Source organism: Amphiprion ocellaris, chromosome 7 (genome assembly GCF_022539595.1).
Source record: "Amphiprion ocellaris isolate individual 3 ecotype Okinawa chromosome 7, ASM2253959v1, whole genome shotgun sequence".
Lineage (NCBI taxonomy): Eukaryota > Metazoa > Chordata > Actinopteri > Pomacentridae > Amphiprion > Amphiprion ocellaris.
This window is the reverse complement of record NC_072772.1, coordinates 10351133-10414657: the sequence shown is the minus strand read 5'-3', so window position 1 is coordinate 10414657 and position 63525 is coordinate 10351133. Positions and strand designations below refer to the sequence as shown.

Below are 63525 nucleotides of genomic sequence, written 5' to 3'. Positions count from 1 at the left end.
GAGAATTGTGACTATTTTCTGTAAAAAAAAAAAAAAAAAAAATCATCAAAATAGTTGACATTAAGAATTCTACAACTAGTCGATTAATAATCATTGCAGCTGGGTTTATTTTGGGCTGTTGCAATAAAAACAACGATAAATTAACCAGCAATGAAAATATTGGTTAGTTGCAGATCCATTTCTTCTGTTTACATATTTGTTTACAAAAGTGTTTAAAAGTGAAATTGTCTCAAAGCTTAAAAATCCTCTAAAATCGCCCCGTACTAATCTTCATCTCCTTTTTGATTTGTGTAGTACTAATAAATGAAATCATTAATGGATGGTGGTTTTAGCCAGATTCACCTTGCGCATTCATTAAGGCTTCTGTTCCAGTTTAACTGGTGATCAGGTTAACTGGCGATAGTTTCCGTCTCCAGATGTTTCGTCCGCAGATTCGTCACGATCAGACCTGGATTTACGTTAAATAAAGATACCAGATAAAGAAGACCTCACCGAAAAACGTCGGCATCACTGCTTAATAAAGTCTGTATCCATGTAAATATCATCTACAGACAGTAAAAAGAAATGTGCGGGCCGAAATAAAAAACACGTATTTTCCAAGTAGGTGAGAGGATTCGAACCCACGTAATCCAGCGATAAAATTACGAGACTACCGTTTTACTCATTGTGCTACACTGTAACAAGTTGCTGTAAAATTACAGCATATTTTGTACAGTAATATACCGTTCTTTGTAAATACAGCTGAATACTGTAAATTCATGTGTTTTTAAAGAACAAAATATGAACAGCAAGCTACCGTACAATTTTACAGCAGATTACAGTATTTTTCTGGTTTGGGTTGATTTGAGTGTGACTGTTGCTGCAGTCCCACCGTTACTCGTCTCGGCAAATTTTCCTGCACATCACCACATTTAGCAAACAGCCAACACAGAGAAGTAACGAAATAGGTTTAAAATATTATGTATCAGTGATTTTACTCATTACTGAGGGAAGAACTGGGAGAAAAGGAAGAACTGAGGACGACGACTTTCGGCCCTCAGACCTGCAGGGACCATCTGTAGCTGATCCATCCTGCTCCGGTTCACTGAACAAGGTAACTGTGATTTTTCAAAAATTCAGCCTTATTTTTAATTCTGTCAGTCTATTTTATGTTTTATTCTTTGACAGTAACATCAACATAGCCAGTTAGTTACTGCTTGGTGTTAGCCACGAGTCGCTAGCATGAATGCTAACGTTTCCCACACTGTTAGCTAGCAGCTAGCTAGCTAGCATACTCCTCTTTGGCTGCAGAGTGCACAAAACTTTGGGTCTTTCTTTTAAACCAGACCAGGAAAATGAATTTCTAAGCAACCAGGTCCAACTAGGTTAGGTTAGCTGTCTCTGTCTTTCGTTTAATTTTCCATCAAATATCCAATGTGATGCTCCACTGATCTGTTATCAAATCTCCACATGTACTTGTCTGCATTTGACCATTTAGGTAATTTCAAGTTTTAAAAAGGTTTGTAGGATGTGTCATGTTGCTTTTCTCTCCACTTAGGAAAGGTAAATTTGCTTGTTATGCAAACGGCTGCAAAAATTTGATTTAAATGTGTATTGAACTAAACAGCTATTCTAAGTGGAAGCCTCTGTTTTGCTTAATAATTTGAGTTTCCTGTTTATTTTTGTATGTGTTTTTGGATGAATATGACAGAGTTTCATATTAAGTTTAAGGGATCTTTGCCTACACACCTAATATATTCTTTCTTTGTCATTTCGTTGTAGGCTCTTTCTTGGTAATCAACCCTGAGAGGGGAACAAAGGCCAGCCAGGAGAAGGTGATGTTTGAGAGGTCAGGAAGCTGCTCCAGAAAAAGGCATCTACTGTATATCTCCATGTAGCCTCCTTTATAAAAAGACTGATGGACTCTGAGTGGGACTTCATGTAAACCCACAGCACCTCTCCACACAGAACCTCACTTTCACAAAGCAAAAGCCCAGTCTGCAACCAGATGTTCATGTTGTCATTCTAAGGTAACAAGTCTCAGTATTGTGTTGGGTTCAGTATAAAATACTTCAGTTCCAGGTTTGTTCCTTGACTAGGTGTTTATTGAACATGATCATGAGTTATGAAAGACTGATTCTAAAGGCAGGGTACCTGAAATGTGATGTGCAGTTTTTATACAGATTGTTGACAACCTGTTAAACATCATTAATTGTTTTTATAGATTTTATTTTACAAGACTTGAATTACTTGAAATTTGTTAGTTGCTGAATGTGTTCAATGCAGTAGTTAAATAATTTAAGTGATATATAGGTATCTTTTGTTACAGTTCAGGAAAAATGGAAACCAAACTCATTGTACCTGAACTAGAACATGCAGAATGGGAACCTGTTCAGCATGAGGAAATGATTGTATGTTACTAAAATTGAATGGGTTAGATAGGTCAGTTTTTGAACTATGTTTGATACAGAGTTGGCTTTAATAAAAGCTTAATGTTGAAAAGTGATCTCTTGTCTGAGCCATTTCTATGCTATGTCTAAACAGCATAATACCGTAATATTTTTTTACAGTAATAAACTGTTGTTTTAGAATACGATAGGATTACTGTAAAATAACAGTGCGCTGCTGGCAACTTTTGCTGCCAGCTCTTTACTGTAAATTTACAGGGATATTTCTTAGTGTGTACCGATCAGCTCGACAAGCATTCTGCTTCATCCACATAGATCACTGCCATCCTGTCAGGTGTTTAAAACCCGGTGATTGTTCAGGAATCACGTCCATGTCAACTGGGGATAGTTACAACTTAACACAGGCTTCCTGGTTAAGAACGAGTCAGAAAACTATTTATTGTCTCACCAAGAAAACCCACAACATGAAAGCACGTCCACTGCTGTGTTGTGTGTTAGTTTGTGAGTTCAGTGGAACAGATCCAGAGCAGAACTTCAGGTTTAACTCGGGTTTGTTCTCAGAAACACTCAGAGCCTCAGCAGCCTCCCATCAGAAAAACACGCAGCACATTAGCTTTATTTGCTAAAATGCATTGGAACAAACTGAGACCACGTTGTTTAAACTAGTCACTCAGAAAACAATTAAAACTCGTTCAGTCATCCACGTCCTAACCGTCATTCAGAGCACTTTAACCGCTGACAAAACTTTTTTTTTTTTTTAAAGGAAGTAAAGGGATCCGACCTGGTTAAAACAAACAATATATTTGTGTGATTTGTGTCCTCCCAAACACCCTGGCTGGTTTAGAAATGGCAGAAGATACTTTTAAAGATGTCGCAGAGGAAGACTAGAGTGAATTGTGGTGTTTGACAGTATTTGATTTAATGACATGCTCCTAATCAATGTTCCCTGTAATTTTCCATGAGTCTGAGCAAACACACAAATTCCCTGAGCGTTCCTTGGACCACTGTGAGCAACATCAGACGTGTGCACTGTGGTCACACCAGCATCACATCCATTCAAGTTACATGGTTCATTAAAAGAATCAAATTACAGCATTTACAGTTCTGTTAAAACACTTTGTCAACAGGAGCCAGTTGAAGGCTGCAGTGATTTTAGTGACACTACAATGTGTAAGAGTGAAGTTATTGAATATTTGTCTCTCTTTACTGTTGCAGCGGTTTTGCAAATTGCAGACGGACCCTGTTCACTTCATAGACACCAATGTTATTCCTGTAGCTTGAAAGACAGCTACTTTTGATAAAACTGGGCTTGTAGCACATTGTCTGCCTTGCAACAATGGGAAAGAGGCACCGTTTATGTTTTGACAACCTATATCTAATGAGTTATTGATGCTGGAAGTCCGAATCTGTGAATATCTTTCCAACTTTACTGAACTTAGGGTCACTACCACCTAAGGAGTGATATATTTAATTTTGAAAAAAACATTTAGCCCTACTTAAAGCTTTAAGTGCTTTATTAACACGGAACAAAAAATTTTGTATTGTTTTATTATCACAGGTTCTGTCTGAAAAGAGGTGGCATCATTTTAAACAGTGAAATCAAACTAATAAAATGTAATGACCAACCAGTGAGCAATACTGGATTCTGCAAAAACATAAACTTTTTTAAAAATCTAAATCTTATCTTAACACAGTTAATGTATTAACTTATTTTTGTGTGTATGCATGTATTTATTGATTTATTTAGTACTGTTAACATATCAGAGTTCTGAGTGAGTTTTTCTTAAGATAAGCAAAGGCCATTTATTGATTACATAGAGGCTGTTAAATGTTTATTAAAAACGAAAAAGCATTTAAAAAAAAAAAACAACTTAGGCATTTATTGAGTCACTAAAATACTGTAGAGTACAGACCACATCAGCATGATTATAAGCATCCTCTGGTAAATTAACAACCAGATACTGATGTCTCTCACCATATGGACTTCAGGAGATGACTGGGGGATGATAAACTGTGACCTACTGGTTGGGTTCTCTCTGTTCTCATGTTTCTTACATGTTTGTCCCCTGACAGCCGGGTCCTAATGTTTTTGAAGCAACACACCATACTATGACGTTTTTACAATGATGGTTCTACTATGAAACCAGTTTGACATGTTCAGGTGTTCTTTGTGTGAAAACTCAGAGATTTCAGGTATCAGAAGGTGGTTTTCAACTTTCTTTGTTAACTTTCTGCTTCAAATTTAAATTAAATTTCCTTCACTAAGCCAGCCCTCTGGACTTCCAGTAAGCTGTGTTCCTATTGGCTGTCCAGGTGGCTGCTTGGTGTTATCAGGAACACCTGAGCAGCTCAGTGTCTTCCTGCTTTATTTAGCTGCAGACAAACATTTCCTCTGTTTCTCTTCACCACTGAATTGGGTTTGGTTCTGTTGCTTTAGTTTGTTCTTTAGGCGTTGGCTTGCAGTTTCCAGCAGTAAAATAGACTTTAATGTGTTTCTTGGTGTGTTTTAGAGCTTTGTACTGGACAGTTGTCTTGGTAAATGTGGTTCTTTAGCAGTGATTAGTGGATTTGTTGCAGCTGAGTTGTGTCTTTGTCTTGGCTGTAGTGAGTCTGTAGAGGATTTTGGTCAGACACATTCTGTATTCTTGTTTGTGAACCACCGTTGGTTGTCCAGAAGGTAAGAGTTCCTGTCCTGGTTCTCTGTTCTCAGAGGTTCTCTGGTAGGCTGCAGGAGACTTTAGCGTTTGGGTTGTACTAGTTTGGTTTTTGTATGGTTTCATTTGGATGACTATCTTGAGGCCCCTCCATGTGGTTTAGTGAGGTTTTCTGGAACAGTTCTACAAAGCAACCTGCAGCAGAAGAGACTTTGAGAGTTTTTAGGAAGTTCTGGAGACCAGACTTTAGAGCAGCAGAAACATTTGTCAGTAGTTTGAGCAGGAGAAGGTGATCTTCAGAGTAGAAATGAGACAGAAACCTTCTTGACCCGTGTGGTGAGGTCCTGTACCAAGAGTTTGAGCAGGTTGTGAAGAATCTGTAGTTCTTTGGTCTGAAAGCACAAGAAGAGTTGACTCATTAAAGGAGAAAACAGGAGATATTGTTGCTTCTTCTGTCGCTCTGCAGTTTCCTTAGACTGAATATCAAGTTTCTATTTTAAATGATTTCCCATGTGAGCCCAAGAAGACTTCAATAAACTCCCTCCATCCCCTGAACACAACACATTTTATTACCACGTTAAATCTTTTTTTTTGAATGTTTTTGAGTTTTAATCATAGTTTTAGCGTAGTTTTTTCTCTTTGCTTGTTTAGTTTTGTCATCTGTGTAAAAGGTGCTAAACAAATAAAGTTGAATTGATAAACTGAATAATTGACGAACTCATGATTGTGACAACAGAAGTATTTTCATTGTGATTTAAGGGTTTATTTAATTTTTAAGTTTGGGGTTATAATCTTGACAGAAAAAGAAGATTAAAGAAATAAACTACATTAAAAAAAAAGCAATTAAATCAAAGGGAAAAAATGTAATACAATAAAACTTTGAAAAGGGTTTATTATTAAAAAGTATTTTTTGAACATTTAATTATTGAAAATATTTTATCTGTACTTTTTAATATTTGTATTTTAAAAATTTTGTTTAATTTCATAATGACATGTATCCTGTTTAATTATCTAATTCAATATTTTGTCTGTTTAATAGAATTTAATTGTATTTAATGTTTAACTATATTAAACAGACAAAATATTGAATTAGATCATTAAACAAGATACATGTAACTATGAAATTAAACAAAATTTTTCAAATACAAATATTCAAAATTACAGATAAAATATTTTCGATAATTAAACGTTCAAAAAATACAATTAAACAAGAAGAATATTAAACATTTTAATAAAATACAAAACATTTCATTAGATTCTTAAACCTTTAAAAAGACAAAACATTTAATTTTTTAATGAAATGTTTAATTAGAAAATTACATCTTAAAGACAAAACTTCAAATAGGAATTAAACAGAAAATACAATGAAGCATTTAAAAAGAAAATTAAACATTAAAAGGTGGTAAAACATTTAAAAAGAAAAACCTTCAAGATTTAATCGAAAAATTAAATATAGGGAAAGAAAAAAAAAACTCAAGCCAATAAAACATTTGAAAAAACAATTAAATATTAAAAAGACAAAACATACCGAAATCAAATCAGACATTAGAAAAGAATAAAAGGTGAGAAAAGAGCAAAACTAAACATTTAAGAAGAATCAAACTAAAGACAAAACATTTGAAAAGACACCAGTTAGACTTTAGAAGATCAAATTAAACAAAAGAGACAATAAAATGATCAAAAAGAGCAAAAACAGATAAAGGTCTTCAAGCGTTTTCTAGTCTGAAACGAAAACATCAAGTTGTTTCTTCAAACATTTCCTCTTTCTATGTTCTTGGTTTGATTGTGGATAGATTTACTAAGAACTCATTTCAGAAAACTGCTTTCCAGATAAAGTCTACTAGTAGTTGAAGGCATTTATCAAACTAATGTTACCTTCTGATCTCCACAAACTTTACTGTTCAGTGAAATGAATCAAAGTTTGTTGAGGATTTCTAAAAAACCCACAGGTGAAGGTCTGAGAAGAACTCAGATGGATGGTCTAAATGTGAAATCAAGACTCATGGTCACAAGTTTTAAGGCTTCTGTTAACCAGAAAGTTCAAACTAACAGAGAAGTACTGAGAAACTTTTAAAATTTCAGTCCTCAGACTGTCTGAAGGTTCAAACTAACAGAGAACTACTCAAGAACTTTTAAGATTTCAGTCCTCAGACTGTGGAAAGGTTCAAACTAACAGAGAACTACTCAAGAACTTAGAAGATATCAGTCCTCAGACTGTGGAAAGGTTCAAACTAACAGAGATCTACTCAGGAACTTAGAAGATATCAGTCCTTGGACTGTCTGAAAGTTCAATCTAACAGAGAACTACTGTGGGACTTAGAAAATTTCAGCCCTCAGACTGTGTGAAAGCTCAGGTCCTGAGGACTCGGGAGGTCTGGAGGCTTGGAAAGTCTTGGAACTGAGGGTTCCACCCTCCAGCACAAAGGCTGAAGTCCAGCCTCCTGAGAAAAACGGTCGAGTCGAGACCCGAATTAAAAAAAAACTCGAAAACTCGAAAAAATAGATGATAAATGCGCAAAAAACGGAAGAATTAGTATCTGAGCGAGTAGCTCAGGGGATAAGAAGAGAGACTACAGAGTGGAAGGTCGCAGGTTCAAGACCCGCCACTGGCACTTTTCTTTCTTTGTCTTTGTCAGGATTTTGATAAAATTTAAGAAGGGTCTGGTCTTGAACCAGCGACCTGCAGCTCCACAGGCAAACGCTTAACTCACTGAGCTACAGATCAGATAAAAAGAAATAATTTCGTCGTCCCCTTGGCATCGTAGTTCCTCAAGTGACCACATGGGTGGAGCCAAGGCGGAGCCTGGGTGGAGTCAGGGCGGAGAGTAGGCGGGGAGGTGGGTGGCGGCCTCCCCCCTCTACTCCCCCACCACCCACCACACCTTCCCCCGCCCGACGAGTTCTTCGAGTCTCCACGAGTTCTTCGAGTCTCGACGGGTTTTCCCGAGTTTCTGGAGTTTCCACCAGGTCGGAGGCAGAACAAGTTGTCATGAAGAGGTGTTGAAGTCGGCCAGGATGGACTGACTTTTTACAGCAACTAGAAGGAAGACGACTAGAAGAGCAGGTCTTTAACCAGCATCCATAAAATCCATGGACTCGCTCCAGAGAAATGAAGGAAGGTCAACTTTTATCAACCTCCATCCACTTTAATGGAATCCACCAGCAGATTTAGTTTTTGTTGAGAAACTTTATTCTTGTCATCGTGGGACTGCAGTATTTAAAACTGTTCCTTCTATTTGACCTCATGTTTATTAGTTTTAGTGGAGAAAGTTATTTTAGTTGTCGATTAGTCTCTTAAAAACCAAATAATAAATTGGATTAGTCAAGAGGTTTAAATTTCTTACTTTGTCATATTTTAAATATGACAGAAAATGGAAAAATAAAGTGTCTTGAGACAATTTGACCTGTAATTGGCGTTATATAAATAAAATTGAATTAAAATTGTATCTATCTTGTAATGTTGGAGTAATTCAGCCATATATGTTGGAAAACACATTTTCTTTGACCATTAATCTGTTGATTGTTTTCTCCAGTAATTCATTTCTTGTTTTGGTTTATCAAATGTCAAACCCAAATATATTCAGTTTACTGTCATAAAAACCAAAAAGATATACATTCATGATGCAGGAATCAGGCAATTTTTCACTTTTTATCTTAGTTCAGTCAGAAAGATAGTTGATAATGTGTGAATTGTTGCAGCTTGTGAGCCGTAAAAGGTTTTAATCTTTGGGGCCAAGTGTCAAAAAACATTTAGAAACCAACATCAACAAAACACTCCACAAAGATTTGAACATCATTAAAGGGAAATCCAACTTTTGCATGACGTCTAATTAAAGTACATTTATTTCCAACGTAAATGTGTGATATTCATCCTCTGGAGCTTTCTCTTCACATCGTCTTCCACCTGGACTGGTTTGGTCGGGAGCATGTGCAACAAACATTTGAAAAACTGCACTTTAACATCAATGAATGACACTGAAGTTTAATCTCTACATAAATGAGACTGAGTCTGGATGTGCTGCTCTGTCATTAACTCTTAAGTTTAGGGAAAGTTCAAACAAAAGAGGACAGTTCAGATAAGACTTGAGAATGAGCTTATTTTGAACAAACATCTCAGACTTTCTGAGCTTCAGCACCTCTAGCAAGATATTTTAACAACAAGCAACTCAAGAGATCCAGAAGTTAGAGAGTTAGCTTTAGCTGAGCCAAAGACCATGTGGGACGCTAACCTAGCAAACATTTCAGACTTTTCTCTGTGAATTCTGAGAAATAATTTACTATTTAATGACAGAGCTACACATCTTAACTCAGTCTCATTAAAACAGACTCTAATTCAGTGTCATCCATCCATATTAAAATGCAGTTACCCAAAATGTTTGTTGCATGAGCTCCAACAAAACCTGTCCAGGTAGAAGGCCACTTTGACAAACAGGAAGTGGAAGATTCCAAGCAGATTTATAGAAGGGGGAACTGGACTGTACTAAGTGTGGTCGAGTATAGAGGGGTGTTTTGTGGGGTTTTAAGGCTGATAATGATTATTAGTGAGTCATTTGGAGTAGATATTCATTTGCAGTAAATGAAAGTATTTAAAATCTTGGAGTTAAACTTAGAAGAACACAAACTCTAACAGAAAACTTTGTTGATACGTTTTTGTTTTGTTTACAGATGTTAAGTTAAAGGAGTTTTATTCGTGACGTATAACCAATCAAATCACTCCAGAAGACAGAGCGACCACAGGTAGATAAAGGTTCAGAGCCAAAGTAGCGCCTTTTTTAAATGTATTTATTACCGTAAATCAGTAAAAAAAATAAAATACTGATGATCAGTAAATCAGTCAGCCCACAATTACTACAATTCTACAATGTATGTCTCTTTCCTTTGGCTTATTATTTGTACAATATACGATGCATATGATGGCATTTTTTCATACCAAAGGCTCTACTATGATGTTTTCTAAGAGACATACGATGCTACTCTGTTTGTTCTGGCCCTGCACTCCTCCTCAGTTGTTTTCTGGATTGTACTCAGCTGCATGCCTTCATCCACCCGGCCTCCGTTGACTCGTCCCGCCTGCCGTCTCTGGAGCTGAAGCTGGATTGGAACAGACCAAAGTACAGTCCAATCACGATGCCAGCTGCCTCTCAAAAGGCTCCTTCATCTGGCAGGTGGCAGCACTTCTTCTGAGGGGAAGCTGAGCTGGCCTGGCAGAACTTTGGAGATGTGTTCCAGTGGTTGGTGGATGTGTGGGGAGATAGAGGGGGACCTTTGAATTGTTCAGAAAGGAAAACAGGGAACCCATTGGTAGTTTTAGTTTAGGCTGCTACTGCGGTGTGTTTTGGGGTTTTAAGAGGTGAACAGGAAGAGTTTTTTTTTCGTATTGATTATCTTTTACTTTGTTCCTGGTTGGAATGCCATCAATGTCAACATGAAGTTCACTTTTAGTTCTGTTTATTTATTTTTATTTTACTAACACCCATTTGTTTTTAACCCCCTCACATGTTGTGTTGTTGTAAACTTACTCTTTCAAATAAATACTCGTCTAACCCTCTGGAAACCAGCGTTTGGACTGTTTTTGTGTTGCTCCTCACCTACTGACAGCTGTGGACTAAAGGCTATACTGTGACGTTTTTAGAGCGACATACTATGATGTTTGTTGGGCAACACACTATACTATAGGCTTTTTTAATTGACATATTACTGACGTTTTTTTTCTTTTTTTTTTTTAGCAACATAAGAATTTGAACAGTTTTAAAAGTTACTATACTTTTACTTGTGCAATGAAATTATTATTCTATGGCATTTTTTAGATGACATATTATACTCTGATGTTTTCTTGAATTACATACTATTTTGACAATATACTGCACTATGACATTTTTTGAACCACATATCATACATGACAATTTTAGGCAACATCCTATCATTTTGCGCTTTTTGAACCACATAATAATCTATGTTTTGTTTTTCTTTCTTGCCAACATGCTATACAATGAACTACAGGCCATACTATGTTATTCTTGAGTAAAGCATACTATACTTTGACATTTTCTGAACTACATCCTACACTATGGCATTATACACAGAGTGCTTTGGTTACATGTTGATTTATAATCTCGATTTTTTTCTGTTTTGTTTTTTGACGGGATTACCACAGACCTGACCGTGAACACCGTGAACACCCACCTCAGGGAGACGCTGCCTAAGATCTCAAGGCTGCTTGGTCGTGGTCTTTCTGGCACGTACTCTTCCAAGATGAGCCGGGAAGTTTAACACTGATGGAATGACACCAGGTCTAAGCCGACAAACTTCCAATTCCTCCTCAACCCATAGTCTCTGGGAAACCTACATGGAGTAAGAAAAGTAGACAGAGAAGTAATTAAGTCTGTACACAATATATTAAAAAGAAATCATGCTAATAAATTAAGTACAAAGAACCGAATTCGCCAATATACTGGAGACCAGAGCTATTTAATTTGATAAGTATAACCTTGTTTAGTAACATTTCAATTATTTGAAAGCAGTCCTAAAGAACTGCCTGTAATCCCAATCATCACCTATGAAAAGTCATTCCAAGTTTCCTTGTCTCAATCGTACGACGCAGTGTGCAATTGTATGCAGCACAGTGAGCCAGCATACTTGTTGTTTCCGTTTTCACGCCGTCTACATCAACGGAATGCACTGAAACTTTTCCCCCACTAGCTTAGCCTCGCCGTAGCACGCAGCTCAAAGGCACGTGTCCTATCTACTCATTCATATCTATGAGAACAACGGTGGCTGTACAGAAGGACGCATGTCATTGACGTTGATTAGCTGCGTAAATACGTATGTGAATCGCATCATTGGCTGCAGCAGCCAGTCACCGGTCACTCACTGACTCACATTGAAAAATAGCACAATGAATTGTTACGTGTTTATTTTGTTTACAGTTTAGGTTGGATTTTTTTTTGTGCGCAGCGCAGATTTTCTGTGCGCGGAGACCGTGTCAGCAGTGCGCAATTGCGCACGCGCGCAGTTTAGAGGGAACAGTGGTCCTCATCCACCTTAGAGTACATGTAGGCTAAATATACAAATATGGCAGCACAATATCTTCAGAGTCCAACAGGAATATCTGTAGCTGTAACGTTCAAATGTGACGGTAGTCTACTTCAATACCTCCAATAGGTGCTTATGGCTCACTGTGTAGAACGAATAAACCATTGTTTGTTTTGACCAGTTGTGACTATCTCCAGTTGACATGGGCGTGATTCCTGAACAATCAGCAGGTGTTAAACACCTGGCAGGATGGCAGTGATCTATGTGGACGAAGCAGAACACTTGTCGAGCTTATCGGTAGGACAATAAGTAAAACGGTGGTCTCGTAATTTTATCGCTGGATTACGTGGTTTCGAATCCTCTCACCGTACTTGAAAATTACGTGTTTTTTATTTCGGCCCGCACATTTCTTTTTATTGTCTGTAGATGATACTTACATGGATATAGACTTTGTTAAGTAGTAAAGCCGACGTTTTTCGACGAGGTCTTCTTTATCAGGTATCTTTATTTCACGTAAATCCAGGTCTGATCGTGACGAATCTGCGGACGAAACATCTGGAGACGGAAACTATCGCCAGTTAACCTGATCACCAGTTAAACTGGAACACCTCAATTTGGCCACAAAAGCTGCTTCCTGGGAGCTAAATTTTTTCTTTTATTCAGTCCTCTTTACCGCCCGCCTCCCTGTCAAACCCCACTCAGGAATCTGAGCTTTCTCTGCGGTTAGATTAACTGTAGCTTGTGCTGCAAACAAACTGCCAAACACCTGAAATATCATCTGCATGAGGCTGATGAGGGTAAAATGTCGACACCCGCAGAGAAGCGAGCAACAGGCCAGCAGATGTTTTTTTTTTTTTTAAAGAGACTCTTGAAGTGGCTGCATCTGGACAGTAGATCAGGTTGTGCTGCGATACCTCGAGGCTTTTCTCATCTCTTATATCCCTCAAACACATCTACACTTTATGGTTTTAGGAAGTCAGAAATGTGTGTGTGAGTGTGTATCCATTTACCCTCCCCCGAGGAGGAAGACAAGAATAAGAAGAGGAGGAGAAAGAGAAGAGGCTCTTAGTCTGTCCGTCAGGCTATTTCTGACTGCTGCCATTTCTCTGATTAGATTATGGAGAAACAGAAACCTGGCCCTCCATCGTCCTAACCTCCCTCTCCTCCTCTATCTCGCTGCATTTCACTCACTCACTCACCCCATCCTCCCTCCACCTTCTGCTCTCTCTCCTCCACCTTCTCCTCTGCTGTCCATCTGCCTGTCTGTCTTTCTGTCTCTCTCCAACCTTCTGATATAGACAGAGGAGAGTAAAAGGGAAAGAAAAAATAACAGGCAAGTGAGCAAAAGGGTAGAAGGTCAAATATGGGATGAAGCAGCTCAAGGAAGACCATAAAGATGGAGACAAAACAGACGCATCTTATTAATATCAACATGTGGATTAAAGTGGAGGCTGCAGTGCTGTTTGTTACGGCAGCCTAAACGTAAGAGACGAAAAGAAACAGCATATTCTCTTCATAACCGTGACAAATTAAAGTCAAAATCAACTTAAAGTGTTTTAGTGCTGGACCACCATGTTCTGCCACAACAACTTGAGTGCTGCTAAACATTGATTCTTCTGCTGGAGGAATGTAATACCATTCTTTTAGTTTTATCCTCATTTGGTGTTTTGATGATAGCAAGCTCTTCAGAAGTCTCTCTGGTTCCTCAAAGCGCCATCACCAATTGAGGAACCACTTCATTTACAGGATGGTTGTTCACATACTTTATGTGGTTCTTTAAAGCAATAAAGCTGCTTCATTTTTATTGGAGTTATGTGGTTTGGTAGCAGCTCCCAGGGCCTATTTTCGTTATTGTTTAGTCAGAAAACAGTGAGAAAGATCAGTCACAATTTTGCAGATCCCAAATTGACATCTTCTAACATGTTGTCCTGTCTAACCAACAGTCCAGAAGCCAAAATATTAAATGCGTATTAATGGAAGGGGTTATCACAACTAAACCAGGTGGGTCCACAAAGAGCTTTCTGGAAAATTATTCCTTACAGAACCTCTTGCTAAAAGGTTTTTTGTGAAATTATGAATGGTTTTTCTATGGCATCCCTGCAAAGAATAGTTTTTGATTCCACTTAGCACCTTTACTTTTCTACGAGCCACCAGATCTCCTCACTATAGTGGTCAAGGCTTCAAGGTTTTCCTTTTATTTGTCACCCATCTGCATCTATTGTGGGGATGTTACAGTCTGACTGGTGTTTTAAATATAATGTGTAGTTTATGTTTTGCAGAAGGTATAGCTGAGCAGTTAGCTGATGAATAAAATAATAAAAAAAATCTGTGTAATTACATACCTTAGCAGACTTTTCAGATCTCTACTCAGAAGATTTCTAAGAGTAGAGCTTGCATGAAGGGGGACTTTAAAGGTCCAATATTGCGCCCCTTTCTCATATATTCAGGGTTTTCTTCAGATTTGTCTGTAGATCAGATTTAATTAAAGTTTGTTGTCCCAATTTCAATCTGAATAATTGACCATGCATGTGCCTGGTCAAAGCAGGACAGGATTATGGGGCCAGTACAGGACTCAGAGGTTAAAGTACCACGATGAGCTGCAATGTCCTCTTACAGTTTGTGTCCTGCAGGGGCTTCTGCTGCTGTTTGTCTGTGTCCTGGATGAGTGTTTGTGCTCATGTGTGTCTGAGTCCAGTGTTCATTGAGCCCAGCAGCAGCAGCAGCAGCAGCATGCAGCAGCAGCAGCAGCAGCAGCAGCAGCATGCAGCAGCAGCATGCAGCAGCTCAGAGAGGTGCAGCAGCCAGGTGGAGGTGGTGAATGATGAACGACTACTAGCGGCTCTCCCATTATCATATCTGTCCCTGCTCTTAACGGGGGATTTTCATCCGTGTCCCTCTGCACTCCCCTCATCTCTCCCTCCCTCCCTCATTGTGCTCCCCCAGGAAGGCGATCGATTTCTCCTCCATTACCTAAAGTCCACTCAGCTCTCAGTTTGGAGAAGCTTCTCATTCATGCAGCTGCACTAAACCTTCCGCTCTGCCTAGGATCAAACTGTCGGGATGTTTGCTGCGGTTCTGGTGGACGGACCCGGAAGACGGGGTGCGCGCACCCAACGGGTACCGCGGGGGCGATCACGTGACCCCCCGCCCCCCAACCCCTCACGGAATAATTAGCATAAAAGACAAATAAAGGAGCGCACCGAAGAAAAAACACACACACACCAGTCTGTCCTCCTTTCTTTTAAAGAAAAGGAACAAATCCATTCCGCCTAATTCGAACCTTGCTCAGGGACAGCTCGCGTGGCAGATTGCAGCCTAATTAGTTTAGAGGGAATTTAATTCAATTAACTTTCCACAGCTCCGCGCGCCCCGCCGCTGGGCTGCTTTCAGAGCGCGGGGCCAGAGCTCCAGATCTAATTAGCGTGTTTGGAGAAGCTCTCCTGCGCGCGGCCATCCCTCGCTGCTCCAGCTGTGGTGCGCCTGTGTGTGTGTGTGTGTGTGTGTGTGTGTGTGTGTGTGTGTGTGTGTGTGTGTGTGTGTGTGTGTGTGTGTGTGTGTGTGTGTGTGTGTGTGTGTGTGTGTGTACAGTGGTCTCCCGGGAGCTGTGTTTTTTTTATCCTAAAAAGCTTCTTTTTTAAGTAACATGCCGTTATCCATTAGGATAATACAGGTCTGGTGCCGCAGCAGAGATGTACGCAGCATGTGAATCACCGCAGCTGCTCTGCGTCATATTCTGATGAATGCAACTCGGGTTTGAGTGGACTTAAATCAGGATGAGTGTAATTTGATGGGTTTAAATTAATGCGAGGGAGGTTTGGCAACTTCAGCATTTGTGCTGCACGATTTTTTTTGGTTCATTAGGACTTTGGGGTGGTCACAGTTTCAATCCAATCTGACTGAAATGTGTGGATTCTGGATCGTGTTGCACCAAACTTCAAGCAAATACGCTTTTTTTTGCACAGTTGAGGAAACACAATTATTCTCTAAATGTTCTTTTTTTAAGCCACATTGTTGAGATTTTCAACTTTTATGCATATTTTGTACACAATTTGTAACTACAGGATTTTTTTGCTGCAATATGAGATTTTACGCATAAAAGAGCCATTTCATCGCGGGTCTTTCTCCTCAATGCTCTGATGATTCGGGGTTGTTCAGTCTAATTTTGCATTACAGTGTCTTCAACAACTTAACTCAAGTTACAGCTGTGACCCACATAAACGGCACAATGACTGAAACAGAATTAGATTCAGGAAATAAAAAAAATACTCAGCTTATATTTTACACGATTAGGTGGTTTATTTTACTTTATTTTCACCCTCTGGGGTAAACTGTGAGCCCAATCTGACTCTGATCAGGTATCAGCACAACCTGTGTGAGGAGCTGAATGTAACTTGCTGTTTCTCTCCGTCTCTAACCCGGTTAGATGCGCGCCGTCGTCTCGAGCCGGAGCGTCACGGTATATTCCGGTAATTGGGGACTGATATGCGGGGACAGGCGCGCCGACGGGACCCCCGGGCCCACCGACCCCGCTCTCCCTCCCCTCCTCCCCCTGCACCGTCTCTCATCCATCACGGCGCAAATCAAATGCGCAGCAGCCAGCACTCTGCTGCTGTAAAGACGCGGGCCGATGTTAACGGCAGGATCCGCGAGTTGTGATTTTATTTTATGCGCAATCAAATCGACCTCCGAGGGAAGAGAAGCTTAAGAGGGGCGATGACACGACACATTTTAGTGACACTGCAGGTAGCGAGTCAGCTGCCCGCCTGTGTGGGATCACACGCTGGCCTGGTGGCTTCAACGCAGTCAGCAGTCAGAGCTGAGGATGGAGATGGAGCAGATGGAGAAGAAGCCGGTCTCCTATTAATCCTCTTAAATTACAAAGATATTTTACAAATAGCAAAACCACGCTACTGGTTTGAACTACTGACAGGATATTAAAAATGACATGCAACAAAAACAGGATGAACACGTGATGTGCAGAACACCTGAACGTGTCAGTGAGAGCGCGAGGAGCTGCTGTGTATTTTACGCACAACAAAAATACGCACAAGTGACAGTGAAATGCGCACTAGTGGCCTCATTTATAACGGGATGAACCACAAATGCGATTTCTACACTGTTGCTGCTTGCACTATTCTATTTTTCTGTATCGACTGTAGGTCGAATATTGCAATTTGCATCACAGCAAAATTCAAGAATGAGAAAATACACACATTTTAAACCACTCTGCCCTATAATGTATGTGCTACTGGTAAAAAAAAAAAAGAGATTAAGATCATAATTTTAAAAAATAACTTAATTATGTATATTCAAATCGAAATATAATTAGTAAAATTAGCTCATTTTGCTTCTTACGTCAATTTAAACGCATAAATATGAGGCTTTATCAGTTACTGCAGCTATTCTAACCGTTTTTATAGAATAGCAGATTCTCTTAAAGGTGATTTCAGATGGAATCAGACAGTGACGGAGGATTAGTCCTTGTAGAGAACACAGTGCACACTGGGACCTCACTAAAACACTCAGGAAGTAGGCCTCTATCTCTTTAGTTTTTTCCTCATTTATTGCCTCTTTGACTCCTACAGCAGCCATCAGCTGGATGTTCAAATCATGCAGTGTTCAATCGACTTTTTGCGTTTTGGCACTGATTCATCAGACCGACTCTGTAATCTGTGCTTTTATTCGCGCATTAAACCGCGTGTTTTACAAAGCTCCACAAAGAGGAGGTTAATATCCAGACCTGATAATCAAATTATGCCTCAGTCTGAAGCAAGAAACCGGCTTTGGGAGCTCGGGACGTGTTCTTCTTTGAGCCTCGGTGATGGATGGAGCTGGAAGTCTCTCTCTGACTGACAGCCTCACTCACATTTCAGACCACCGCGTGTCACTGGACACAAACCGAACTGGGCCTTCCGCGTGGCTTTTCACCAAAACCAGTGTCCCATCCTTCACTCATCCCTCCTGCCCTGTCTCTGTCCATACACCTCTCCATCCCTTCATCAGGACCATCCATCACAGACAGCGGCCACCAGCTCTGCTTCGTCACGGGCCGATCTGCATGCAGCCCCCGCAGATCTCCAGGGTTTGGGCTGGAAGACCATCACAGACAATTACAGCGGCAGCAGAGACGGGAGCAAGGGAAGGAACACACGTCGAGAATTTAATTTCTCCACAGATCACGACCCTTTCGGATGGAGGGCAGACAGGGCAATTAATGAGGCCTGAATAATAGGCCTGGTGCAGTTTGATCAGCCCCTGGAATATAAAATATGAGTGATTAGAGCGCAGGAGAAAATCAATCAACTAAAATGTTTAGTCATTATAAGCTAGAATTTACAAAGAAATGTACACATCAAACTAAATATGCTGTTAAGAGGTATATTTATTTAGGTTTATGATGTTTTAACGTGTCCACATTCATTAATCAATGGAAATTTCGCTACAAAACACAGGAATCAGATTAGATTATTATCATTATTATTACAGTAGCCAATGTATTTTACAGACTGATTCTGTCAGTGCGGTTAATTGGTTAAGAGTCTACAGTTTGTTTAATCTCCTGCCTTTGCAGTTTGATGTTTTAATAATGGATAATTCTTCCATAGCTCCACAATATGATGGCTGAAAAAAAGAATCGGTCCTTTCTTCAATCAAACTTCTGACTACAATCGAGCAGCCCGTTACGTGCGTTCATAAGGTTTTCCCTAATAGCCCACTGGCCTATAATCCCTATAGTAGGAGTTCCTCTCTCAGGGGCCCTCAGGAGCCTCTAGGGGACCATTGTGTCCTCCTCTGTTGACTCAGACGCCATGAATGCCAAAGCTCCCCGTTACTGTTTCCGTCAAATCGCCCCATGAATGTAAAAGTCCAAAGTTAAAGCCTCCGCAGAGGAGAAGTCTCCCCCTGCGCCGGAGCACTATAGGGCGGATTAGTGGCCTGGAAGAGACCGGGGCCTTCTTTGAAGGGATTAAAGTTTAAATGCTTAAAAGCGGGAGAGCTAGGGTCGCTCCTGGCTGCTCTTTTTTTTTGTAGAGGGGAGGCAGAAAACGGCCTGGAGAGTTTAACTTTGAAACAGTTTAAGTTTCTCGGTAAACTCACCTCTGAACCCAGCAGACAGGGGACGAGGTCGCACAACAGACTGGAGCGGCCTGGGAGCGGACTGGTTGTGGACTCCAAAAAAATCTCAATAGGCTTATAAAATGCAGAATATTTATCTCAATGGCCTAAAGAATGGAGCGTTTTTAGAGGGGTGACTTGGAGCTGCAGCAGTCTGTATTCTTATAGAGTCATGTTTTTAGGAAGGGAGGCTTGTGGTAATTTTATTGGAAGAATTTGGGACAGAGAATTGAGTGTGAGTTTGCTACTATACTTTGGTGTCTTTTAGGTCCACGTGGGCTGGACACACAACACAATAAAAAATAGTGAGCTAGCTGTAATGTATTTTATGGTATGGAGCAACTATAAAGCCTATTATTCTGGGGTTAAACATTTAAAGTAAAGGGAGCTGAGCACTTGTCATTATATAACTGCAGGGGTGCACAAAACCACGATGTGTTTGGGGATTTCATGTGTGAAATTCATGTTAAATGCTGTGTATTTTCGGTACAATTAGTTAGTTGTATAAAATAAAAACGGAAACAGACAGAACTTGAAATGTGCACCATCACAGCACCGCGTGCCGCCCCGCCCCAAACACCCACGGACTCCACACCAACCACACGATAAATGCCGTAAACAAATCGTATTATTTTATTTGTACTTTAAACTGAGCACAGAGCGACACATGCACGCATGCGCGCGTGTGCGGCGGGGTTAATGTCATTAAGCGGCATCATCATGCAGCCTCTGGTCAAGCGGAGATAAGAGCGCGCACTTTGAGCCCTATTACGCATTTTACGCGCGGGCACACGGGCCAAACTTAATTAATTTCTCGCGTGCACGCACAACGTAATTGTAGTTCGCGGATTGTATTATTTGGTGAAATTCATCCGCTAATAAAAAGCCTGTTAATTTCATGAGCAGAGTCGGAAAAGCAGCGAGCGGTCGTTGTGGGTTTTTTTTGGAGACTGCACGGAGCGCACGACCGCCTGCCGGTTTCAAACCCCACCGTGTGTGTGTGTGTGAGAGAGTGTGTGTGTGTGTGTGTGTGATGGGGGGCCGTGTGGGATATGACTTATCACATTGTATGACACCGAACAATAAACTTAAACCAATTTATGAAGCGTCAATGCGTTTATGGTTAGCCTGTCGTGGTTGCTCGGTCGTCTCGGCAGCCACTTGCCTCTCTCTCGTCCTATATATCAAACTGACGCGCACTCCGGTGACATCTCCGTAAAAGTGATCGGAATCAAATCAAAGCTTTTAATCTCGGCAATCACCGTCACATCTGGACGTTTTCCCTCACATAAAGACTCGTGTGGCTGAGCTGCGGTTGTCTCCGCCAGTCGTTGGAGGGGCAGTGGAACGGTATTGACCGGTGATGGAGCGTTATTTGGGGATAAATCTCGTGGAGGTTGAGCATCATAGGTACATTTTAGTGCTTGGTTTAAACTAATTATACATCGAATGTCACTAAATAATCATTAGACAATCGAGTTTGTCAGAACAGTGAAAGGATGTCTGTCCTGAATGTGTTTTTCCATTATCGGACCGATTTTAATTCATTTTAAACACTTATTTGCATTCACTTTTTAAAAAAATCTCCTCGAGCTTGCAGGCCTTGTGCCATATTTCACCTAAAGTTGGTCATATTTTTTGGCATGGTATTTAAAGGAGTACAAAAAGCTTCACACACCGCATGTGGTCTAAAGGCCTGAGCATTTTTAGAGATCAGCTGCTTCACTCAGAGACTTAAATGGTCGCTGACTCATCCCTTTAATATCAGGCTGTTAAGCTTAAAGGTGCCTGTCCTGGCTGAAAAGGCTCCTCACATCAGTTTAGTTAAGTTTACCTGGTCGTAATAAGCGCAGATACACGTAAAAGAAACACAGTCATTTGATTCTTGATTGTGATCGTCGGGATTTAAAATCGTCCGATAATGGATGCATGCAGATTAGAACTGATTTAAATGAAGAAGCCGTGTTTTTTTTTCTCTCTCTCTCTTCCACTCTGATCATTTAACTCTGCTGACACCTGCCAAGCAGCTCGCGGTGATGTGGACCGCGTGGGCGGTGCAGCGGGGGTGGGAGGGGCGGGAGGGTGTGGGGCCGTCCGTGTCCACGCTCACTCACTGCTGCTATTGTCATGGAAACTAGACCACCGCCTCGCTATTGTCTCGCGCCCTGCCAAGTTTATTATAAACACCGCGCGAGCCGCAGCAGCGCTGTCAAACGGAGCGCGAGCGCAGAGCGAGCTGCAAGTCCAGAGGAAGACACGGACACACACGGACACACACACACACACTAACACACACTGAGAGGAGCTGCAGCTGCACACACAACATCTGGATTACTACCCGGGAGAACCAGCGGTGAGATATAAACCAGAAAGTTTGGGAGGGAGCAGCGAGCTGAGTCTGGAGGTTGTGGAGAGAAACTGGGACTGTGAGTGAAAGCTGCACCTGAAGCCTCTCGGACTCACAGTTCACCTCCTCGTCGTGTTTTTGCAGACCGGTGTTCGCACCGGCTGAACCTCCATGTATAAGATGGATTACTCCTACCTGAACTCCTATGACTCCTGCATGGCGGCCATGGAAGCGTCGGCCTACGCGGACTTCAGCTCCTGCAGCCAGGCCAGCTCCTTCCAGTACAACCCGATCCGGAGCGGTCCGTTCTCCAACCCGGGCTGCACTCCGCTCAGCACGGCCAGCTGCACTCTGGGAGCCCTGCGGGAGCACCAGCCCACCCCGTACTCCTCAGGTACTGAAACGTGCTGTATTCTCCTCCGGAGGGTCACACGTATCTAAACAAACATTGCAAAAGGAAAAGAGCAGTTATAGTTATTACATCTTGTTTAAATGATTTATTCTTTATATATAAAATGAGAAAAATAAACAATTTAACTGTCAGCTGTGCTGTGTGCCATAATTACCTATAAAATTTAAGGCCTGGGCCTAAATTGGGTTTATTGTAATTGATGGGATTTTTATCAGAATTAAATCGCTGCAAACATAATTTATCGAAATATACATTTTTATACTAAATCCGTGCAAATTTTCCCAATATTAAATTTGTTAAATTGAAAAAAGTGAAAGTAAAGCTTCGAATATCTGCATAATGCACTAGTCTGTAATAAATCAGGGATCCTATTCATATATAATAATGACAACAATAGCTGACCCATAACTGACAATTAATTCTTTATCCGCTTTATAATTGTATCTTAAATTATATTAAACAAAAGGGAAAATTTCAAACTAATAATGCCCCTTCATTTTTTTTTCCATATTCCTTGCAGTAAAATTCTGGAGTTTCTGTGGGTTTTGACTCGATTATCAATACGTGTATTGTGCATGTTGACATTTATATCTCAATTAGTAAAGTAGGCTGCACGTTTATTGCAAAACAAAGTAAAAAATGCTAAATAAACATCCTCATTATGTCGATTTTACGTTAATAGTTGAGTCATTTTTGTAGCTAGTACAATTGTATTACAAAGGCCCCAACTCTCATTTACAATTTATTCTATTTATATTTATTATAACATTAGAAGGGCTAATTAAAACATCATTTAAAAATAGATAGGTGAATGGTTCTTGGATACTGTCCTCTCAACATTTTGCTGGAAATCAACCGATTGTATAATCTCACAATTTTGTCAATTCTGATTGGCTCTGAATTCAATCAAATAATTAATCCGTCTTCTATAAACCTCTAACGTTACAGCGGTTTCGTTTTGATGAGGGAAAAAAAAGCATCGTTTCAGGACGTCTAAAATTGTTTCCTTTAAAATCTTCGCCAGGATCAGATGGATCGTGGCTCATTTACGCACGGCCTCTCTGCGTATTTATTGTTGTTTTAGTCCAAGGCCTCTGCAAATTAAAAGCTTCAGTCAGGCCATTTTAAATTTGCTTTTCGACCACTAAACGGATACAATTATTTCCTGGCAGTCCCTTACAAGTTTTTCTCGGACCCCTCCGGCCTGAACGAGAAGAGGAAGCAGCGGCGCATCCGGACCACCTTCACCAGCTCCCAGCTGAAGGAGCTGGAGCGGGTCTTCGCCGAGACGCACTATCCAGACATCTACACCCGAGAGGAGCTGGCTCTGAAGATAGACCTGACCGAGGCCCGGGTCCAGGTGAGAGGAACGAGCTTTAATCTGCTGCACGGATCCAAAAAATTCAAGTGAAAGTCATGTCATCTGATGTTAATATAATACTGCATCTATCCATTCATGCTTCCACATATCTATCATATATTCTGTTATGTCTGTCATGAAAAATAAATGGTACCTGTGTGTGTCTGACAGGTGTGGTTTCAGAACAGGCGTGCCAAGTTCCGTAAGCAGGAGCGAGCAGCCAATGCCAAAGCCAACAGCTCTGGTGGCACCACAGGCAGCAACGGCAGCAGCAGCTCTGGAGGGAAGAAGGGCGGAGAGCCGAGGTCTTCATCAGATGATGACGAGTCCAAAGAGTCCACCTGCAGCCCCACACCTGACAGCACGGCCTCCCTGCCCGGCTCGGCCAACGGAAACCTGGGCAGCCCTGCCAGCCTGAGCCCCAGTCCAGCTCCCACCAACAGCGGCTACGCCAACACCTCCAGCTCTCCGGTTCTCCAGGGGCTGAAGCCTCCCAGCTGGTCCAGCCTGGGCCCGTCCAACCCGGCCGTGGCTCAGCCTGCTGCCCAGACTCAGGAGATTCTGAAGGCCTGGCAGCCGGCGGACAGTATGACCGGGCCCTTTGCCGGAGTCCTGTCCTCCTTCCACAGAAAACCCAATCCCACCATCAAGACGAATCTGTTCTGAAGCACAGAGGAAGAGAAAAGCAGAAACAAACTGGAACAGAGAGGAGTTTCTAGCCTTGGCGGAGAGACTTGCCCATTATAGCGCTGAATTCACTGGTGTAGTCTGCTGTAGTTCAGCGAGGCCCTCGGTTCTTCCCTGAAAAACTGTCCTGTCAAACTGTTTCCAAGCTCAGATAATAAAATCACAGGTCTGGTCACTGTTTCACACCTAAATATTATGCAACACTATACCTGCTAAACCTTCCTGGACATGGACAGAGAAAATTTCACTCTCAGTTGGTGTTCAAATCCCTCTTTCTCAGACAAAACTAAAAGACACACTTTATTGAAGGACGTTGAAATATACAGCGTCAAAAGGATGTTTGTGTACAGCTGGATCAGATATGCATTCACACATTCAGTCTCTTTTCTGTCTCACATTCTCACACTCACTGCATCGCAACACACCCTGTTCTGATGAGCATGGCGGTCAGGTACGAGCTTAAATCAGAAGTCTAAACATCACGCTCCAGTCTCTGCTGGGGAAACTAAACAAACAAACTTTTACCCCTCAAGCACAACTTCCTCTAAGCCCCCTGACACACAGGCTTCCCCAACAAGGAACAGGGTCCCCCTAAATCTCTTTGCCGAGCAGAGCGGGGCACCCCGAAATCCAATTAGAGCAGCCGGGTCTCAGACAAGACACCTCCCCAGTTCACCTCATCCCCTCCCCTCCTTCTTCACTGTATCAAGTCCTGACTCCCACAGTCTCATCGTCCCTGATGCTTTATGTCCCATCATGCCTTTCTCTGTCGGAACACAAGTCTGCAAGGGAAGGAGATGGAGAAATTCAGGTGCTCAAACCCATTTTCAGTCCACATACTGCAGTTTCCTGCTATGTTCTTTGGGTGGAGAAGCGATGAGTAAACTGGAGCCCACACATTTATCAGTCCCATTATAACTGACTTGTGCTGTTACTGTCATTGTACTACATCTGGTTTCTCTCTTTAACCACAGACTGAGGAGTTTTTTGATGATTCTCCTGCTCAAATGACTTCCAACTCACTCTGATTCCTTTATTTTCAGCCAAGTTTTCTTAACTCCAAAACACAAAACAAGCTGGTCAAAGACTGGCAGTATAGGGAGATGGAGTTTTCTACTGTATGTTCACTTATACCCTGATTTTGTTCCTGTTTACATTCTTTTTATGTGTGCGTGTGTGTGTGTGTGCAAAAAACGCAACACTTTGTACATTCTTTCACCTCGCAAAGTTGCTTGTGAATCACTTCTGTTTCAATATATCGAAAATCTCTGAAACTGATTTCAGAGGGAGGGTTAACTCCAGAAATCTACTTAAAAGGGGAAAAAAAAACATGTATTTATTAATATTTTTTATTATGTCAGTGACAAACTTACATTTATTTGAACTGCTCCATAAAATTTTGTGACTGTAAATTCTGTAATTAGTAATATAAATATTAGGTAGCTTTTTTTTTTTTTTTTTGCTTTACAGATCCATTTCCATTGCAGAGCATCTGTCTCACAGACCAACACATCAATGAAATCTAAGAATTGACAGAAAGCTCTAGCAAATAAGAAGTTATAGCACTACTCTGAATATTCTAATAAATCTACATTATGGAGGCACTACCTGACGCATTCAATGACCTGCTTTTTCTTGTGTGTGACAAAATGATGAGAGTTTTGTGTATTAAGTGCAACATCAGAAGAAGCTCACAAAGCTACATTTATGAATTCTAAGCTCCTGAAATCATGGTTAATTAAAAACTTAAATTACTTAATCAGTTATTATAATTTTACCGCATAGTCTTTCCCTTTCAGAGGCACGTCTACGGCTTACGGACCAGAACTGTTTCATCCCTTCAGCTGTCCCTGTAGACGACAGAATAACAGAATGAGTAAATCTATACAATAAGATATTAAGATTTTAATTGAAAAAAAATACGTGTGAACAACTTACATTAACTTAACACAACCAAAGTAAAAGACTACATGAAGGAACAAGCTAAAATGGAGTGTGAGAAAAAAAAATGGCTTTTTCACACATGCACGCAAATACAAACACACACACTCACGCACATCACTGAGAACACTGAAAAGGCTTAAAAAGACATTAGATTGAACACGTCTGAACGGCAGATCCACATTCTCTGCACTGTGGCTGTTTGGCTGTTAAAGGATTAGACATATTGTACAACAAAAACACAAAGTCTAAGGCTGAGGAAAAAATGTCCACTGGTGTACTTGGATCATAAATTAGGATTGAAATGAAAAATCTGTTGCAGACACGAATGAAGGTTTTATCAAATTTACACCCAAATATGTATCAGCACATTAATTTAGATTTACTTTTTAGAACATGGCAAAAAAAGACCCATTTTACTAGTGAAAGCAAGCTGTGTGCTTAAAAGAAACTGTTTAGTGTGATTCACCTTGATAAAAGAAATGTATCAGTCATGTCGAGATGAATCCGCAGGAGGATTTCAATTATGAGCAAATAAAATCAGTCTGAAAACCAACAGATCAGATTTTTAACGGCTTAGAAACAAGACATAATAAACACACCATGGTCTAAGAAGTTAATCTACTGATGGAGTTTGTGGAGTAGCAGCTCCACCTGCTGGCTATATCAGGAAACGTTCCCTCACATCTGTTTTACAATGCCTTACAAGAGGTGACATCTTGTTCCATGTGTACGCAACACATCTTCATCCTAAAACTCCCCTAATGTAACAAAAGGACCAAATCAGATCAGCAAAATATGACAGAACATTAAATGTTTTGGTGACAAATGGCAATGGGATGGCTTGTTAAATCTTAACCATGAGTTAATCTATTTGGCTACGGTAACTAATTCCCTGAACACTGCTTCATTTAGACCATTTAAAATTGAGTTAAAAAATAAGAACAAAAAAAAAGAAGTGATGTAAATCCCATCAAATCTGGGTCACGTATCTTCTGTAAATTGAAATTTAGCGTCCTCACAGACAATGAAAGTGTGAGCATGAGAATTGTATTGTTCAATATCTTTTAAGTCATATTTCACCTTGGTGCAGCATTTATTTCCACATGTATACCTTATCTGCTTAATTTATCGACCAATAAACTGAATACTGATTGTACCAAGAAACCCTACGCTGCATTTGTCCAGTTATGTGCGAGAATACTTACGACTTTTAATAATATAACCAACCTACTGCAACATGGAAGTGTTAGAAAAAAGGGCTCAAATGTCAAGTGAGGACAAACCACAAAAGTGACTGGCTGCCATTTAAATGTTGCACCAAGGTCAAATATGGACTTTTAGCGCTAAAAGTTTTCATTTGGTTGATTTGCTCAATATTCCCTTTATCATCAAAAAAAACCAAAACAAAACAAAAAGAAACATAAATAGATGCTGAAACGCTCGGACAGCACAGGCCACCGTTCTGATAAGTGACCCAAACATCATCACTAAAGTACACAATTTGAAAAAAAAAAAAAAAAGTGAGTTTAGCTCACTCCAGCCTGGATTACTAGCTTCTTTCCTGTCACCACATCCTGTTTCCCTCCATCACAGAAGGGTTCTTCTGACCGAGTTGTGGGCTGACATTACTCTTGAGTGCTCTCTAATGATTCCCGCAGTTGCCCAAATGTGGCCATGAGTGGGGAAAAACCTGAGGCTCAGACAACACGGTGTTGTTAAGCAAAACACGGGCGGTGTGTTTTCAAAGCTCTGGTTCCTCAAAAAAACCTTCTCAAACATAGTCACTTCTCAGGCAAAGTTTCTCAGGCCAAAGAAAGGAAAGCAAGCTTTAAATGCTTTCCTCGAAGCTACTGATCACATCTGATGGCACGACACATATGACTCAGCATCAAGACGTCGAGCTGAATCTCTAAATCCCTCTGGATTTAAAGCCGAGGGTTATGTAGTGATGCTTGAAGGACTGAAATGTTTCTCATTAAATAAGGCCACATCTATGACAACGACAACACACATACAGTACATGTGAAAAAGGACGTCGGTTCAAGGAGTGTTTTTCTGAAAGTACAAATGGAGTGCAATTTCTCTCTAAAGGCACAGTCTGGCATCAATTAGCACGTTTCAGCTCAGTTCAGTTCAGTTCAGTTCAGCTGAGATTTGGCCTCTTGGGACCTGGTGTGGTTCCCCAGGCCGGTTTGGACCAGTCATAGACCATTTTGATAGAGTTTATTTCTGCTGCTGTTGCTGCCTGAGGCTCTCCAGCAGGATTCGCTTGTGGGCGGGGTCGAGCACTCCCGCCTCCTCCAGGTCCTCCTCGGTGATGTCACTGGAAAAAGAAGAATGAGTTGGGAACCAAATGATGAAAAATGCCTAACCAGAGCGAACACACACCTGTAGTTCAGGACCAACAGCATGCGTAGGGTGGAATTCAGAACAACTGTTTCTAATAAAGGGGTGCACAGAATTAGTCCGTTGATCATGTTCATATTACAAATTAGCATTAGGGCTGAATGATTCAAGGACAGTAATTAATTGCTATTTTTCTGACAAATACAGTGACTGTGATTTGACTTAATATACAATTTTTCAAAGTCAAGCTTCAGTTCAATATTCACTGTGTAATCGATATAAAACTTTACGAGTATTACCACATGAAATACAGTCAGCAGCGTGACTCTCATACAACTTTCTGCACCAAAGTTGGTCTGTTAATTCTCTTCACTCTACAGAATCTCTCCACCTTAACACTTTAACAGTTCTTAACAGTCCGTGTGTGTGACTGCATGCACCTGAGGAACTCCAGATCGTCCCAGCCATTGTGTAGAAGCCCCTGCTCATACCTCTCCAGGCCCAGTCTCTGCAGCCACTCACCCACTGAAGATTCCCCCACAGACAAAGATGAACTACTGCTGCCCCAAAGTGCCTGCATGGGAGGAATGCAATGCAAGAAAAACTGCTTTAGAAACATCTGAGCTCATCACAGCCACCACATAAAATATACCAACCATATAACTAGAGCTTCAGATTGGCTCCGTTGTTCTTCAACCTAAGAAGGGAGCAGTAAAACTTAAAAAAAAACAAAACAATGGATGCCTCTTCTGGGGTAACTTCTTATAGGCAGTTGTGTGAAGAGTGCTCTACTGGGTCATGTCCAAAATGAAGACAACTTCTGTGTTTTTGTCAAAAGTGTCCAAATAAACCTTTCATGACCTGAAAGAAATTACTTAAAAACAACCTGAAAAACTCGTAGCTTCAGTCAGTTTAGCTGCCAGAACAAGTGCATCACATTAAAAAATGTGGTTGAATAAGCCACTGAACCGAACGAATTCAAATGACATGCTCACCTCCTCTGGCATGTCCTCTGCGATACTCTCTGGGATGGGATTTCTGGGCGGGAAGGTGCGGCAGGCATCCAGACCTAACCCCATCGGCTGCCCTCTGAGAGGTGGTGGAGCTGAAGGAGCGCGTGGAGGCTGTCCAGGAAACTCACTCTCACTCAGTGTCTTTGCCATCTGGAGCACAGAACACGACTGGTCGTCCAGCGCCCCTGCGCCGACTCCTCCGACTCCTCCTCGCCTAAAACCCTCCCCAAGGGCAAGTGGGGCCACGGGGCCGGTTGCTGGGATCCTGACCTCAGCCAGGTCTGGGTATAGAGGGCGAGGTTTGCTGAAGGGGGCCTCTGCAACCATCTCCAGCGCTCCTTTAGGGAGGGGAGGTGGTGGAAAGTCAGGAGGGGGTCTATTCAGTGTGCTTCCAACAGTTCCTCCTCCCTGTGCCCCCGCCATGCAAGCACCTCCGTCGTCTTCAGAGGATCCCTCCTCACTAATAGCACGGACCGGGTGTCCTGTCATGGGTCTGCGGGGGTGAGGGGCCGCTGAGGTCGCACAGGGGGGTTTGGTTCGAGCTCCAGCTGAGGGAGGAGGGGCTTTAGCTGCCTGGGGGTTTGTTGAGGTAGGAGATGGGAGGAGCTCAGGTGAAATAGCTGCAGCTGACTGGTTGGGAACGCCCTCCAGGATGTAGTAGGCGGGATTATTGTAGCTGTTCTTGCAGATCGACGGATCACCATCTGCTGTGTCCTGTTTTGGTCTTTACAATACACACAAAAACAGAACAAGCGGTTGAAGGTATACCTTTCTGTTTCTTTATTTTCACTTTTTGTTCGGTAAGAATATTCTATTTTAATCTTTCCACATCAAAAATGCACCCAAATGGTTGCCTGTATTGTGTGGTTAGCTTTGTATGTAACATGTGAGTGTACCTTGCAGCCGTTTCCTCCTTGCTGCTCCTTTCTCCCTCCTCGCTGACCTTTCCCAGCTCTCCAAGCTGTTTACGCACCGCAGATGGCCTGCATCCAAACCACATCATGACAAATAAGCAGGTGGGACCAAACAGACAAGTCCGAATAGCGTTTGCCCATGTCAGATTCAAAAATGGTAAAAATGGAGAGTATCTGTGCAATAAATTTAAGTTACCAAAATATAATAGGAAATAAAAGGCAATATTTCAACTGGGGTGGATCGTCATTAGTCAAATGGCAAACAGACTAAGTTTTGGGTTTAATCCAGATACTTCTACTTTTACCATCTTCAAAATGCAGAACAGTAAGTATAAAACACAGGATTACTTCATATAATAATGTTAAATCAAAAAATATGTTTTGGTTCCAGTTGCCACTTTGACTTGAACTGTTAGAGAGATATCACTGCTTAATTTGACAATATGTTAAAGCTGTTTAGTCATGTCACGGTAGGTTCAGAAAAAGTAATAACTGCTGTTGACATGAGCTTTTGTACTAATGACAAACATTGCTCACTACTATGATTACTTTTTAAATACACCATAATGTTATTTCTGCTGTAGTAAACTGTAAATACATTGATGGAAAGTTAAACAGTGAAAAAAGAACCAAATGACATATGAGGCAGAGTTTAATAGATGAATTCATGATTATAAATGTAAGTATCCTCTGAACAGGTTTGCAGCACTTTTCATTTTACCTTGAATTATGGGGATATTCACTATGATGTACATATTTACAGAGTATGCACTGAGGAGTTGAAACATAATGAACACCCCTGCCTAATGTGATGTTGGTCCTCTGAAAGTGCCCTGTGGTATTTGGCACTAAGATATTGGCATCAGCTGTTCTGTAAGTTCCAAGTTGGAGCCACCACGTCAGATTCGTTCCAACACACCTCCCAACGCTTTGTTGCCAGTTTGTGTCTCGTCCCTCCTTGGACTTTGGCCTTGAAAGGTAGGGACCGAGCAACGTGTCTCGCTCAGGGTAGACACCAATTAAAACTATTAGTAAACAAGGAAACAGATACCTGATATCTGGTATACTTTTGCAGTAAAAATGCAAATTCTGGTGTCAGAGTTTAGAATTACACAAACTCTGACACAAAGCTTAATTGAAATCCCCTTTTTCTTTATGTTTAAGATACATTTTCAACATTCACTCCCAGTGTTGAGAGGCTATTACTAACAAGGTGTCATCAATCAGATAGAGTTGGGGCGGGACACACAGGGTAAAGATGACAGATAAAAAGGGGCAGCTGGAAATACTAATACCAGTAATTGGAAAAATGCTGAATATTGAATACGATACTCCAGGTCATACTATCCACTGCAGACCATGAGCACCTACGAGCAGCCTTCCTGTTTCAGAAATGTTCTGACACGATCGTCCGGCCTTTGTCAGAGTTGCTCAACTGCTTTACACCTGCCCATTTATCCTGCATCCAGCACAGAGACTACAAGACTTGATTTACCGTCTGATGTATCCCAGACCCTAGACTATTATTATGAGATAATCAGTGTTGTTTGCTTCATCTGTGAGTGGACAAAATGTTCAGACTCATCGATGGTTGTTTATGTACAAAGCAGGATATGGTATTTGGAAAAATCTCCTCTGATTTTAATAATCCATTTAACTTTTTGCATACTATAGTAACACTGCATCAAATGGAAAATGAAAAGGGTAAGAAATGTACTGACTTTACATACTCGTGTCCAACCCTGGACATCATAGTGGATTTCCCTTTAGGTCCGCCTGTCTCATCCTTGTCCACACTGATCCACTCTGCAATAAAACAATAAAAAAATGCTTTCAACTTACACATAAGGCACTTAGAGTCCTACATCAAACTGGATCATTTGGATAATTCATGTCCGCAAATTCTTGAAATTTAAAATTACTTTAGGTAATCCCTCCTTTCTGGTTATGGTCTCTTTAAGAAATAGTTTTTTGTTTACTTTCCTACTCATGTTCCTTGCTTGTCTGTACAGTAAACCGCACAGCGTTTTACATTTAGTGCATTACCATATAGTCTCTCCCTGGTTCCCATCCTTTCAGACGGGACTCGGACCCTCATGGAGCCTCGGATATTTCCTGTTTCCTCGCCACGGTGGGACAGGTAGGTGTGGAACTGCTGTGCTGTGCTGCCAATCATCGACTTCAGAGCCAACACACACTCTCCTAGCAGGAGAAAAAACACACACGGTTGTTTGTCGGACAAGAGGCTAAACCACTTTGTGAACTTGAAAGAACCACAGTCACACCACTAACATTAACAATTCTTCATACCGTAGGACTCGTATCCATCCAGTGACTTCACTGTTAATAACAGATGTTGATCCTGTAGGTACTCGATCTCTGAGAGAAGAGGCTTCAGTGTTGTTAGCTGCTTGTTGGACCAGCCCACACGCAGGAAGTTGACGTTGTCGCTGCTCTGACTGTCGTTTTCATAACTCTTTTTAAACTCTACAAATGAGAGAGAGAGAGAGAGAGAGAGAGAGAGAGACCGAAGTGCAGGGCAGAGTGATGGGAGAAAGGACAAAGGAAACAAAGTGGGAAGGGGAGGTGGGAAGGAAAGGAGGACAAAGAGGGACATGTTGCTATTGCATTTCATTCAAAAGTACATGGCGGGCAGGAGGTGGGGAAGCAGCGCAGGTCAAACATGGATTCTAGCTTAAAGGTATACTGACTGCCTGAGATAGGGAGGGAGGGAGACAGATAAAAAAAAGAAGAAGCAGACACAATTGTATTACATCCACTTAACATAGCATAAACGATGGCACTACACTGAAACTCCTGCTGGATTTCTGTTTGACTGCAGTAAATCTGTTATGTCTGTGTCTGAACCAGGCATGTTCATCTTACCTTCCAGACAAGTGGAGTAGAATTCGATGAAGAACTTGGTCCTGCTCGCTGTTTTCACTATGGCCTCGATGCTCTCAAACTCAATGTAGGCCTGCTCTGAAGACTTTGGCAGACCTGCATAAAAACAGGTGGACAGGAGGAGAGGGATGGAGAGAGACAAAGAAAGATCTGAGTATTGGGTGCAGACCAGCATGGACAAAGGGCAGAATTCAAATTAGTAATGCTCATAATGTGATATTTTGCTCAATAAAAGAGAAACATAGAAGGAGTTAGCCAGAGACATGTAACAGGTTGTGATTATGAAGATTAAACATTTAATTTTTTTTCTCTTGTAACTGTAATATAAAGTCCTTCAACCCTATAGAAACAGCACAATCTAGAACAGATGCCAGAAGTAGAAAATGCCTTTTTATGCACTATAACAGTTATAATGCCATAAATCATTAAACAGACAATATGAAAGATTAATTTCGGTGATATTTTCTTTACAAAAGTTGACACAATCATCATGTACAACATTTTCTAAGTGTCCACAGGTGTTTGACATGGTATAAATATTTTACTACGTACATTTTTAATTTACTTCACATTTGTCTCTTGTCTGCTTTGTGTAAACACAGCCTGCAGTTCTGTCACATGACTGTTGGTTGCAGCTCAGACACTAATAGTTAATGGTGCAGAGGAGCACCGGAATATTTAGATTTTTAAAGAATATAGTAATTGTAAATTATTTATTTATGTCAATTTCTAAATGAAACATGAAGAATAAAGTGATTTCGAGTAAATATTTCAATTTTCATACTTGGTCGAGTTTTCTGGTTGAACAGTGCCTAATTTATGAGTAGTTCACGGTACATTGGAAACTTGAAAATCTGGCGCTTATTTTGGTTTCTACAATTTGCTGCTATGATAAATGATACAATGCTTTTGATTTAATGCCTTTTAAACCTGCCCTTTGGTTTCGAGGTTTGGAGCGTAGCAAAATGTAAATTCTAAATCTTGTGAGCAAAAGACCAAGAACTGAACAGGTGAAACACAAGTTAATGCACTTGTACCTTTCTTGGAGACAAACTGGGAGGTCACGCCCACCTCAAACGTAGCAAATACAGGGGAATGATCACTGGTCACTATATCATCTGTACAGCCTGAGAGAAGAGAGCATTTACTTCAGTCTACTTGTTGATCAGTAACAATGATCTCTGTCACACTGGATTTAAAGATTTTCTTCTCATGATCTCACCATAGGAATTACAAACAATGTGTGTTTCAGGGTACGACTTCCACAGGATCCTGTCACACCAAGATGGAACATTAGTCCTCATCTGGGACAGACAGAAAAGTAGAAGACAGAGGCAGAATTATCACAATGACTCACAAAAAGAGGAAGCATTTGTCAGACGTGGCTGGGGGTAAGTCTATCTGTGATTAAGTTTGTAAACTTACCCCTGTGGCCTTCTGCTTCTGCCAGACGTATGTGTCTCTTGAGCCTCGTTCATACCGGTAGGTGGGTGGGAACGAGATCTCTTCCTCCGCTGCAAGCAAAAGGAAACGCATTCAATTCTGTAAAGGTTCCAAGTATAGCATTTTATATCTGAATTAACCCATTATAATATCAGTATAACAACTCTGGTTGCCATGGTGTCAGGTCAGAGTTAGATCAACTGCATTTATGCTGGAGGTGCTTTTTGGAATTAGAGCTGGTTGATTGGATGACTGCTATTTGCTGCCTTAGCTGACACATTCACAGTATTTGTGTCACGCAGTAGCTGATGAGAGCATTTCTTCCAGTCATCAGCTGGCATTTAAGCAAATATCATGGCGACATGAATGCAAGAGAAAGCTGTCACAGCTTCTTGGGTGACCGAGAGGCTGACTTTGATTCACTCTGTGATCTTAATGAGGAAGTTTGTGTTACTTTTGAGAAACAGCAGCACAAATATTTCAAGTGACTCAAGACAGAGGCTCACCAAAGTCTTATTTTTTACTGCGTCACACCAGAAAAGGTTTCATTACCATAAAATAACGCTTCAAAAGACAGTCTGGACAAAACTCTAAAAATGGCTGAACTGTATCTTTCTGTACCTACTGCCTTTCTGTGTGGTTCTCCTGTTCTTCTAAAGAAAACCTGTGGTTTTGATGAGCTATTCAGGGGAAGAGCAACTGTGCTGTGCAGGTGCTGTTGGGAAATGTGAGTCATCACTTCAACTGTATTTGAGACCACCAAAACTCTGTTTTAAGGTCAGAACCCTTCTGTTAATCTTTACCACTATTAACTATTACTTCCCTACATTCAAACCATTACTGCTATGACTCATGAATATGTCGAGAATATCTTCTTGAGCACAAGTAAAGGAGGGAACCAGTCCTGGTTGCGACCTACTAACCAAAGCGTAAAAAGACTTTATTCTTCTCTCTCTCCAGGTTGAGCTGGTCCACTTTCAGCAGGGGCTCAAACTCCTTCCTGTTAATATAGTTTAAAATCTCCTGCATACACAGACACACAAAAAAAGGGAAAAAAAAGAAAATGAGGTTTCATCTAAATTTGCTGTATTTCATCATCATTCTGTGGTTGGCTGTGTTTGTTCAGCTTCACCTGTATGTCCATATCCAGCCTGTAGTTGAGGTCTCCCAGCCAGAAGAGGTGTGTGAAGCGCAGCGAAATGTCAAAGGAGCTCAGCTGTTTGTCTCCTAGTGACAGCAGCCGCAAGATATCAAGGTAGTTCTGGTTTCGCCTGGAAGATTATATCAAATGTAATAAGTGTTTCTGTGTGTATTTGATTTTTTTTTTTTTAAGTATGAGAAGGATACATCATCTCAAACCACAAAGAATGAACATTTCAGTCTTTACAAAATAAAACTGCTACATATGGGTCCTAAAGGTAGTAACAAGTTAAAATCTTGATGTGGAAAGTCTTTGGTCAGGATGAGTGTGAGACTTTTTATAGTCAGAAATGACAGATACATTTAAAAAGCACTTGATTTAGCTTTAATTCATCAACATTATTATTATTATTATTATTATCAAAAATATTAATAACAAGAATTAGAAAACAGCACCATTATATAGTTTATAATACTGTGTTGCCACACTTCAGGGGTAATCCAATAATAGTGTACATGGCTGTAACTTTATTAAAGTGACTTAGAGATCAATCACTCTCATGTCTTCATCATACATCATCAACAGCCCAGTTTCACAATAATCCATTATGAAAACACAGAGAAATGGAAATAAATGACAAAAATAGCATAAAATCAATATTTTGGGGACTCTAAAACTTCACACATCATGTGTTGAGGATATTCAAGGATTCTGTTGAGGATGGAGTTCTCTAACTAAAATGAATAACATGTTCTTACAGGTATTGTCATTCATAATGTTTCTGAAAGAATGTAGAATGTACCTGGCAATCTTCTCATTCCCCGATGTCAAGTGACAATTCACAAATCCAAAAGATGTTCCGTTAAACATGAAAGACACTCCCACTGCTCCTTTGTTACCTAGAAAACCAACAAAACAAATATTCAATCTCAGTATCTATAGTACTTTAGACTTTGGAGCAATGGCAAACATTAATTTATATTTAAAACAAAAAATAAACAAAAAAAGAACATATATTATGTTGAACCTATTGTGATAATAAAATCACACTAAAATCTAAGACGAATATCTTCAGTTTGCTGGGATGAGGAAAAATCTAATTTTACTCTCTTACGAGGTTGAGGTTATTTTGAAAGCCAACAAAGTTTAATCACAGATATAAAACGTTTTCTGATTAATTACCACAAGAGATGCAGTCATCAAATGATGATAACCCCATGAATTAGTTTGTTGTTGAAAAAAAAGCAGGTTTGATCGGGCTATTATTCCACTGCTTGTATTCCTCTGTAGATTTTAATCAGTAAGTAAAGCAGGTGAAGGACGAGGAAAGACTGAAGACTGAGTGTTGCTGTTACCCAGTGTGTTAGCGATGCCTGTCTTGACACTTGACATCCCCACATGGCTGATCCGGTTCTCATGTTCAGGTTTCACCAACACAGCAATTTTTATGTTCCACAGAGTCTGCACTGCGATCTACAGACGAGAGGCACCGACAATGAGGAACCTATAGTCATCATTTCTGCATTCACACGACACAAAAATAGCCCCTTCTTCCTTCATCGTCTGAAACGTGACTTAAATAGATTTAGTAGGTGTGAGTAAGCACCATAAAGACTAATACAATCAGTATAACTGTGATGGAATATTTGTTTCCTCACCGATTTATAATCCAGCTCTGTCTGTTCTTTCAACATGGCACGTAGCGACTCCACCCACTCCCGATCGCACACCGAGTTCTCCTGGGTTCCAAACACATACAGGTCATGTGGGATGGTGACCGTCATCTCGTCCAGAGTTTTCCCAAGACCACGACACAAGACCCATGAGGCCACAGACTTCGGTGATGGCACTGAACCTAAAGACAAAAAAAATCACATATGCAGGACATTGTCATCAAATATGTCAAACTGTGGAAATACATGCAGGTTGTGTTAAGAGAATGTGTGTGTGTGTCTAACCCATATTCCAGCTGCCTATAAAAATGGAAATCATGTCTGGCTCGTCCTGGTTGGAATGTTTGTTCTTCATCAGCTGTAGCAGCTGGCAAAACGCCTCCCGTTTCTGGAACACACAGACACAGTGAGTGGAAGCTGCCACAAAAACGTTGAAGTGCTTAACTTTAAGCACTGAATATTGTGAATCTATATAATGTACATATGAGTGTATCTGTCATCAGCTCCCTTTTTACAGAACTGTGGGTTGATGACTGTTTGTTTTTTGTTGATGTAAGAGAATACAACAAGGCAATACAGAGAGATTCTTAGAGTAGATTTATCTACGGGTCTGTGCCACAAATACTACCACTGTCTACTGATTATGTACACGCAGATGAAAGGAACATGTGAGAGCATGTCTTCATCAGTTTGATTATAAACATTACATTCACAGTAACATTTGCAGGTAAATGTTTGAACAACAGTTACAGTAAATGCAGTTTTCTCATGTGTAGAAATTATGCTTGAGAGAATTTCTGTGTGTGCGCGTGTTGTGTGTACAAACTTTGGCACTCGCAAAGATGAAGTCTTTCCTCTGGCTCTTATCCTTCTCCTTCTCAAATACAATGCCCAGTTTATTCTGCACCCGCTGAGACTTGATCAGCTGACGTACTGAGAGAGGCAGACAGACAGACAGATGGGAGACAGAGGGTTCGAGATGGGATTACAGATAAATTCAAGGAATGAAAATTAAGGTCAAGTGAAAGATAAAGAAGGGCTGCACAGTGGTGTAGTGGTTAGCACTTTGGCCTTGCAGTGAAAAGATCCCTGGTTCGCGTCCCGGCTTTCCCGGGATCTTTCTGCATGTAGTTTGCATGTTCTCCCTGTGCATGCGTGGGTTTTCTCCGGGTACTCCGGCTTCCTCCCACAGTCCAAAAATATGCTGAGGTTAATTGATCATTCTAAATTGCCCGTAGGTGTGAATGCGAGAGTGATTGTTTGTCTCTATGTGTGGCCCTGCGATAGACTGGTGACCTGTCTAGGGTGTCCCCTGCCTTCGCCCGAGTCAGCTGGGATAGACTCCAGCCCCCCCCGCGACCCTAATGAGGATTAAGCGGTGTATAGATAATGGATGGATGGATGAAAGATAAAGATAGTTGGGGAAATTTAAAGTCAAAAATGAGGATGAAGAAAAACAAAAATATAACAGAAAGTTGCTATTAGGTGGCATTAAAGGTACCATATTATACCCCTTTTCAGAAAATCACAAAAATAAAAGTTTTGCATCTTCCAACATGGTAAATGGTAAATGGTTTGTATTTATATAGCGCTTTACTATACCTGAAACGATACCCGAGGCGCTTTACATTATACATCACATTCACACACACATTCACACACTGATAGTGGAAGCTGCCATGCAACATGCAGGTAGGTGTTTCATTGTATGTAGCTTTAAATGCTGCTGTCCATGCCCCCTTCAGGAAGAATTCTCTCTATGTCTTTGATTGACAGCCTTGAGCAAAACAGTCAACTACACAGTAGCTGACATAGATCTGCACAAGGTTGTGAGACTAGGACTTTTTCTCGCTTCTAACTTTGTCTGGAAACAATCATTTTAGATGGAAATATTGCCCAATTCACAGCACAGCCATTGTTTTTAACTCACAGCTCATGGTAAGTTCATCACAGTTATTAAAGCAGCATTTCAGAAAATACTTTGTTTTGTGTGGAAAAAAAAAAAGCCTGGTGTGTCATTCTCACTTTTGTCATGTGTGAAGGTGGTCCAGTCCTCCTGATTGTCCTTCACCTTCTTCATCACTACGAGCCGTCCTCCCTCCACATCCACAGACAAAGTGTACTTCTGACTCTTTCCTATCTTTGTCAGCTCTGCCAGGTAAACATCAAGCTTCACCTGGAACGAACCACGTGAGAAGGATTACACACATATCTGTGTCTTCAAACCACCAGGGGTCCCCATAATGAAAGCAGTGGACCAGTCGACACTTTCTACCTCTATTGTTATCACACACACAACACCATTGTCGCTTCTGTGGAATTAACATTGGTCTGAATCTGTCATTTATATGCAGTAAATTTTGAAAGTGGACCTTTTCGAATCCAGCGAGCTTTTGCTAAGAAACACTGGAGTCGACATTTCTCAGAAGGCAGATAATGACTCTTACTTTGAGTCACAACATGTAAACAGTGACAGGGTCTGTCTGTGTGTCAGTGGGCGAATCAGGTGCCACGCCTCTTCATCATAACAAAACTTCTGTTCCTGTGCAACAGGAAGCTACTGAAAGGATGTAACCACAGAGAATGTTGGCTTAGCTGATAGCTAATATTTCAAGTCATTTATGTCTTCTTCCCTCTGTCTCAATTCCTTCTTCAAGAGCTCCCAGTGACATTTATCCCGTTATTCCTTCTCCCTTCACATAACTTTTACATTTTCATCCTTTTTTCAAGACAGCCTTCTTCATGTATCTACAATTTATGCTGCTGATACTTAATTTCTAAAACTACTACAATCTAATAACCAACATGCAAACTGCTGGCTATTCTCACATGGTTATTCTAAATTGGAATTTACTAGATGTGACAAATAAAGTAAGAAAGTCATGGATGATGCTAAAGGAAATGCATTACAAACATTCCTTTGGTGTCATATCAGCTCTGAGGGCAAACTGCCAGCAATGTGTTGAGGAATACATGACTCTCTAGTCTGTTCTACTGTAATTTATGTGTAATCTATATATCAGGACGCAAAATCACCATTCCTTGACAGTAATATTAAAAAGCAAATCTGGAGGTGTTGCAGCACAACAAATCTAAGGCTTTTCTCCAGATTAAGGTCACATAGGAAAAATGTCAGCTTGTTCTGCAAAACAAACAGGAAACATAAAACATTTCAGACTTTGGCACAAAGGCTGGTGCATAACCAAATTGATAACGGAGAGCTGTGACAAGCTTTAGTGCCCCCCAAGGGGCAATTTGGCCAAGAGGCCAGTGATTGTCTTGATAAATATGGATTCCTTCTGCTAACTTAAAACACAGATACTTCTCACACCACTGTTCACTGACTAAATAAGGGGAAAAACAGAATTTCAGTCTTTAGCTGATTCTTTAAAGGTCAAATGCTAGGGAAAGATAATACGATCGCTGCTGCCGGAATACTGACCCGCATCACCCTGCAGACATAAACCCACTAATGAAGTATGTGGGTGGCATGTGTGCGGATGTTGGTGTGTACCTCGAAGGCCTGCACAGGAATGGCTTTGCTGTGACGCATGGAGAGAGGAGGAGGGGAGCACGGAGAGGACAGACTCATGTCCTGTAGAGCTTTCAGAGCCTGAGGGGAAAAAGAAGGAGGGAGGCATATGGAGAATCAGTTAAAAGAAAGAGCAAGAAAAAAATGAAAGTGACACAAACACACACACGCAAAAGAAAAGACGCACAGACACATTAAGATAAACTGTACTGTTTTCAGTCTCAGTGTTGGTGTCAACAAAGACAAAGATTTCCCATTTCCTGGATGTGAGCTACAGGAGCAGAGAAGGTGGAGCCAGTATCATTACATGCGTCCGGACTTGTAGCTTCACTGCACTGAGGCCATTTCCTCCAGAGCCAGCTGAAGCCCCTCCTAACATGTGAAGTAAAACTAGAAGCAGTGTGACCTATTAACATGACAGATCTGGTGAAAATGTATTTATAAAACAGGGACAAAAGCCAATTTTAATGAGGCAGGGTTACTGTTCTAGAAACATCTTGTTAGGCAAGATAAAAACAAAAAACATGGCTTTGAACACTGCGACGAAGAATTACAGTTGTATGTACCCCAAATCCTATATTTTGAAATGAAAAGATGTAAATGCCAACAGACACAAAAAAGTTCCCATCAAATATGAATAGCATTTGTGGCACATGCAAAACATTGCCTACTTGCAAAGTCTCCAAACTTCATTAACTCATTAGGCCTTCATTTACTCGTTAGGGCTCATAAGGAAGGTCAAGATATGTCCTTAGGGGTTGTCAGCTGATGAGAGTTCCAGCTGATAAGCTCTCCAACTCTTTAAAACTTGTGGTAGCACTCAACAACCATGAGTCAAACCTATGCCTACGTAGCAAGGGAAGGCTATAAAAAGATATCAAGGCACTTTCAGCTTTCAGTTTCCACTGTCTGAAATGTCATTATATGGAGTGGATGATCTAAACTAGACACCTCCAATCAACAAAGTGTGTGTCTGTCACTGCATAAATACAATAAAGACAAAAGAGATAGGCAATAAGAAGGAAGGATGTGATCATGTGTGTCTGAATATATTTACCTTCTTCTCTATAGACGACAGCAGGTCTTTGAGAATCGCCAGTTTAGTCACAAGGTTCTCCAGCTCCTGGTCTCCACCTTGATTCACAGACTGAAGGGGGGGAAAAAAAAAAACCACAGAATCCATGTGAACTGTGTGGTTTAAAAAGGCGATAAGCATGTAGTTTAGACCGACTGCAAGGACAGGGAAGCAAAAGTGTGGGATCAATGCAGGAAGTTCTAATTACACTTTTGAAAATGCATTTCACCCGGTCTTTCAATTAACAAAAAAGTAGAGCTTGTAAAACTGCATATCCAACACAAACTGGTCTATCCATGGGTAAACAAATCAGTTTTTCTTCAAATCTACAACAAGATGTTTGCTTAGTGAGTAAACTGAACTTATGTGACACTTTCGGTTTTTGTTTAAGCAGTACTGGTTCGAACTTCTGTCCGACATGTAAACATTTTTAAAATCTTGACAAATCACAAAGATACTACTGGGATAGTATCTTATCATTTCATTCGATTTTTTAATCTTTATATCTAGGAATCTACATACAAACAAGACATTCTGCATGTCTCAAAAACACCTCTTTTACAACAACACACAACTATTAGTAGAAAACTACAAATATCACATCCCCACGTATGCTAAACAGAAAAACACAAGTCGTTTTACCAATAGTTCTGTACAGTGACTTGGTCTAACTCTGCTGTCCTCACAAGCAAATGGAGAAAAAAAAGCTTTTCACCCTGACACCTGCTGCACAGCAATACGTGTCTGTTTGTTATGTCTATGCATATGTGAAAAGATCTCACAGCACGTTAAAGCCAACAATAGTCCTCTGAAGTTAGTTTACATTTTATGAATTTGTTACTGAATCTCTGCTACTTCTTACTGCTCCGTATACAAGGAGCTTAACAACACAACAAGGCTCCAGCAGCAGTGTTTACTTATTACTTAAGGACATTATGTCACATATTCCATCATCTGTAAAACTGATTTAAAATCTCTTTGTAAGACTCAGCACATGTAAAGTGAGCAAGGAGCATGATGAGCTGTCAAACAAATACAACAGAGGTTGTAACTGCTGGCAATAGTTTGTCATGAAAAGCAGCCAACAGAATAAAAGCAGTAACTACACATGGCTTGTATTTCACATTCTAAGTGTAGAGTAAGATAAACCTACACAGACTGGTGAGGTTTACATATAGCAGCAAAACAGAAAATACCAACACTATTATTCAGGGTCTGTACTAAGCAGCAGTTGCTACATCTATATGACTAACCATATGTCAACACTGTGTTCCATATCTTCAGGTGTTTCACAGATATTTTATGTGAATGCAAGGAAAAGTAAACCACCACAACAGTTGAAGGAAAGACATTTACACCTCTGCCTGCTTCCCATCTAGTTGAGTATACACACACAAACACACATATATATATATACATATATACAAAAAGGCAAAGATTCGTACCTGTTGGATCATCTTGGAGACCATGAACGCACTCTGCTGATCGAAGACTTTAGACAGGATCTCCAGACCAGACAGAACTTTATCTACCTCCCTATTTAGGGAAACACAGAAAACCACAACCTCTTTTTCTCAAAGATTCCTTCTCTAAATCACATCGTCCTCTTCGTTTAGATCTTCATTTATCATAACACTCACTAGATGAATTTGTGCACATTGATGCTGTGCTATGAACGACACATGACTAACAACAACTATGAGATTCAGTTTTTCTTTCATTACATCTCTGAGTTCAAATTTATCTTGTGTTTGCACCACAATGTTTAAAAGTGCAACATGAGCCGCTGTGACCAAAACAAGAGATGAGTTGAGGAAGTAGGCAGATCTGCAGGCTCCTCACACAGACGACTGTCAGTACGGTGACAAGCACAGACACAGAAGAACAGCTTTGTACAGAATAGGCATGGACAATATAGTATGTGTCTGTAGATTATGCGTCTCTACAGATGCATTTACCCATTAAGGCGTTTGCAGGAGGCCACTAGTGTCTTGTTGAGGTGAGGCAGAGAGCAGGCTCCCTGTTTGACCGCCTCAAGGTCCAAAGCATAGCTGCCCTTCAGGTACTCATGGGAGATGGTGCTCAGGCCATTAGCTGCTGGAGGGCTGAAACAAATACAAGTGAAGTAAAGTGAGCATTAAACCATTTTCACTGCATGCATGTGATTCCACACACCAGTATACAAATTAGGGTACAAGCAAACTACAAATAAAAGCTGCATTATTGTGATTTATTACTGGGATACACATTGTTAGTGGCATATTTAAACATTAATAGTGCTTTCACACCAGATAAAAGCATGGTAACTTGCCTTACCTAAAGCTTTATAGCATTAAGTTGTATTTGTGCATGTTATATCATTTGCTATATTCCCATCTGTTCTGTTTTGATGTTGTATACCTGCTGAACTGTTTTACTTTCATGCCCCTTTCATGCTATTACTGTCATAGGCCATACATATATATTTAAATAGTTGATACTACAAACTTGAATTGCCATCTTGGGGTGATATGGCATAGCCTGCTAGTTAAGCTGCAGTTGTTAGGATTTTTTAACTCATAAAGGCACTACTAACTGAACACTGAAATTTGTTAGGATTTCTATCTCACGAAGGTACTAATAACTGAAAACTGAAATTAATATTACATATGAGTGTTATAATATTGATAATAATAACCATTTAATGTGCAATGAATCCATGAGTTGTGCTTGACCTTTAAAAGGGAAGAGATGGAGCTAAGCACTAATTCCAAGCGCTGATGGATACAGACAGGTCAGGCTGGAAAGTTACAGTGGCATAAAAAAAAAAAAAGTTTCTTCTTCTACACATGCACACACTAACAAAGATAGAGTTTTGGCTTTGATACACAGCACATTCCTATTTTCTTTTAATGTAACAATTAATTTTACTGAAACTGCTAACTCAAGGTTGTTTAAGGGAGAAAACCATATTAATCCTCCCCAAGGGACACCTGCACCCCCCTGTGAGATACCACTAATGGCTGCATCATATCTCAGCTAACAAAGGAATAATACTAACTGATACAAAGGGGGAAAAAGTTTGCAGGAGGTTCTTTTTACAGAGTGCGGCTCCTGGGGATTGGATGAATCATGTGCCAAGAGATATGGACATATCTGTGCACCAACTAATGAGGAACTACGTCTAGACCACGGTTTATCCCCACCTTTAGCCAATCACATTTCAATATTTGAATTAGATGTTTATATCTATGACCTATCACACAATACTAGACTGAATAAAATGTCGTGTTCACTTTTGATTTTATCCTTTTCTGGGAGGTTGTTCCAAACAGAAAAGGTCCTTGTACAAGATTCTTTTGGGACACTGATATTTAGAAAATAAACAGCTTAATTGGAGAGAAGTAGTTTGTCTTCTATCTCAAAAAACGAACACATTCAACACAGTTTACATCCACGTCTATCCAAACTCACATAATATATGTAGTGAAGACTTAGAAATTTGTGAGCTCACTGAGAGAAACAAAAGTTAAATTTCTTATCACATTGTGTACATGCCAATGAAATTGATTCTGATGAAACAAAGTTTCGGTGATGACAGTAGACATTGTTTCAAATGTTGCTACAAAGGAACCACAAACTTGAATATGTGGATGCTCTAAACCCATCTTCTAAGCAACACAGCTACAACCACCACAGTTTCAAAATGCACACCCAGGATTACTGCCATCAATTCAGTATCCAGCTAAATGTAAAAAATGCTCACAGTTTTCCATCTGTTCCCGAATAAGGACATTCAATAATGGTCAGAGAAGTGTTTTGGTAGATCATTATGATGTCAGAGTGAAATTGACCATTGACCTTTTGAAGATAAAATGTCATCAATTTGTCATTTTATCCTAATAGACATTCATACAAAATTTTTGTCATAATTACCATATAAATTCTTTAGTGTTTTCTGAGTTCACAGTGACCTTTGACTACCAAATTCTATTCAGTTCATTGTTAAATTCTAGTGAACATTTCTGCAAAATTTGAGGATATTCCTTCTCGGCATTTAAGAGATATCACGTTCCCAAGAATGGGACGGACAGACAACCCGAAAACATGCCTCCGGTCACGGCTGTCACAGTGCAGAGGCGTAAAGAAAAAAAATGGAGAAATCTGCCTTGAATATCATAGCTGCCATATCTGCAAAGGTGTGCGCGTGTGTATGTGTGTGTGTGTGTGTTGTGTATGTGTGTGTAAATCTCCATGCACTGCATCTCTGCAGTCACATCCTTCCTCTAGGCTAACTTATGTCTTCTCTGACATTCACAGACACGCACACCCCTTTAATTAAGTGAAGGTTACTAGCCCACGGCCAACCAACTATTTTTCTACAACTTGTGAAGGATTAGCATTAGCATTATAGACTGTCACAGCTTTGTGGTTGTTTAACATGACACCATTTCTTTTTTAACTTAACAATAAAATGGTCTAGGTTAATGACATATTTTAGAGACAGTTTTACACTTGTCTATGCATTTACTATCCTTTAATATGGTACACATTGTGGCTTCCAAGTAAACTAAGTAAAATTCCCTGCACCAAGCTTTATTTTTAAACATGCAATGTCTGCAGACCTGTAGATTTTTAAATATGAAAATTTAAGAGGAATGTCTTTCCCCTGTTACTTCCTCTGATCTATGATGTATTTTGCACTCATTTTGGTGGTTCACAATAAAGTCATGAGTCATGTAATAACTGCCACAGCTAATTTCAATGGCTAACTTTATGCTTCTTTACATGACACAATGACATAATAGGTCCACTGTGACTGAAAGGAAGATATTACTTCACTGATTCCACTCAGCTGATATTGTAACAAAGGCAACTGCAATACACACACTTGCAACTTTACCCTTCAGTTTACGAAAGTTCTTCTGAGTTGTGTCTTGCAGAATGAAAAATTTTAAGAAGTAACTTTCACATGCCAGAAAAAATTCTCTCCAAATATAGAACACATTAGTCTGTGTAAAGAAGCTGACCTGTACTAATCTACACAGATCTGAACTACATGCACATACAAACTACATCCCCCCACTCCATCAAAGCCTTAAGCCGGCTGTGAGCCCTGTGGTTTCCAGCAGGATGTGGCTTCTGTCTGCTGACAACGGTGGACACGTGTAGAACGGAGGATATTGCTGTATGAGCCAATAAGCTTCAGCCAGAATGAGTGCTTCCTAAATTTGAATTTTTTTGTTTTGTTTACATCACTAACAACAATCTTTACTTACTTACTTACTACTTTTGTGAGCTTGGTGGCTTTGCAATCATAGTGAAGCAACATCCTTGTGCCGTGTGTGAAATATGGCTGCATGTGTGCACTACATGCTTGTTGACATGATTAAGAAACATTGTAGGGTAGCTCTTGCTTTGATTCTCATTGCTGTCATGTACTTGTGAACAGAACACAATCAAATGAGGCCTCGTGTTGACTTTGTACCTGTCTGTGGGTGTGTCTGGACCAGGGGGAGTGGAGGTGGAGGCAGATCGAGGGGGGAGGGGCGGCTTCTCATCCTCTCCATCTACCAATCAAAGACGATGAGAGTTAACACATGACAAGGAGGAGGCCTCTGCAGCCATGTGGGTGTGCTGTTGTTGGTGCTGGAGTTACCTGAATAGTCCCTGTCATCACTGACAGCTGTCTCCTCTCTGTCCACAGGGTAAAGCAGCGTGGTGACCAGACCCTGGCTGGGCTGCAGGTATAATGACACCAACTCCGGCAGCGTCTTGAACCGCTTCGGCTGCACGCCCTGAGACGTCTGAGGCCAGGAGGAAAGAAGACAGGCAGGGAGGGATACACCAAGAGACAAGGGAAAGAGGGAATGTTACTTTCTGCATGGCTTGATTACACCCAAACTCCCTGTGTGTACAAGTAGTCGTGTTACTGTTATCTCCGGTGGCCTCTATTGTTCAATTATTTAATATTGAGTAAGCAAATATGACCCAGTAGGCTAAATATGACTCAAACCAGGAAGAACTGTTTTGGTAAACACTGCTGGCAAACAAATTGAGCTCCAGGAAGCAAAATTAGACTTTTAGGCTCTTTTCAACGTCACTTCTAAGACCAAAAGATCATACAGCAGTGAGACAGACATCTGTGATGTGGCCTCATGGTCTGAAGCACCATGCTGTCGTGTGTGTGTGAGGCTGGTGGTGGTGGGGACTTCACAGCTGTTGGGCACAAGGCACAAAGAGGCTGCTGTCGGTGTGTGTGTGTGTGTGTGTGTGTGTGTGTGTGTGTGTGTGTGTGTGTGTGTGTGTGTGTGTGTGTGTGTGTGTGAGAGAGAGAGCTCAGAGCCAACAAAAGCATCTCTGGCTGCCAGCTGCTGCCGAAGCATGAGTTGGGAGAGAGTATGTGCGTCTTTTCTGTACCTGTACTGCCAGAAATCCTTCATCATCTGGGAGGATTCTGTATGTGTGGACGTGCTTCTGAAACCTGAAGAGAAAAGAAAGAGACAGAAAGGAAAGAAGAGAAAGGAGAGAAAATGAAAGAGAAAAGACCATCAGAAAGTTGGAGCAAATGGGAGTGAGAAACAGAGGGAGGGAGAGACAACCTTCAGACAATTGTTTGACAGCACAAAAAATAACAGTGCAGGTCTGACATTTGCACAAACAATCCCGTACTTGACCTCAGCGGATCGGGGTTTGTGTATGCATGTATGTATGAGACTGAGGGGGGCTTAGACACTGTAGAGAGCTTCAACCTGTTGCTGTCTGTCACAGTTTTGAGTGTGCTTTATCCTTACAGTAGCATGATACAGTAGGGCAGAACACAGTTGAACAGAGTGTATACACCCTTTAAAGTTAGGATGAAAGCGCAAAAATAAAGAAACACAGAAAACACCATATTTAGTGAAATAGGATAAAAAAAAAAAAACATCCAGTCTTTGCCACATCCCTGCCAGAATTTGTATTGTTTTTCATTCATTAAACTGCATGTGAATTGCATTTCTGACTTGGACCACAGGCTCCATATTTTCAACCAATCACAGATCAATGCTCTGACATTGCCCAACCGTGACTACATGCCTGCAGCCACAAGCTGGAGTGTAATGATTTTCATGTCTGCTCTTCATGTCGACTCAGTGGACCGGTTACAAAATGTTCAATTTGCCAAGCAAACATTGTGGGTTATGTCCGTTGGTGTTTGTATGTGTGTCTGTTCAGAAGTGTACGTGTTAGGATGGCAGCCTATGCAAAATACTTTAGCAATGCTTTTACTTCCTCTTCAACACTGTCCTTATTTACAGTATGTTTGTGTATAAATGGAACGAGGGATAAATCCATGTCGGGAATTCATCATGCTCTGACCGCTCAGCTGTTTGCCTGGTTTTTCCAAGTCAGCATCCTACAGGAACTAAAACATGGACTGGAATAGAATTGAAAACCGCAAAGTACATAAAAAGTTTATTTTTATATGATCATTAACAAACACCACTTGATTCGGGGGTACAGAAAGAAGAGTTCCTCTTAGACTTAAGCAGAAGTGTCACATTTAAGTGAACTTAAAACTCTCTCAGACTAGAATGTGGAATAACCTACACAGTGTGTGTTGTCCGTCTGAATAGGTCTCCATAGGTCATCAAACCTGGATTCATGACACTGATCATGATCAGGGTTCAACAGTGGCCTGAGGCCACTTGAAATACTGGATGTTTAATGACTGTGAATGGCCGGGCATCTTTCCTGGTTCAGAGTAAACCTTTGGGGGGTGTTTATGCACAACAGTAAACACGCTCCATCCATGTATAGTCAAGGCAATAAGTTCCCTGTGTTCCCTTATTTCACAGAAATCACTGGATCTTTCTGTAATTTCTGGCTGTTTGATAAACAAAAATGTTTATTATGCTTCAGTAAATGAGCACAAAATTGTTTGAATAAATGTAATTGCTGTTTTTATGCTCACACCTTATCATTTTAGCTCTGGTGAATTTGGTCTGGGGCTGGATAAATACCTCTTTAAGGGGTGCCAAAAATTCCTCTAAGCACGAAAACAGCATCGACAATATTATATTCTTGATGGCATCAGAAAAAAAATTTTTGTTGCTTCAACCAAGAGTTGACATGTCAAAGAACTGATATGCTATTTTAAATAGTTTCCTGCACATTGGAGAAATTAAATAAGGACTGCTTTAATCTTTGGATTGGTTGCTTACTCAGGCTGCTTATCACCAGCTCTGGCTCAAGTGGTTCTATATTACAATAATTAGTCGATTAATCAATTAGTTGTCTACTATTAAATGAATCGTCTGCTATTCTGACAATCAATTAATCGATTTGAGTCATTTTTAAAGAAGGAAAAAGTCAAAATTCTCTCGTTACAGCTTCATAAATTGAAATCTCTGTTTTTTTGACTCCTCTGTGAAAGTAAACTGAGTATCTTTGGATTGTGGACAAATGAGTCAATTGGGGACAACATTTGGACTTTCGAAAACGCTGATGGAAATTTTTCACCGTTTTCTGACTTTTTGTAGACCGAACAACTATTTGATTAACTGAGAGAATAACCGAAAGACTAGTGGACAATGAATATAATGATTAACTGCTCCCTGTTCTCATACTAAGACATAAGATATCTGTATTCTAGTCTAAATCTGACAGCAGAATGAGGGTAGTTGTGCACTAACAGCCCTCACATAGATCTGAGCCCATGTCAGAGTTAAATGAGGTTAAGTTTAGAAGTCAAACATCCAAAACACTCAGGACACAAGTTCCCATGTTGAAATGATTTACATGGAGCACATTTATCAGACTGATTGCCAATAATAGCTCCATATATCAGTTCTGACTAACAGTATAAACCAGATAAATATTTGCTCCTGCCTGGCAAGGTTCAGCAGTAAACACAGTCATATCCATATTTAATCCCATCACATTGTAAACACAATGCGCTGTAGATTCAGTGGCACAAAATCCATACACAGGCGTCACTGCAGTGTACAGTGTGTATGTGTGTGTCTGTGCATGTTTGTTTTCCTGTTGGCAGCTGTTGAGATTCTCTGCAGGTCTGTGGAGTAAATACTATTGTTTCAGTAGCTGCAAACTTAACTGGGGGAGGGAGTCGGAGAAAGCGTGTGAGGCTTATTGTGGGATAGAGATAGACTCAGAGTACACAGCGTTTGCCTGTTGTCAACAATAGTCTGTGCTGAGGGTAACGACAGCCCCTCTGTCCTGTTAGTTTAGACTGCCCCCTTCTACTATTACTAACCCTAAGATTACACACAGCTGAAACTTATTACTCAAAGTCTGATGTTGTTTTTTTGGTTTCTTTTTAAAGGTCAGAGGTTTGAACTGACCGGTGATGACAAAATAACATTTAATCAACTCACTTGTAACTTGTCACTTGCAATATGTATTCAAGTTCAAGACAGTCAAAACATATTCGAGCCTCGTGGGAAAAATGACACTGTTTGCCTGCCTTTAGTTGCATCAGTATGGACCCTGAACTCTGATTACATCACAAACAGCACATCTTTTGTGTTTCGACACAACTCATGCCAAATTTAATTCTGACTCAGACATATTTCTGCATTTACACTAGATTTAGAAACTATGTATTGAAGAAAACAAGACAACCTCTGGTGTAACATTAATGCATGAACATGAGAACAACCGCACACAACACTCTCTCTCCAGCAGTTAAAGTGGCCATGACAACAACGTCCACGATAAGGGAATAAGCCGCATTAGAACCACATTCATCCAGGGATAGGATCGCTGTGAATAATCTCCAGATACGCACTATATTCAACATCAAAAAAATGTGACACTTTGTGACATATTGCTTTCATAACATGAGGTATGACCTACATTCTTCTTCAAAGCTGCCTGTCATGCTAAACATTTTTTGGTTGTCCTTTAGCAATCAACAGGGTGAAGTTACACCTCACAGCCCATTCTGTCTGTTTGTCCAGGCCATCATGTAACCCAGCCTCAACTGTCCCAAAGTGCAGCCAGTCAGTTCTGTCCTGACACTGATGGTGACCGGTTGGGATAATTACATTAATTTCCTGTGTTATTGAATTATGACATACAGTTCTATGCAAAGGTTTTAAGGTTTAAAGCTACTAAGGCACTAAAATAATCCCGTCATCATTTAGCTTCATACAAAGTGCAGTAAAAAGAAAGAAATTTCATTCAAATCAGCATTTTCATATCTACCATTTACCTTTAAAAACTGCTTCTGGGTACACTTGCACAGCTTTTCAAGGTGCCTTTCTGACTGTATTGCATTATGAGTACGAATCTAAACATCTAAAGTGCCAAATACAATTGCACAGTCATGCATCTATTTAAAAATTTTGCCTGTACAGGGACTTCCCTACCACCTCCACCAGACTTCAGTGCAGCACTTCAACTGTTCCATGCACTGCCTAAGTAAGGATACTATACTGTCCAGTGTTAAAGTGGAGATAATTGTATATTAGCAGACTACGCAATTACATGTTCAGTTATTGTTTTTGAATGGCGAGTTTGCAAGTCTTATTTGTAGCCTTAATATTATCAGGTTAGCCAGTGTTTTCGGTCTCTTCATAGCAAGTTGATCAGTATCAGAAATGTTTGGTTAATCCAGTTGCAGTGGTTTGTATAGGCACCTATAATGTGTTTTACCACATGATCTACCACGGAGCAAATAAATTGATGACATGCAGGAAGAAAATCAGCTGTCACAGACAAAGAATGCAAAAGGACAGTCTGAAAATGCTCAGGAGCACAAACAAACCAAGAGAAAACCCTGTGTATCATACTATTTCGTCATCTAGTCATCCGATGTTGGCGCACAGGGAAGCTACACAAAGTAATTGGAGGATATAGACAAAGTACAAAACATCGTATTGACTGTTTATATAAACAACAATAGTAAGGTGAACACGCACTACAAAAAAGATAGAAAAACAGCAATAAATTTCAGAAAGATTCTTAGCTTGATAACAACTAACATGAAATAAGAATAGTGTAAAAGGAGCTGCAGAATTGCAACATCTTAAATTGCTTTTCTGTCGTAAATCATATTCTTGTTTAATACCTCAGAACAAAGAAAATGCTGCTTTTTCTATACTGATAAATAGCTTAAAATGACAAAGCATACCCTATAAACAAACTACTTATACAGTGCTTTTACACCCAAAATAGCACACAATGCTAAAAAAATCCACCAAGCAATACACACACACACACACACACACATGCACCCCTTCTTGGTGAGGAATGTTTTCACAGAAATGTCTACCTCTCAAACACACAGAAACACAGACGCAGCCTGAATCCTGACATGTTAAGACGCGCTGCACTGATACTACAGAACATACTCCTGACAGCAAAAGTAGATAACAATCCAATGTCTCCACAGGTCAGAGTCACAGATGTATCGACACAAATTTATAAGCGTATCGTCTTTTCTGATGGTCGGCATCTCTCTTGTTAGATTCAGGAAACGTGACAGCTAAACTGAAATATTTTATCACTACTAAACAGCACTGCTTTGACATACTATACATAACTCCACATACTTTATCTGCATCATTGGTAGCACGTAAATATAAACACATTCAGCAGAAACTGATCACATAACTGTTAATCTTCTCATTGTCAAATAGTAAGGTGGTCAACCCGGTCACTTTCATTTCCTACAAAAGTCTGAGCATTTAAACTTGCATGCAGACATAGCAAAACCCAAAGTCTGCAGACTGAAATGTCCACTAAGAGGAAGTGAAAGGCAAAGGCCTAAAGACAGGCCCAGGAGTCAGTCCAACAATAAGACTGGAAACACTTCCGAAACACTCTCAAGCCTCCAAAAAGGAAGCACACATGTGCCTGTATGTAAGTCACAAGGGCAAACTCAAAAAGCCATGTCTGGTAGGCATACTCAGATTTTAAAAAATGGACAAACAAATAAAAAGCCTCATAGTAGTATGTAGCACATTAATGGGCAGGTGCATGAAAAAGTCAATCTAGTTCATGCAGTTAACATGAGATAGTCTAGTCTAATGAGCTAGTCTTCAAATTCATAACATTGACACAATTGTGTGCTAAGTTTAAACCGTGGAGGAAAACAATCTCACAGGATTCACTAGAAATACAATGCAGTACAAATATGGTTTCCCCTTCACTGCAAAAAGGAAAAACACTCAAAATACTATAATGTTTACCCATTTTTTTTATTTTCCCTCTGCCAGCAACTGTCGTGGCCTGAGGCACTGTTTTTTCAGGCTGTTCATGTAATGCACGTCCATACGCCTCATTCTCGTAATCACAGTTTACTAGCCTTGAGGGAACTTTTTCAAATGTGGAGCAAATATTTACTTGGAGTCAAAGATGAACTGATTAGATTTTGGCCACTGTATGCTCATAAAACACATTTCAGTCATAAAAATTTCTATGCTAACTATGACAAAATTTCACACAAATGTCTAGAATAATAAAATGATGAAGTAAAGACATTCTATATCTAAAAAGGTCAAAGTTCAGCTTTACTCGAACATCGTAATGTTCTGTATAAAACACTTTCCTCACCAATATTCAACAGCATAACTCAGGAACAGAAAGGGAGACTGTAACCATATTTCATATTTGGTCAGATACTAAATTGGTGACATGAATCTTGGGTGTCCACCTTTAAACTGTGATGACTGCATAGATATTCAGTGCTGCTGGCTTGAAAATCTGTGTGAATGATTCATGTTTAAGAATTTGTAGCTTCTTTCTTGGCGACATTTGCATTTGAAGCGCTGCCTATTCTTGTGGCTAGCAGGATCTGCTTCATTGGCCAAGCATGTAAACACATACGAGTAATCTGACTATGATTTTTGTTTCTCAATGAATTTATACACTTTAGAGTCTTCACTGACGCAGACATTGGCTAGGAAGCAGAAATTCTAGTTTTAACTGGAACTTTAAGCAACTATGTGTGACTTATTTGTATAGCATTAAAGAAGAATTAAAGTAATACAGTAGAGCAGCAAAGAACATCAAGACAGAACAGACAAGACTACAGCGAACAACATAACATGTGTACACACAACTAGCTACCAGAAAGCTTTGGGGAACACTTAAAATGTGAAGTCCAAAACATGTACAGCATTACTACTGCGTGAATACGCCGCTGACAACACAGGACATGTGTAACTTCACTGGCTGGCGAAGGCATAGAGCCATAAAGCAGTTTATCTAAATTTATCTTAAACCTTAGAGAAACTAGTACAGTGACACACACACAGGGTAGTGGGCAGTGTAGTTCTCAGGAGTTTGTGAGACAAAGGAAACAATGAAGAGGACTTGCTATACACATTAGCTCTAAGCCAACAGGACGTCACACGGAGCCTATGACTAAAAACACTGTGCCATTCAGTAGTTAAAACCTTTTCACCCCTCTGATGATTCAGATTGTACTTCCTGGAAATGCTTGTTCTTTTTTTTTTTTTTTTTTTTTTTTTTTTACACAGCAATATTAGCCAAAGCTGGCAAAGGTGACAAATAGATGTGCTGTCTGACCATATAATCGTTTCCTCCTTAGCTTCAGGGTTTGCTGGGAAACACTGGGCCATCCCTGTTCTCAAAAATATTATTAATGAAGCTGCTGTATCTTGTTTCATACAAATGAAAATGTAGCAGGACTGGTCCTCATGACCTGTGGCTGAGTACTAAGAAGGGGAAAAACTTGGACATCCAGTGCTTGTGTTTTAAAATGTTCTGTTCCTTCTCATCAATTTTATTTGTCGATGCTCTTTATCTATTTTATTTAATTTTATTATTATTACATTATTTTTTGTTGCTTTTTCCTCACAATTTTTGTTATCTAAAAACATTCATTACTCACATTACAAAACCAACAGAAAATAGTGAAATGCATAGCACATTGGTTCCACCTTTACTTAAACTCACAAAAGCTTATATAATCTTCTTTAAAAGGTAACTAAACTACATAATTTCCTCCAGATCTTAGTTACTTATTTAACTTAAGCCTTAAATCTGGATTTCTGAGTGATAGCTGAATTACAGCTGTCTCATGAGCAAATCAAGTTGGTTTATGTATTGCAATACACATTTTAAATCAAATTTCTTTCTTCTCCCATTCTATATTTGTAAAACTGAGTCAATTGAATGGATCACAAATCATACCACCACTACTTCCTATAATCACAAAAGAAGGAAATGATGGGTCTACTGCATGAGGGCAATAATGAAATGTTCACCTTTGAAGATTAGGGCAGATTCAGTCCATGTTAGTGCCTTAAACCTGCTCTATGGCTGCGATAGAGTAAGAAAAAAAAACATATAAGATGATATTTAGAGAGTATTCTTGCAGTGAGAGTCATTTACTTAAAAGGGTGCATCTTACTATGTTACTTTTTGTAAGTGGAGGCAAAAGTTTGGGGGTAAAAAGCTGCAACACTGTTTGTGAAATCTGTCCAGGACACGGCTGAGATAAAATGAAGGAAACTTGAAGTCCGTGATGTGAAAGGTGAAAGAGGAGAGGAAGGGAGAGGCGGGAAAAAATCCAGAAACAGATGATGCATGGATGTGAGGAATGCTGCTGGTCATAGAGTGACCAATTGAGTGACTAGCGCATCCAGCAGTGAATGAAAAATGGGCATCATCACCACGATTTAATCTTGACTGTATAGTTTAAAAGGCTGGTGGTCAAGTAGACAGCGGACCACTGTATGTTTTCAAAAGGGGAGTAGGCATGCAGTAATTATTTTACATGACAGAAAGTTTAGAGTACAAAATAGTGTATTATGTAGCTACATTTTCCAAGAGCAAAAGAAGATCCAAATGCCAAAAATACTCAGTTTGCAGAGGAAGGCAACAATAAGTCAGCATTCTTGCTTGCAAAAATGTGACAATTAACATTGTTAATTTTCTTTTCATCAACTAATCAATTATTTGACTCATTGTTTCAGCTCTATAAAAGTGAAGGTGATATGTTTGCTAATTCACACAAATATACAGTACATACATTATGTACTGCTTGGTGTGCATGTGTAAACACACCCAAACATTAAACTCAGCATGGGGGAAACTATCAGATAGGGGATGTAGGTCGAGTCAATGTCAGAGTGCCATGTCACATGGCATGAGCCTTTTATTTCCTGCCTCTGTGCAATCTGTAGCCTATGCATCTGTTTATCAGCGTGTAGTTTTACAAGTTTAACGTTTCTTTTCCACGGTTCATTTGACTTCCTTGAGACATTGTCAAATGTGCGTAACACTGACAGCATTATCTGTACTGAAACTTCATCATCTACTTGTCAGGTGTACAGAGGATACAAACAAGACTATTTCTTTCACTTAACACAATTCTGCTGATAGCGACGTTGTCTGAGTGACTTGTTAGACATGGCAAAGTCTCCCTTGTGTAATAGAGGGTGGGCGCTTCATCGTTTATTTTAGCAAAGAGGATGCCATGCCCTCTAACTCCCTCTAAACAGAGACTTTTTCTGGTGTTGTCATTTTATGATATACCGTGTGAGAAAGCAGTAACTCCTCAACCAAGCCTACTGCTTCACCACTGCGCTGATCCTGCATGTGCCTTAAATTAAAACATCAGCAAAGCTTCACCAGCCCATAGATGCTTATATTTACCTCCACGACCATTCAGTTTAATGCCACTGCTCGCAACCCGCAGGCTGATTGTAGCTGAGTGCCCTGTAAAAACGGCGCTGCAGGCGACCACATCAGACACCAGACAGACAGGGACAGCCCTAAAGTTGTGTGCCATGCTGGAGTTTCACTGCTGGGCAGACAGACAGTCTCTTTCTCCCACTCACGGCCTTCCAGGAGAAAGTAAACAAATGTGTTTGGGCAGAAGCCGTTTTCAACACTTTCCAGCTACAGCTTGATTACATCTGTTAACAAATCCATACATTGCTGCCATTTATCTAGTTGTTAAATTACAATTCTTCCTTGAAAGATCTTTTTCGTATTGGCTACTTTATCCATTTTTATTTCTTATGTGTGTTGCTCTCAGATTGTTTTCCTGTTTACACAAGGACTGACTCACCACCAGCTTGTCAGTGACCTGGAAAGCACTTTGAAATGTACAAAGCTGTATAAATAATGAGCAATCAATGCATTGCTCATATACAGTCCATCCTTACCTCTTCAGGAGTCTTGAATGACCCTTTATCCATCAACACTGAGTTCTTACACTATAAAACTAAAAAAAAATAGCGCAATGTTTACAACCTATTATTTTCGAGCAATTAATAAATAGTCCATAATAAATATCCTACTGACCTTTAATTTAAACCTACAGCCTGAGTTTCTAAATGACAAGTAGCTTGCAATAGCTGTCCAATGAGTAAATCTCGCAGTTTTCCATACTGCAACTCACACTAGAGGAGAAAGTAAACAAATGCGTTCAACAGAAACCCTTTAAACACTTTCTAACAGCCTTCAGCTGCAGCTTCATCACTTCGGTTGGTGCAGAAAAGTTTGTGCAGAACTTCTAAAAGCCACTAACAAGAACAGACCGTGCCTCAGACACAACACCAAACACTCCCTGAAGGCATGTGTGCTAGATTTAAAGAAGTTTAAGCTAAAAACGAAGCACAGGGAGGCCGATGGAGTTACTTACAGTACACACAAAGCGTAAGCCCCGTTGACACTCTCGCTGTCCCGCACCAGGAAGCTGCCGTCTCTCCCGGCCCGGGCGAGCAGCTCCTCGGCCGCAGCTCGACTCAGGTCCCGGTGATACCACATCGGCGGCGCGGGCCCCAACGGAGAAACCCCACCACCGCTGCCGCCACCCCCGGCCATGGCCACAGCCCTTCAAACCGGGTTCAAGTCAAACTGCTTCCCGTCTCCTCCGAAAAACCTCCTCCAGACTAGTGAAAGAATCCGGCGAGAGAGCAGCGGAGGGCCGCGAGAAAAGTGAACGTTACTCCGGCGGAAGGTCGGGAGACGCCGGGGAACCGACGGTTGAGGCTACAAGTTGTTAATTTGATAAGTTACGCTGTTTGCGGCTGTTCCCTCAGTTCTTGAAAGGCTCACCGCCCTCCTCTCTCGTTTCCCAGTCCCACGGAAATCAGGCTATGTAAATCCACACTGGAGACCGGGTAGCAGCAAGCGGGGACTGAGCCTCGTCAAGGCCGCCATGTTGTGCGCATGAAGCACTTACTGTTGGGTTTTTCAAAATAAAACAGGATATTGAGGGATTTATATAGAGACAGGTTATTTGAGAGACAGTCAAATCAAGCGTGTTTCCTGTTATTGCTAATTTTAGCTATCTCGACAGACAAGTTGAGATAAATGTTTGGAACTCATCTTTGTTCTGTTTTATATGATTTATTGTCAGGAATATCATGTTAACTATATGCCAAAGCACCAGAGACATTGTAGGCTCAAACAGAGCAAGATGTCCCCTAATAATTCCCCTTCTGACAACTACATAATATGAATTTTTGCTTTAGTTTCAGTTTTCATACTTTTTTAATAGCATTGAGTCAGTGGGAAGTAGTTTTGAGATATGTTGATGGAACATATTGATGATCCAAAATAACCAACTGCTTATTTTGTTTTAAGAATGAACTCTCTGATTAATTCCAAGCCACTGTAGCCTAAGGATCTCTGCTGTTTAGTGATTTGACATAGTTATGTCAGGGATTTAAATATCACTCATAATAAACATGTACATAAACCTTGAACTTTTATCCTCAGCCTATGAACTCTAAATTAACTGGCAATTATCAAACCATTTTTTCAAAAAATACAATCAAAAATTATTTCTGTGTATGTTTTATAACATTTATGTCACAGTTAAAGTAGGAGCAACAGCAGAATTTGAAAATATAGCTAATATTATACATAGGTACCAAGTCTGTACTGATCAAATGACTCATGAGGTAAGACCTCACCTCACCTATCATGCAATGACGAAAGATTCTTCACTTGGTAGCCTCAACTTCTTGTTTCGTCTTTACTTTTAGCAAAACTTTGGTCTCTGAGACTATATTTGGACAAGCCCTGTCTCTGCTTTGCATGTCTGACAGTAAAGAGATATTCTCATTAGTGTTGCAGGGGCTGGAGTCCATCCCAGCTGACATAAAGTGAAGGCGAGGGACACCCTGGACAGATTGGTCCAGAAACTTTGATTGTATTCACTGAAAAGTATAGTTAGTGGTGATCAGAAGGTAACATGAGTTTGATCAATGATTTCAAGTATTAGTAGACTTTATGAGGGAAGCAGTTTTGAGAAAAGAGTTATTAGTAAATCAATTCATAGTGCAACCCAGAACATTGAAAGAGGAAGTGTTTGAAGAAACAACCAGATGTTTTTGTTTCAGAATAGAAAACGTTTTAAGATATGTAAATTTATTTGTTTTTTTGGATTTTGTTATTGTGTCTTCTGTGTAATTAGATATTCAAAAGTGTCACTGGTGTTTTTCAAATTGTTTGTCTGTATTTAGATTCATCTTAAAAGTTTAGTCTTGGTCTTTTGTCATTCTTTATGATTTTATAATATTAGATTAGATGTCCAATTGTTTTGTCTTTTGAATGTGTAATTGTTGAGTGAAAAGTATTATTACATGTGATGAGTTAAAATATTATTTTCAATAGTAAATGTTTAAAGTCTTGTAGTTTGTAATGTGAAGAACTTGTAGTAGATTGTAATGTGTAATTGTATATTTAAGGTTTTCATAGGAAATTGTGTTTAATTCCTAGTGAAAGTGTTATTGTCTTTAAGATGTTATTTTGTAAATAAACATTTAACTATTTAAATAAGTGTAGTAGTTTCTTTCACTTTTTGTTTGGATAGGCGTAGTGAGAGACAGCCAGACAACGGGGTTAGACATAAGAGTTAGGCCAGCTCATACAGCATAGGGTGTACAAGCGGGAGTCGAACTCGGGCCTCAGCGGCGGGGACCAAGTACATACGTTAGAGGCGTAACTCGTAGAGCTACATGAGCACGCATGTTCTCTCCTTGAAAACGTGTATAAATCCAATAGAAACTCAAGGGGTAGGGTTAGGGCTAATGAGCAAGGTCCTTACAGCTGCAATGAAAAATCGGGAAATTTAATATGACACATAAATATTTTTAATTTTAATACTAAGCAACCGAATATTCTGAGAAATTAATTCGCGGTTTTTCCGTCCGCATCGTGGTTGAAAAGAGCACCTTTAGGGTAGCTATATCGACGATGCGGACGGAAAAACAACAACTTTATTTTAGGATTATTTTGGGTTAGTCTGGCTTATTATTAAATTATGAAAAAATTTTATTTTTTTAATGCATTCTTTTGGTACATTGCTACTGTCAGGACCTTCCTCTCCAACTCGAAACCCTACCTCTAGACTTTATATTAGATTGATGCACCTTTGCTGATAGCCAACACGCGTGATCATATAGTGCTGCGGGTTAAACCACTGATGCATGTAGTAGGTCCTCAACGTTGAGACCCTGGTTCGATTCCCGTTCGCAATCCCGTGATATATTAGTTGTTCTCATTTTTATTTCTACCCCATTGTCTGGCTGTCTCTCACTACGTCTATCCGTCAATTAAATGCAAAAGACTACAACACTTATTTAAATAATTCCTGTTTATTTATTAAATACAATTCTTACATTTCTTACATCTTTTTTCCCCCACACTTTATTAAAGTTTAATTGTCTTTACTTTGTCCCATTTATTTAATTGCTTCTTTTTTATGTCTTTTCTTTCTTTAATCTTCTTCTTTCTAGAATTTAACACCAACCTTAAATTTTGGGTCATTTTTAGACATTTTGAAAAGCTATAAACTCAAACAGAGTAACACCGACAGATATGAATTTCGGCCAGGATGTACGCCAGTCATGGGTGATCAAATGTTATCAAAACGCTCCGCAAAAGTCTGAGGGCGTGGCCATGGCAACCAGTGGAATGCGGCCATTTTGAATGTCTCGCCATGAAACAGGAAGTGCTATCTAACTAGCCTGTACATGCTCCAATCTGCTTCTAACTTTACATGTGTGAGAAGAGTCCAGCCCTAATCACGTCCATAGGTCGATATAAACTCACAGTCATAGCACCACCTGGCGACCATTTTGAATTTCTCGCTATTAAACAGGAAGTGCTGTCTAACTAGCCTGTACATGCTCCAATCTGCTTGAAATTTTACATGTATGATCAGAGTCCAGCCCTAATCACATCTTTGCGCCACTTGGAGGCCATTTTGGATTTCTCGCCATGAAACAGGAAGTGGTGTGTAACCAGCCTGTACATGCTCCAATCTGCCTGAAATTTTACATGTATGATCAGAGTCCGGCCCTAATCACATCTTTGCGCCACTTGGAGGCCATTTTGGATATCTCGCCAAGAAACAGGAAGTGCTGTGTAACCAGCCTGTACATGCTCCAATCTGCCTGAAATTTTACATATATGATCAGAGTCCGGCCCTAATCATATCTATGCACCACCTGGCAGCTATTTTGGATTTCTCGCCATGAAACAGGAAGTGCTGTGTAAGTAGCCTCTACATGGTCCAATCTGCCTGAAACTTGACTCTCTCAGTTACAGCACCTCCTGGTGGATATGAGTGGGCAAGCCGGGCCGCTCGGATGCGAGGACCCGTCCAACGCTGCTTGCAGCTTTAATTTACTTTGTGATCGCAACAACTTGTCAAGATATGGAAATGATTTTAATTTGATATTCATTTCCACGTGTAGTAATCCTGACACCACAGCATACAAACTAAACAGGAACTATTAAGGAAGAAGTTTCGGTTATCTCCCTGCCTTGTAAATGGAGAAAATTTAGAAACGTAATTTTTTATTTTTAAAAAATGCATAAAAGTTTTCTTGGTGCATGAACTGAGGCTGCTGACTGACCTTATATTGCACAATGTTCAATGTCTTTAAATATTTTCACAGTAAGGATTCATCTGTCGATCTATCTATACCTGAAACCTGATCCTCTGTATATAGTCTTCTACATGTTTGTTGTTTTTTTTTTTTTTTTTAAGAATAAAATCATCTGTATATAATGCTATGGGCAATTTTTGCACCGTTTTTTTCTTATTTATTCTTGCACTGCCTTTACTCTCTTATACTTTCTCCTTTCCTAAGGAAGAAGTTTCGGTTATTTCCCCAGTTATGTTTGAAATGTAACATTACTTCTTCAGCTCAGTGCATCAGTGATCATATTGGTTTAGTGGTTGGAAGTCAATAAAACATTAGCGTCAGTCAAATTGAATGCGTCAGTGGATGGAAGTGGTGGTTGCCTTGTGCTGCTCTTCACTTCACTGCAGCTCCATGGCTCCATCTGCTGGACGGACAGAAGTGCAGCAGCTGATGGCAGCTTCTTTGACCTCACGCTGCTGTCAGACCCACAGATTAGGGTTTATTTCAGATATATATAATAGAAAATAGTAATTAAAAAATAAGCTGATGTTGTATTTTTGCAGCAGTGAGTTTTACAGGGTTAAGAGCAACCAGTCAAAGGTTATTACTGAGGATTTTAAACAAAAACATTCAGGCAAACAGTTAACATCATAGGGTGCCTGACATGTTTGTTTTTTTTCCGGGTCGATACAGATT

General features: G+C 40.2%; 2 protein-coding genes across 3 annotated transcripts; one reads left to right on the top strand and one right to left on the bottom strand.

Moving 5' to 3' along the window:
- Positions 1–9806: 9806 nt before the first annotated feature.
- On the bottom strand, positions 9807–59098 carry inppl1a (inositol polyphosphate phosphatase-like 1a). 2 transcript variants are annotated; one of them, XM_055012126.1, is made up of 31 exons: positions 58587–59098; positions 48380–48443; positions 47619–47766; positions 47448–47529; positions 43939–44085; positions 43426–43516; positions 41963–42052; positions 40888–40986; positions 39399–39549; positions 38200–38306; positions 37659–37761; positions 37359–37555; positions 37056–37173; positions 36503–36599; positions 35692–35830; positions 35483–35582; positions 34542–34630; positions 34339–34420; positions 34154–34243; positions 33099–33212; positions 32523–32699; positions 32259–32414; positions 31934–32018; positions 30195–30281; positions 29281–30022; positions 28726–28859; positions 23463–28262; positions 23129–23332; positions 21732–21973; positions 11225–11383; positions 9807–10304 (listed from the first exon to the last, which is right to left on the bottom strand). In XM_055012126.1, the coding sequence occupies exons 1-27, from the start codon at positions 58766–58768 to the stop codon at positions 28163–28165; spliced, it is 3771 nt and encodes a 1256-aa protein (XP_054868101.1). In that variant the 5' UTR covers positions 58769–59098; the 3' UTR covers positions 9807–10304; positions 11225–11383; positions 21732–21973; positions 23129–23332; positions 23463–28162. The 2 variants fall into 2 exon arrangements, with proteins under 2 accessions (XP_054868101.1, XP_054868102.1); XM_055012127.1 differs by having other exon boundaries at positions 31943–32018.
- phox2a (paired like homeobox 2A) lies at positions 21308–25607 on the top strand. The gene is made up of 3 exons (XM_023273935.3): positions 21308–21930; positions 23121–23308; positions 23480–25607. Exons 1-3 carry the CDS (start codon positions 21708–21710, stop codon positions 23972–23974), a joined length of 906 nt encoding a protein of 301 aa, XP_023129703.1. The 5' UTR covers positions 21308–21707; the 3' UTR covers positions 23975–25607.
- Positions 59099–63525: the final 4427 nt, after the last annotated feature.

Coding starts and splice junctions, on each gene's coding strand:
- phox2a (XM_023273935.3), top strand. CDS start 21,708: ATGTATAAGATGGATTACTCCTACCTGAACTCCTATGACTCCTGCATG. Junction 21,931..23,120: donor GCCCACCCCGTACTCCTCAG/GTACTGAAACGT, acceptor ATTTCCTGGCAG/TCCCTTACAAGTTTTTCTCG. Junction 23,309..23,479: donor TGACCGAGGCCCGGGTCCAG/GTGAGAGGAACG, acceptor TGTGTCTGACAG/GTGTGGTTTCAGAACAGGCG.
- inppl1a (XM_055012126.1), bottom strand. CDS start 58,768: ATGGCCGGGGGTGGCGGCAGCGGTGGTGGGGTTTCTCCGTTGGGGCCC. Junction 40,987..41,962: donor TGTCGTCTATAGAGAAGAAG/GTAAATATATTC, acceptor TTTTCCCCTCAG/GCTCTGAAAGCTCTACAGGA. Junction 37,762..38,199: donor TCATCTTTGCGAGTGCCAAA/GTTTGTACACAC, acceptor TGTGTGTTCCAG/AAACGGGAGGCGTTTTGCCA.